Source organism: Sorex araneus, chromosome 3 (assembly GCF_027595985.1).
Source record: "Sorex araneus isolate mSorAra2 chromosome 3, mSorAra2.pri, whole genome shotgun sequence".
NCBI lineage: Eukaryota > Metazoa > Chordata > Mammalia > Eulipotyphla > Soricidae > Sorex > Sorex araneus.
In genome coordinates this window covers 213,946,532-214,016,605 of record NC_073304.1, presented here as the reverse complement: position 1 = coordinate 214,016,605, position 70,074 = coordinate 213,946,532, and the positions used below count along the sequence as shown (strand labels likewise).

General features: G+C 49.8%; 2 protein-coding genes across 6 annotated transcripts; one reads left to right on the top strand and one right to left on the bottom strand.

Moving 5' to 3' along the window:
* The first annotated feature begins 13,522 nt into the window (after positions 1-13,522).
* KAT7 (lysine acetyltransferase 7) lies at positions 13,523-49,731 on the top strand. Of its 5 annotated transcripts, XM_004608676.2 has the most exons (15): positions 13,525-13,705; positions 16,926-17,073; positions 20,495-20,671; positions 23,194-23,433; positions 28,735-28,817; positions 32,008-32,097; positions 33,296-33,394; positions 37,787-37,897; positions 40,405-40,596; positions 42,932-43,021; positions 43,240-43,380; positions 44,877-44,970; positions 46,243-46,389; positions 47,347-47,453; positions 48,045-49,731. In XM_004608676.2, exons 1-15 carry the CDS (start codon positions 13,691-13,693, stop codon positions 48,144-48,146), a joined length of 1,836 nt encoding a protein of 611 aa, XP_004608733.1. In that variant the 5' UTR covers positions 13,525-13,690; the 3' UTR covers positions 48,147-49,731. The 5 variants fall into 5 exon arrangements, with proteins under 5 accessions (XP_054987931.1, XP_004608733.1, XP_054987933.1 ...); XM_055131956.1 differs by lacking the exon at positions 47,347-47,453 and having other exon boundaries at positions 13,523-13,705; XM_055131958.1 differs by lacking the exon at positions 23,194-23,433.
* Positions 49,732-55,991: 6,260 nt separating this feature from the next.
* On the bottom strand, positions 55,992-64,443 carry TAC4 (tachykinin precursor 4). Its single transcript, XM_055133953.1, has 5 exons — positions 64,266-64,443; positions 61,376-61,469; positions 58,693-58,722; positions 57,214-57,273; positions 55,992-56,257 (listed from the first exon to the last, which is right to left on the bottom strand). Exons 1-5 carry the CDS (start codon positions 64,380-64,382, stop codon positions 56,214-56,216), a joined length of 345 nt encoding a protein of 114 aa, XP_054989928.1. The 5' UTR covers positions 64,383-64,443; the 3' UTR covers positions 55,992-56,213.
* Positions 64,444-70,074: the final 5,631 nt, after the last annotated feature.

Sequence of the window (70,074 nt, the reverse complement as noted above, 5' to 3'; positions counted from 1 at the left end):
ACCCTGCGGGCCCTGGCTGCCCCTCCTGCCAGGGGCCTGCTGGAAAGCGACTGACCGCTGAGTGAGTTGATAAATGACGGCACCCCTGCCTGCTGCTGCCTATTCTCTCTTTTCTCCCTGTTTTAGTTTGCAGCCGTCTTGCCTGGCAGGAAGCCCCAAAGTAGAGGTAGAGAAGAAGGACCCTCCAGACGGTGTTTAATAATCAGTGACTGATCGTCTGCTGGGAGGGTGGGGGAGGTGGACTAGGACCAGTTTCCATGATGTATCAGCGTCCTGTTGGCCAGAACGCTTCCTTTCTTTCCTTTTTTGGACCCCACCCAGTGATTCTCAGGGGTTACTCCTGGCTCTGCACTCAGGAATCACTCCAGGCAGCACATGGGGGACCCTCTGGAGCGCCAAGGTTGGCCGCATTCAAGGCAAGTGCCCTGCCTGTTGTACTACTGCCCTGACCCCAGAGTATCTATTTTCTGAATGCTTGTGCCCTTGCACGTTGGGACGTTATGGCCCTCAACCCTCCTGGGGCCCAAGACTCTGGTCCTGTCTAGGATGAGCCCCAAGGGACTGTCTGGAATGAGGCTAATGGACACATATCCACATCTTCCACCTTTTTTTCAAATCCCACACTGCTGGGCAAGGGAAGAAATGAGAGGCTGAGCAATTCAATAGCTGGTTTCGGAGGAATTTTTTTTTTTTAATGTACAAGAATTCTTTTGAACCCTCCATGGTGCCAAGAAAAAGTATTTGAAATGTCCCTGCTTAAGGGGCCCTGGAGTTAAGTGCCAGGGATGGGAGGCTAAATGCCAGGGATGCTGGTTGCAGGGATTCCTGGGACCAGGCTAATGGCCTCCCTGCTGCGGGCATAGGAATAGCAGGACTAGGCGCTGGTTGCCCCTAGAGATGCAGCCATTTTCACTTCTTTATGATGGAAGGGTACCACCTTCTGGGATTTTCCTCTTCTCTGGTGAAAACCGAAGCAGAATTCATCCAGGAGACCAAGAGGGCAAGTGCCCAAGAGTCTGGAGGGCAGAGAAGGAAATAACAATTTAAGGTAGGGTAAGACCAGACTTTATATCCATGATATTTCGGTCCCTACTGGTAGAAACAGAATGCATTCTGCCTGAGCTAGTAATTGCTCTTCGTAAGGATGAACTCAAAAGGTCAAGAGATGGGTCTTGACTAGCCCTAATGTTCCTGAAACAGTCCATTGTGTAGCTATTGTCTTCACATGCAAAGTAACACTTCTTGACCCTATTCAGACCTTTTCTTGTCTCCGGGGCTTCCCAAGGGAATACCTTACTTTCCAGACCAAAGTTTACCTCCTTTAAGTTTCAAGGACAAGAGCTCAACAGAGATTTCTTGAGCCCCTACCATATGCCTGGAGCTGTGCTAGGAGCTGGGATATTGAGGTGCATAAACATGGTGTTTTTTCTAGAGCATCCACAATCTAGTTTCATGTTTTTTCCCTTAGGCTAGAGACATAGTACAGGGGTTAAAGCACTTGTCTTGCACATAGCCAACCCCAGCTTAATCCCTGGCATCACATAAGGTTCCTTTTTGTTTTGGAGACACACCCAGTAGTGCTCAGGGTTTACTCCTGGTTCTGCACTCAGGAATTACTCCTGGCAGGTTCAGGGGACCATGTGGGATTAAACCTGGGTTGGCCATGTGCAAGGCAAGTAACCTCCCTGGTGTGCTATCTTTTTGGTCTCCACATATAATGTTCCTGAGCATCACCAGGAGTGTTCCTGAGCATAGCCAATAGCCAATGCTAAGCCATGAATACAGCTGGGTGAAGTCCAAAACAAAACAAAACAAAAAAGCAACCCACATTTCCCCCCCTTCATACCATAGAATCCAGCAATACCATTCTTAGGCACTTCTCCAAAGGATATGAGAACACTAATTCAAAAGGTTGTGAACCCCGCCTGATGTTCATACAGTCTTATTCACAATAACCAAAATAGAATCAGCCTAAATGCCCATCCACAGATGACTGGTTAGAAAGAAGCTGTGGTCTTATATATTGAATGGAATACTATCTGCCCATTCTAAAATGAAATTATGAGGCCAGGTGCTTGTCTTGGACATGGCGACCTGGGTTTGATCCCTGGCATCCCATATGGTCCCCTGAGCACCACCCAGAGTGATTCTTGAATGCAGAGCCAGGAGTAACCCCTGAGCACTGCCAGGTGGGGCCAAAAAAAGCCAAAATAAATAAATAAATGAAATTGTGACCTTCTAGGGGGGAGGGTGGGGGTGTTGGGCCACACCCATGATGCCAGGGCTTACTCCTGGCACTGTGCTCAGGGATCATTCCTGGCAGGGTTTGGTGAATCACATATGGTGCTGGGGATTGAACTTCGGTTGGCTGCTGAAATCATAGCTTCTGGGCCGAGGAGATGGCTCCACGGCTAAAGTGTGCATCATGGACCACACTTGACTGTGCTCAGGGAGCACTCCTGGCGGTGCTTAAGGGACCACGCACAATGGTTCATGCACAAGTGTGAGGCTGCGAGTTTGATCCTTGGTGCAGCTCCTATGCACGGAGTATAGTCCTGGAAGCTCTGCTGCCTTTGACCCCAGGCAGCACAAGTCATTTCTGGCTGCAGAGTATGTGTGATGCAGCCTGGGGAGCAACACAAATGGAAAAACAAACCAAAAAGAGATATTTTGATTTGGTTTGTTTTGGGCACCACACCCAGTGGTGCTAGGGACTTCCTCTGACTCAGTGCTCAGGAGTATATTTCCTGGCAGTGTTTAGAGGACCATGCAGTGCTGGGGATGGAACTCAGGCCTCCTGAATGCAAAGCATGTGCTCGGTCTGCAGTTGCTCTCTCTCTCTCTGATGCTGAAAAGAGATGTGTGAGCACCACAGTCAGGACTGCAAACCCCCAGTGAGCATGGGCAACCCGAGTGTGCATGCGCACCACAGGTAAAGAATGGGACCCCGGGAAAGTACCTTGGCTGAGTGTGCCAGCACTAAACCAAACATGTCATCACCACGACTGAGTGTGTGTGACCCAGATCATCACAACAGATGGGAGGAGATGGGAAAAGGGATGGAACTTGAGGTGACTATGTCTTGGAAAGTGAAAGACTCACTCATGTGAAATATAAATAACCAAAGCAAACTGGCAAGTCAACACAACTCCCAGACTCAGTGGAAACTAGGGTGAGGGAGAGAGCAGGATAGGGCAGAGGGGTCTTTAGCAGAGGTGTATAGTGAGTCTGAACAATAAAATTCTATAGCATTGTGCTTTTAAAAGTTTTTTTTTTTTTTTTTGGGCAGGGAGAGGCGGTGGGGGAGAGGGGAGGGATCTTGGGTTATACCTGGTTGGGCTCATAGTTTACTCCTGACTGTGCTCAGGGATCTCAGCTGCATGCAAGGCAAGTACCCTGTATGCTGGAGGCTGGTTCACATCTCAACCTGAGATACGTACTCTTGGCAAATTCTCTCTTGAACATCTCTCTCTCTCTCTCTCTCTCTCTCTCTCTCTCTCTCTCTCTCTCTCTTCACATTTCTCTAAGTAAATTTCATTAAATTTTTTTTATTTAAAATTTTAAAATTGCGGGGCTGGAGCGGTAGCACAGCGGGTTGGGTGTTTGCCTTGCAAGTGACCGACCCGGGTTCGATTCCCAGCATCCCATATGGTCCCCTGAGCACTGCCAGGGGTGATTCCTGAGTGCAGAGCCAGGAGTAACCCCTGTGCATTGCCAGGTGTGACCCAAAAAGCAAAAAAAAAAAAAATTTAAATTGCTACCTGTGGCGTATTTGACATGCCAAAAACAGCAACAAGTCTCACAATGGGGACGTTACTGGTGCCCGCTTGAGCAAATCGATGAACAATGGGATGACAGAGCTACAGTGCTACTTTTGCATTTAAAATTTACATTTTTAGAAAATTTCGTTTCTATTTTACTTCATTAAAAAATGGGAGGGAAGGCAGAGAGATAGCACAGAGGTTAAGATGCTTGCACTGCATGTGACCAACTCTAGTGTGACTCCCCACCACCACATATGGTTCCTAGGGCAACACCAAGAGTAATTCCTGAGCACTGAGCCAGGAGTAGCTCCTGAGCATTGTTGGGTTTGGGCCCTCACCACAAAATGTCTTCCTTCAGGCTGATCTTTCAGAATTTGGTAAACATATCTGCATGTATCCTCCTTATATTTCCATATGCATGAATCATATCCTCAGCTTCCATATCTCTATAGTCTTTTAATATTATTATATGGCAACCTCCACTTTTACCTAGACCAATGATATGAATCTTTTTTTTTTTTTTTTTGCTTTTTGGGTCACACCCGTCGATGCACAGGGGTCATCCTGGCTCTGCACTCAGGAATTACCCCTGGCGGTTTTCAGGGAACCATATGGGATGCTGGGAATTGAACCCAGGTTGACCACATACAAGACAAATGCCCTACCCACTGTGCTATTGCTCCAGCCCCAGAATCTCTCTATTTTTTAAAAGTTAAAAAACTTCTTGCAGGGGGGCTGGAGCGATAGCACAGTGGATAGGGCGTTTGCCTTGCACATGGCTGGCCCAAGTTCAGTTCCCCGCATCCCATATGGTCCCCTGAGCACCGCCAGGGGTGATTCCTGAGTGCAGAGCCAGGAGTATCCCTTATGCATTGCCAGGTGTGACCCAAAAAACAAACACACACACACACACACACACACACACACACACACACAACCAAACTTCTTGCGGTGTGTGGGGGGGGGTGCCACACCCTGTATGCTCAGGGTTTCAGGGATTACTCCTGGTTCTGTATTCAGGGATCACAGGGATCACTCCTTGGGGGCCGTATGTGGTGCCAGGGACTAAACCCAGATCAGCATGTATAAGGTAAGTGCCCTAGCTGCTGTAGTATTGCTTTGGCTCAAGGAACTGGTGCATTCAGGAGGAACTGCTGAAAGGCAAAAGTTGCAACACAAAGAATGAGGCTGTGTGGGATGGGCTAGAAAGTGAGCCAGAGGACAGGCCACTCAGGACGATGGCCTAAAGAAGTATCCAGAAGACAGACCACAAAGGACGCTGAAAACCGGGCTCTTTCTCCCAAATCACCATAGCTGCTATACTCATCATGGAGATCTGTTTAAAAGTAGCATCAACTGCTAAGATCTTTCTCAGTATCCTGGCCTAGTGTGGCAATGTCTGGGTGGCACCGACCAAGTCCAAAGCTTCTGTACTAGCCCCAGCCTGGCATCCCTCAGGCAAGGGATGACTTCTGCCAGGAGGGATGGAAGGGCAGGGGTGGAGGGAGGGTGGAGTCCTTTGCCTGAGGTATCAGCTCCACAGTGAGCTTTGGAACAGCCCCAAGACTATGGCTCTTGTTTCTAGATAACTCTATCGTGTGTGCGCCCCATTTAAATGGTCTGCGAGTGCCGCCACCCTCCTCTAGCAGCTGCTCACACCCAATCTGGGGAGGCCGTGGGTCAGGCACGGCCTCTGCCCCAAACCTGTGATCTTGATCCGCTAAGTCAGGCCTGAATGCTGCCCGGAACCGTGGAACACACAGATCTTTCTAGGGAGTTTTCCTGGGAGAGGGGGTTGTGGTGGTCAGGCTTGGCCTTTTGGAAACCCTTCTTCCTTGCAGTCCTGTCTTTGGAAAATGAAGCTTGGTGCAGTGACATCTACTGGCAAGGCCAGGCAGGTAAGAAAATGACCAGATAAGGCAGGGCTATGGCTCAGGTGGCAGAGCACCTGGGTTGCACGTGCAAGGCCCAAGGTTGTTTTTTTAAGGTTTTTTTTTTTTTCAATTTTTTATTAGTGACTCACCGTGAGGTACAGTTACAAACTTATGAACTTTCATGTTTGCATTTTAGTCATACAGTGATCATTTATATCCCTCCACCAGTGCCCATTCTCCTCCACCAATGTTCCCAGTATCCCTCCCACCACCCCCACCCCATCCCCCACCACCCCACCCTGCCTCTGCGGCAGGGCATTCCCTTTTGTTCTCTCTCCTGTTGGATGTTGTAGTTTGCAATAGAGGTATTGAGTGGCCATCATGTTCCAAGGTTTAATCCTTGACACTTTGTGCCTACCCCTGCCCCACCCTCTAATACTGCTAGATGTGTTTCCTATTTTTAGAAGAAAATGACCAGATGTCCATGCATCCTTATGTAACTTTAAGACTAATAAGAAATCATTCTTTTTTTTTTTTTTGCTTTTTTTTGGGGGAAGGGGTCACACCCGGCGATGCACAGTGTTTACTCCTGGCTCTGCTCTCAGGAATTACTCCTGGCGGTGCTCGGGGGACCATATGGGATTCTGGGAATCAAACCCGGATTGGCCGCATGTAAGGCAAATGCCCTACCCGCTGTGCTATCGCTCCAGTCCCAAGAAAATCATTTTTTTTTGTTTTGTTTTGGGGCCACCATGGTGGTTCCCAGGGTTTACTCCTGGCTCTGAACTCAGGGATAACTCCTGGTGGTGCTCGAGGGGACAATGTGGGGTGCTTGAATCCAGGTAAGCCCTGTGCAAGGCAAATGCTTTACCTGCTATACTACCATTTCAGGCCCAGAAAATCATTCGTAATCAATAGACTGGATTTCAGACTAAGAAGTCCAAGTTTGTGGTTTGGATTATATATATGCTGGTTTGCCTTAAAGAAATGTTTTAGGGCCAGAGAGAACATAGTGAGTCAGGCACCTAGCATGGAGCCAACCGGGGTTCGATCCTTTGCACCAAATATGATCCTCCAAGCACCACCAGGAGTGATCCCTGAGCACAGAGCCAGGAGTAAGCCCTCAGTACCACTGGGTGTAGCCCATAAATGAAACAAAGGCAAAGATAAGAAAAAATAGAAAGAAAGGTTTCCCCCAACGTAGCTCTCTTATCCCTCACCTTGGCCAAGTGATAAACATTTGCGTACAATCACAGGGAGAATAGGTAAGCAAATATGGGCAAAGGACCCATTCCTAGCCCCAATTCCTGGGAAGTTGCTCCCAACAAATGAAATGATTCACAGTTTACAAATGGGAGAGTGCAAATCAGTTTTTATTCTAAAGTTCTGGTCTGGGAACATTTAGTCAACTTTTCACCTTGACTAAAAACATGAGTTTTAATAAGTGGTTAATATTCAGTTCTGGAAACAATTTCTTAAAATTGGCACCTTCACGGGCTGGTGGCAAGTCTCTGAGGAAAGAAAGTAAAATATAAAAAGCAGAAAGGGCACAGAGAGGGGCTGGAGAGATAGTCTTACTCCCTGTGTAAGATTTGTCTTACACAGGGCCAACCTGGGTTCAATCCCTGGAACCCCATAGAGCTTCCTGAATCTGCCAGAAGTGATCCCTGAGTGCATGTGAGTAAGCCCTGAGCACAGCAGGGTGTGGCCCCAAAACCAAAATTAAGTTAATTATAAAAATATAGACCCCTTAGGGCTGGAGCGATAGTACAGAGAGAAGGGCACTTGCCTTGCACACAGTCGACCCAGGTTCTCTCTGCGGCATCCCACATGGCCCCCCAGCACCACTAGGAATAATTCCTGAGTGCAGGAGTAAGCCCTGAGCCATTGTGGGGTGTGGCTCTAAAACCAAAATTAAAATATTAAAATAGTAATAATAATAAAGACCTTCAATAAGCTCAATCAAGAAAATAAATACATGCTGTCGCAGTACCCACATACAATGTCACATGTTACACATTTTTTTTAATGATTTTTGGTTATGAAGACTACTGAGACACATGGGACATGTTTGAATAGTAAAACAAGTACAAAATTTCATTTAGACAGTGCATCTATTTTTAAAAGTATGCATGTACAGTAAAATGTATACATGTGGAGGAAATTAGAAGGCAATATAAAATAACTGTGGCGATAGTAAGACCAAAGATGTTTTATTTGCTCAGAGATTATGGGGCTAGAGCAAGTACAGTGGGAGGGTTCTTGCCTTGCACGCTGCCACCTGGGTTTGATCCCTGGCATCCCATATGGTCCTTCAAGCACTGCCAGGAGTCATTCCTGAGTATAAAAATTACTGAGCCAGGATTAACCCCTGAGCATTGCCAATTGTGGCCTTAAAACAAACAAAAAATAATTTAAAAGATTTAACATTATTAGCTGGGTTAATACTTTTTGAAAAGGTGGAAGCAGTTTGGGCAGGTGAAGATCATGCTCCCCAGCCCTCTCCTATATACATTTGTCCTAAATTGTCAGCTCTAGGAGGTGAAGGACCGCACCCGTTTATTCAGTATACACTCAGCTCCCAGCCCCAAGCTTAGCTCTTATCAGACAATAAATATTTATTGAATGAATAAATGCAAATGCCTGCGGTCTAAAAGAGTTTCAAAACATGATCACTGAGTACATTCCATCCTGGGGAATAAAGAATTTGGTTTTGCTGGAATGAAAAAATGAAGGCCCATCCATAATGGCAATTCCCTGGTCTTCTCATAAGTGAATTTGGGCATGGAGAACCCAGGAAGAGACAGTCTGCTAAAGCAAACCCAATTACCATCCAGGAACATATGTTACCCCGAGGCCTTTGCTGCCATAACAACATCGTGTAACTAGAACTACAGCCCTGGAGGGCTTGGGCCCTGTCAGATATGGAAAAGGATGGCTTCATCATATAAGGCTTTGTGCTCAGATTGGCTTCTCAAGGGACTGTGGATTAGGGAAGGTAGATTAGTGGAGGAAGGAGGAAATGAAGGACAGGAGTGGGAGAATAATTTCTATTGAATCAGGATCAGAGTGATTTTTTTTTTTTCGATTTTCAAAATGTGGTTATTTGACTGTTTAGTTTGGGTGGTTATTTATAACCCCAGCTGCAGAGGCGGGGAGCTATGCCTGAGCCTGCTGGGATCTGTCCAATATCTTCCCATGGGGTGGGGCTGGGGTGGCTGGTAGTAAAGGATGATACAAGAACAAATTAGCAAGAGGCCAGGAAGGTATGACAAGTTCCAGGCCGTCTCCAGAAAGACTGAGAAAAGAGGGACCTTGAGTGACTGTGCTAACTCTCTTTAAGGCAGCTGGAAATGAAAACATTTCACTGTGAATTATGGTCCCATCAGCAAGCTCTGTGATTCTCCCAAAGGGATGGAGACTAGGCTAAGACTTTTACTCTGAAGTTAGGACACTGGCCTGGCCACACTAGCATTGTCTTTAAAAGGTCAAGGCATGCTTCCCACACCACATGAGGCGGTTAATCTGCACACACAGGAAACTGCTGTCCTCCTAGGCAGATCACTGGTTAAAATGAGGCATGGAGGAGAAGCCCCCTCCCCCCCAGCCCCCAGTGTTCTGGGCCCTTCCTGAAGCCAGGCTGTCAAGAAGCTGGAGATGGTGCGGGTGTGGCCCATCACTCCCGGCTCCAACCTCCAGGAGCTCCCAGGCCACTGAAGCAAACAACGAACAAACGCACTTTGTGTTGGAAAGGTGCGGCCTGTCATTTCATTGGCAAGGGGAATGCTTCAAGGAAACTAAGAGGCATTTCAGGGAGCTTACAAATTTAACAGAGGAGATAAGATACAGATACCGCCTGCCCCCTGCCCTCTGCCAAAAATGCACAAGGACATGCACAAAAAAATTGCCCCATAACTCCTGGCCACCCTTGCTTGGGATACTTTAGCAGCATGTAAGTGGTCTCCCTGGCACTCCGCACGGCTTCCAGAAAGAGTGCTCAAGCACAAACCTGGCTGGAGCACTCCTTTGCTTAGAGCCCTGCAGAGTCCTCACCGCCTCCTGTGATGGCCCGGCTGCTCCCCGTGAAGCAGCCCCAGACACGAAGCGCTGCACGCCCTGAACTCTCCTCTCGCTCTTCCCTGGTCCCACTCTGTGTTCCCTGGCAAATGGATTCATCCTGTGAAATTCCACTCTGAGTCGGGTGCTAAGTCCTCCTGACCAAGCACTCCATTTCTTCCTTTGGGCCACAGCTGAGGCCTGCTCCTCGGATTTTCCCATGAACACCCTACAGTGCTTCAGAACGATGAGCTTGCCAGTTGGGGAAATATGGCGTTTTGTCCATATTGGTTTGACTCGATGCCTCACTTGGTGCTTTTGAGCTGACGAGAGGCTGAACAGACAAAAGGAGACCTTTCTGAACACAGAAAGGTACAGTGACAAACATTTACGTGGTCTAGTTAGGAGTTGGATGATTGGAATTGTAACTATCAATAACAACACTCACTTATTGAGAGCTTCTGCTTTGTCATGAATTGTGTTATTACTTTACCACAATCATGTTCTTTTTTTGCTGTTGTTGTTTTGGAGGCCACACCTAGAGGTGCTTAGGGCTATTTATGGCTCTGTGTTCAGGAGTGACCCCTGGCAGTGCTCAGGGGACCATATGTGGTGCTGGAGATTCAAACCAGGTCTACAGAACGCAAGCAAAGCAAATGCCTTAACTGCTGTACTATATGGTCTTTATTTTTTGAGTCTCATTCAGCAGCATTGGGGCTATTCCTGGCTTTGTGCCTAGGGACTGCTTCCAGCAGTGCTCAGAGGATCCGATATAATGCCTCCTGCAAACAAAACAAGTGCTCAGACCACTGAGCAATCCATCTCTCTTTTTCTCTAGTCTCCTCACAATCATCTCCTTTAACTCTTATGACAATCCCATGAAATGGTTGACTATCTCCACTTCACAGGTGAGAAAATGGAAGCACAAAAAGACCAATGCAGATAAAAAGTGGCACATCTGACAACTCCAGACTCACTATCGCAATCCCGGACATTAGAAGAGCTGCTAAGTAAAATAAATATTTTTCTGTTGAGTTTGGGAAAGAGGATAACAAATCATCATTCAAACTATATAAGAAAAGTATAAATATGGATGTACAAAATGACCTATCAAGATGCCCTCTAGCTCAGAAAGATGAAATCAGGAAAGATTTGGGAAGAAACACCATTTTTCTTCCTTTTGGGGCCTCAGCCAGTGCTGCTGGCTGAGGGCTTATTTCAGGGATCACTCCTGGCAGTGCTGGGGGAATGAATGTGATGGCTTGAGATTGGACACAGGTGGGCAGCATGCAAGAGACGGGCCCTAAATGATGCGCTCTCTCTCCAGGCCCTTAAAAACAGACCATTTCAAAGATGCATCCAGGCAGAGTGAAAAGCTGTGGGAGACTCGCTCTGCAGCAGGGCATATGCCTTGCATGTGTGAGGCCCTGGGTTGGATCCCCAGCAGAAGAAAAAGCTCGTGGGACTGTACAGGTGGGAAGAACAATGGTGCAACCTGGGTAATGTCTGGTGGTTAAGGCTTAGTAAAGGGACAACTGGTTCAAAGACTTAGAAAGCAGGATCGGTTCCACTTTGAGAAGTGTAATGATCCAAGCGTCCAAATAAAAATCTGGTATGTAGAAAAACAAACAAATCTCCCTTCCCCATTTTTTTTTTTTTGGGTCACACCTGGCGATGGTGGTTACTCCTGAAGGCGCTCCAGGGGACCATATGGAATGCTGGGAATCGAACCCGTGTTGGCCGCATGCAAGGCAAACAAACGCCCTACACGCTGTGCTATCGCTCCAGCCCCATTCCTTCCCCATTCTAAAGTACTCTAAAGTAAGTGTATTAAGTATGATTTTTTTCTTTCTTTTTGGGTCACACCCGGCGATGCTCAGGGTTACTTCTGGCTCTGTACTCTGCAATTACTCCTGGCAGTGCTGGGGGGCGGGGGCGCATATGGGATACTGGGAATCGAACACGGGTCAGCCTCGCGCATGGCAAACGCCCTATCCACTGTGCTATCGCTCCAGCCCTTAAGAACTATTGAAAAAAATATTCTATTTCTACCCATTGGAATCAGTCCTTGGGTCCCTCACCCCCATTTTTCTGCCATAACATACACTTTTCAAGGAGCAGAACCATGCCTGAAACTGGAGACTGGAGTGTCCCCTGCAGAGTTTGGGAATCCTGAGTCAGAGACAGATGAAGGAAGAGATTAATGCTCCACCTTTGTCATGCTGGCTTCTCTAGGATGAACGCTTAAGTCAGGATAAGATCTTATTCTAAAATAACTGATTTCCATCTCTGAGTGTTTCACATCCAGAGACCGGGAAACAGAAGAGCTATTCCGGGGGCCTGCTGGCATGGTACTGTGGCTAGCCACACTGTTTGGGAACATTTCAGGATGTAGGGAAGAAGCCTCGCTCATGTGGGATTTAAAAAAAAAAAAAAAAGGAAAGGAAACTTTCTCCATTGAGTTCTGTGCTGAGTTCACCCAAGTACGGCAGCTGGGAGTTACCGATGCCAAACGTTCCGCGTCAGTAGCAAACAGAAAGCTGTCGGTGGCCCCCGCGCCCAGCGACCCGGCTCCCCGAGCGGCCCGGAGCCCCCAGCCCCAGCTTAGCACATCAATGCGCTGTTTACCTTTCCGGGCTCTGTTCCCCGGCGGGGTTCGGGCACCCGGGCGCGCAGGACGCTAACTTACTGACCCGCCGCCGGGCCTCGCGCCTGCTCCCCGCTTCCCAGGCGGCCGTCCTCCCGGGGCCACTGGCCGGGCCGCTTTTATATTCTGGTGGTGTGTGTGTGGGGTGTATTTTGAACCACACCTGGCCGTGCTTAGGGGTCACTCAGGCACCGTTTGGGGCGGGGTGGGGGGCGGGGCATGCGTGCCGGGATCAAACCGGGTCGGCCGCGTGCCGTCCCTTGAACACCGCACTCTCTCCGAACTCTTTTTCTTCCCCGTTTTTGTGCGTGTGGTGGCGGATGGGGTGTGTATATGTGTGTGTGTGTGTGTGTAGGGAGTGACTAAAAATCCACACCTATGTGAACACCGGCTTCCCGACAATTTTCCTCCTCGCCCCACTCCAGGACGCAGCCTGTGGCTTTGCAAAGGTCACTGGTGGGGACCCCCCGCCCCCACACCGCCGCCCCACGGGCGTCCCGGGGGGCTCTCAAACCCGGATGCCGCCGGGGCGGGCCGCCGTCGGGGCGACAGCGCATGAGGCGCGCTCCGGAGCGTGCGTCCGCCGCCCGCGCCACGCGCACCCGCTCCCTTGCGGTTCGCCGAGGGCAGGGACAACGTCCTCCCTGAGGAGCGGCCGGCAGCTGCCCGGGCCTTCCTCTCACGCGCGCCCCCCGCCCCGCCCCGCCCCCTCCGCTCCCCGAGGCCGAGGTGGGCGCCGCACGAGACTTTCTCGGGTAAACGCTCCCCAGCTTTGGGGCTTTCGACGGCCGACGGAAGTCGTCTTGAAGCCGACTGTCCAAGAAGGGGTTAAATCTCAGCAACCTGATGAATTCTGGGGTGGGGGGTGGGGTTCTTCCTGGACTCCAGAAATTAAAACGTCTGGAAAAGGGAAAAAAAAAAAATCCGCCCACGGTAAAGATGAGAACCGTTAACTTCGTCGGGCTTCGCCCGAAACAAGCATGGCGACCTGCTCCCACGACGGGTGCCGTTGCCCCTAACTAAAAATGGCCGAGGCCGGGTTCTCCTGAAGGGCCCGGTGCTTGCCCAACTCCAAAATGGCGCCCGCCGGCGTCAAGCAGAAGACTCAAATCTCCCAGCACCCTCTCTGACCTCAACGTCTGATGACGCGTGCCCCAGCCGGAAGTGAAGGAAAAGCGCCTCAGCCCGCGGCGCCTGCGCAGAAGGCTCTAAGCGCTGGGAAGCAGGAGGCACTTGCAATCGTCCGCAGGATTGGGACTGCTACGGAGGCCGCCACGGAGCCCGCCGGAGCCACCGTTCCTACTGCCGCCGCTGCCCGAATCGGAACCATCGGGCCGCAGCAGCCGGCAATGCCGCGAAGGAAGGTAAAAGGAATGGGAGCAGAGGGGTGGCGGGTTTCTAAGGACAGTCGATTGAGCAGCGTGACGCAGTCGGCCACGCCTCACAGTGGTTGGGTTCCAACTTCCCGCACCCCCCGACCGAGTTCCAGCAACCCCCCTCTCTTCTGCCCGTACCCCACAGAAATATGTGGGCCCGACCCTGGCCTCGGCCTATGCTCGCACCTATTCCCGCCCTCTGCTTGCCTGGCTCGGAGGCGTTCTTATCGTTAATTGGCCGCTGAACCGTCTCGAAGCTTATGGATTGGCTGATGGCGCCGCCCATTTGGGCCCAACGGTCACCTCCCCGCGTGCGGGGGAGGTGTCTGGACCCGGCCCTTCAGCTCTCTGATTGGCTGTGGGGAACTATCCCTCGCCTCGTGATTGGCTGCGCTTGGCAGTCTGTCACGCGGTGGGCGCGGCCTAAGAGCACCGCGATTGGGCGGCACCAGTCCCCGCCCTGCAGATTGATGATGCTGATAGGTGCAGAGGCGGCGTTTCAGACGCCTACCTTTGGGACCGGGCTGGGGGGTGGGGGCTGCACAACAAAGCCGAGAATGGGTGCTAGAGAACCAGCGCCCACTCCCGAGGGATCCCACTGAGGCCTGTTGCGTGTCGGCCGTTTCCTTGTTTAGTTGCACAGTGTCTAGAAAATGCAGTTTATCTAATCAAACTTTCTAGAATTAGATGGGATTTAGGGCACTACCCAGAGATAACCGTACTCCCTTCTCTCTGCAACCGAGCAGAAGCCTAATGGTGTTCCCTAAAGCACACACTTAATGAGGCAAAGGCAGAGCCAGCACCACAAAACAAATCGAATTTCGTTCTCCAAATGTTAATTGTATATTCCCTGCGTGCACTTTGCAAGGGATTTGAACACAATCCCCCAGCTTAAGAAATCAGAGGCAAAAGAGGGAAACAGAATCTGTGCAAGGATCTAATGAATTCTTGACTTTCAAGCTTGTACAGAGGTTATGGGAAGTACCAAAATAAGTCTGTTCCAGAGTAAGATGAGAAAATAGCCTGGTGAAAAACTAAAGAGATCCGGAATCCGGCCAGGAAGGGGATGGTCAGAGATGACCAAGGTTTCAGATATCTGGGCTGTTGGGCTAGATAACCATTCAGGCTACTTTGTCCTATCGATGTTCCCTCTGTCCTTCTGGGATCTCCATTTGTTTCTGGACAGTTTACCCTTAAGATATTTGGCTTCTTGGCCGGTGGTGGGGTGGGCTGTGCTAAGAATCAAATCTTAAACATGCTCAACTTCTGAGCCAAGGTTATTTATCTCAAATAACCTTGAGCTATTTAGAAAGATGGGGGGTATTTGTGCTCATTTCTCTGGAAATGTTTCTCTTCATAAAATCATAAAATATGAATACCTTCTAAAGTGGTTTATATTGGTAGGATCTGTTTATATTCAGCTTCACCAAATGCAGAGATAGTACTGTTGCGGTCTTTGGAATCTGTCCACAGCTCCAGTTCCCACATAGAGTTCTTGAAAGTACTAGAGAAATAGTACAGGGAGTTATTCACCTATTCACCTACCTTGCACAGGACCAGTCCTGGTTCAATCCCTGGTACTGCATATGCCCCCACACACTTCCTTGGATTGATCTCTGAACACAGAGGTAGGAGTAAGCCCTGAACATAGCTGGGTATGACCCAATAAGCAAAAAGAAAAAAAATTTTTTTCAGAGCAATAGTACAGCAGGTAGGGAGTTTGCCTTGCATGTGGCTGACCCGAGTTCAGTTCCCCAAATCATATATGGTCCTCTGCCAGGAGTAGGCTCTGAGCATTGCCTGGTTGCCTGGTGTGACCCCCCCCAAAAAAAAAAAAAGTTGACTATAGAGCAGGAGCAAGCCTAAGCACCCCAATTGTCGCCCCAAAACAAGGGGTCTTGAGAATGCAACTTTTTAATACAACTTATTTGGCAGCAGAAACTTACCTAAACTTCACTGTTTTAAAGATCACAATCGGTGTGATTTTTGTGGATTTTTCTATAGAAATAACACCTTGATTACATTGAGGGTGTTACTGGTCATATATCTGCAAAGTAATCCCCTTCTGAAAATCATAAGTTAAGATTCCACACACCTAGCAGTGCTCCAGGACCTTTTCTAGCACATTGTTCAAGGATTGCTCCAGGTGGTGCTCACGGGACCATGTGGTATTTGTGTGTGGGGGGGGGCACGGTGGGCAGGGCGGACGAGATTCACTCATGAACTTCCCAAATGCAAAACATGTACTATAGCCCTTTGAGTCATTTCCCTAGTCCAAGAGTTGTAGACTATTTTGAATTAGTTGATAGTTTTGTTTTTTGTTTTGGGACATACCCTTAGTTAAGGGCCTACTACTGACTCCGTGCTCAGGGATCACTCCTGCTGGAGTTTGGGGGACCGTTTGGAATGCCGGGAATCAAACCTGGGTTGGCCACATGCAAGGGAAGTGACACCCATTGTATTATTTCTTTGACTCATAAGTTATTGATTTTTTTTTTTGGAGGAGGGGGACCACACCTGGCAATGCTCAAGATTACTCCTGGCTCTGCACTCAGGAATCATTTCTGGTGGTGCTCAAAGGAACCATATGGGATGCTGGGGATTGAACCTGGTTAGCCCCATGCAAAGCAAAAACCCTGCCTGCTGTACTTTTGCACTGACACCACCCCCCATTTAATGATTTTTTAAAATGTGACAACTGTTCATGGATACTTTGAACAGAAACCCCCCCAAAACAAAAGGATATTAGCACAATGTTCACACTACCTTGTCCTTATATAAGTGCATGGTTCCATCAGCTAGATCATTTGCGTGGGGTACCGTGAGAAGGTGGGGGAGGACTGAACTCTGCTCAGGGGTCACTCTTGGAAGGGGACCACATTGGGTGGTAGGGATCTCCTGCCCCTAGTTAGGTACTTCTTTCAGTTTGTGGGATTGTCATCGACATCCAAATAGACGTGTTTCACAATTAGTGGTACTATGGTAAGAATTCTTAATTTATTCTTAATTAAGAATTCTTTCTTAATTTATTGAACCAACTACATTGATTGTAGTTGGTTCCATTTAAATGCTCTAGTGCAGGGAAGTTGGCTCTCATTGTCTGTTTGCAACTTTGTGTTTTCAGCATCATGGTTCATTTTATTTCCAGTGTTAATACAAAGCCAGAGTTCATGCTTCTGTGCTAATGTCTGGATCTATGGTGTTACAGAGGAATGCAGGCAGTAGTTCAGATGGAACGGAAGATTCCGATTTTTCTACAGATCTTGAGCACACAGACAGTTCAGAAAGTGATGGCACATCCCGGAGATCTGCCCGAGTCACCCGATCCTCAGCCCGACTGAGCCAGAGTTCCCAAGGTAAAGGCTTTCTTCTTCCTGACCAGGCCTCATAGCCAATGAGAACAGTTGCTGTGTGACTGACTGTGCTCGCTGCATGGAACTGAGTCCCCCAGCTTCTTCAGCTGTGGGTCACGAAAGATTTGGCCAGGTAAAAGGTTCCTGAACACACAGTGACCAAAAATTCATCCAGAATCAACCATGTAACAAATCTGAGGTGTTTCTGGCAGTGCTTTTTCCTTGTTGTATCTCTCAGGTGAAAAGGGGTTGTGAGTGGAAAAAGTTGAAGCCCCGATCTAGCTCTGATCTTCTTCTCAGGCTGGATCTGGTGTGTAGAGAGTTTCAAACCTCTGGTTCCCCCTTGGTTATAACTGCAGATCTGTGGACCTGCTTGCAGGACAGGCGCTGACCCACAGGGGTGAAGAATTCTGGGCTGGATGACAGAAGCTTTCTGGTATGATGCTGAATGAATGATGGCAGATGGTTTAAGACGTTAAAAATGGTTCTTATTGCAGGGGGTGGGGATGGGGGTACTGTCCAGTTTGTGACACAGAGGAACTATGTCTCATGAATTTGTAACACATGTATTGTCTTGAGACTGGTTTAGGGTTTTTTGGGTTTTTTTTTCTAAGACTATTGTTTTCCCTTTGGTAAAATAGGGAACATTACTTTTTCCTTTTCTGTTAAAATGGTTTATGCTTAAGGACTTAAAGTAGCTTCTTAGTGTATATGCTGCAGAAGTGAATGCTTAAGAGTTCTTAAACTTGCTCTTGGAAGAATTCAACACTATTTAAATACTTCCAAAATTTCTATTTAATTATGTAATGTAGTGGGATACACAGTTGATAAATATAAATAGTTGCACTCGCTCTCAGCATGTAAATACCTGGAGTTTTGCTTTGGTAATAAAGAATAGAGAGTGTGGCATTGAAAGGTAGTTTGAAGGTCTCCTTGTGTAGTTAGCCATTTGGACATAGATTTGGCGTGTGCCCGATCCCTTCTAGCTGTACTCTGGTATTCACTGGGGAAAGAAATAGGTTCGAATAATGATCAGTATAAAGTAATAATCAATAGGTGATCATAGATTAAGGAACAGTAATTGCAATATGCTTTGAGCACTTAAACACTTTGAACAGATTTGAGTATTGATGTATGAACATCTGTTGCAAAAAAGAGAAAAACAGTATAGTTTTTCAAACAAGAGATAGGATTGTTTTCTTTCAACAACTATTTCTGTTTTTGAATTTACCATTCAGCTAAAGTATGCATACTGTTTCTTAGTTTCTCAGCTTATTAAGGACTTTTTGGCACAAGGGAAATACTAATAATGGCTACTATAATTTAGGTACCAGACTTCCATGGAATACCATGATAGAAAAATGATAATTCCTGTGTTCAAGGAACTCACAATTTAATTCACGATAAAACTATATAAATTGATGATGGTAACGCTTGTGGCTAAGGACACGGATGCTTTCGTGGAGCCCGGGAGATGGAATAATCTACGTAGGACGGTCTCCGAGATGGAAATCTTAGAGTCTCGTAGGGATTTCCAAGTTGAAATATGGGGAGGTGTTATACTAGCCAGATGGAGTAGTCTATGAAAAAAAGAGGTCTGTTATTCTTAGAAAATGAATTGACCATGTCCCGAAGCCTGAAAAATTGTCAATGTTCAGAACAGCTAGAAATGCACAAGCATGGGTGTGTGTGTGTGTGTTTGTGTGTGATTATTCATGATCAGAGAGCGAACTTGGGTTCCCTCCACCTGTCATCTGGGTGAGATGCCCCTCTAAAGTCAAAGGAGGTGACTCTGTAAGTGGAGCCCCTTGGGAGTGTACAGACCAATAGCCTGCTGTCTGCTAACTGGTTTGCCCCCAATTTTGAGTTTGAGTTTTCTCTCTTTGGAGCACCAAGATTTTAATTTGTTACATATTTGTTAGGACTTTTTGTTTAAATTTTTTTTTAATTTTGGGGCTGGAGCAATAGTACAGCAGGTAGGGCATTTGTCTTATATGCGACTAACCCATGTTTGATCCCCTTCGTCCCTTATGGTCCAGGAGTGACCCCTGAACATCATTGGGCGTGGCTCAAAAACAGCAAAATAAGTTTTGATTTCAACTTGGAGGGTTTTTTATTCTTTTTTTTATTTCCCCCATGGTGGGGGCACGCCTGGCAATGTTCAGGGGTTACTCTTGGCTCTGCACTGAGTGATCACTCCTGGCAGTGCATGGGCGACCCTATAGGATGCTGAGGATTGCCCCTGGTCGGCTATTTGTGAGGCAAATGCTCTACCCGCTATACTGTCGCTCCAGCCCCTCACTTTTTTTTTTTTTTAAGAGATCAGATTATTGATTTGAAAGAACTTCTGGTTTCCCTTACTTTTGACTGTGGGGTGCTCCTGCTGTGCTTGTAGGAGCCTTATGATTGACCCCCCAACACCCCATAGATCTCGGAACATCCCTGGAAGCAAGCCCCAGCACCTCGCCAGGAATAGCCTCTGAGCACCACTGGGTGTGGTACCAAGCTAAAATAAAAGAATTGTCCCAGCAGTACTCTATCTTGTGTGTACCAGGGTGCATACTTGGGAAATATATATACTCTACCACTGAGCTGCATCCCCAGCCTAAAAGCTAATTTTTTTACCTTATCCTCTGTATAATTTATTATAGTTTTGCTTTAGAGTCCAAAACTGATAATCAGGAAGAAAAAAGATTCTTTAAGAAAGGAAATAGTGGGGGGCCAGAGCGATAGTATAACAGGTAGGGCATTTGCCTTGCACACAGCTGACCCGGGTTCAATCCCTGGCATCCCATATGGTCCCTCAAGCATCACCAGGAGTAATTCCTGAGTGCAGAGCCAGGAGTAACCCCTGAGCGTTGCTGGGTGTGACCCAAAAAGCAAATAATTTTTTTTTAACTTAAAAAAAAAGGAAATAGTTTTATACTGTTAATCTTTCATGGCAGACATCTTTTTCACAGTGGGCTAGTAAAAAGGAAGAGAGTGGCCTCAACTAATATTTATCAAGAACTAGGTCAGCCTCACAGAGACATATTTAAGTATTTGACATGAATTATCATGCATGTTCTTCACAAAAACCTTAAAGAGGATGTAGTACTAGCTAGTTAATTTCCCTGATCAGAAATCGGGATTGGAGAGAACTACGAGGCCCAGCTAGCCGTGACAGTAGGGTGGGACCGAATCAGGTTTCATCTCAATTTCAGAAACGAGCTTCTGTCAATCCATAGCTCCATTACCTGACCTAGACTCTTTGCCTACAGTTCCTTCCACTTTTGAAAACATTTCAAGGATTTGTTGGAAATTTGAGAAAATATGAAGAGGAGGGCCTGTGTGCTACTTACTGATGGGTGGGTGGAAAATAAAAAGATTTCTTCTTCTTTTTTTTTTCTTTAATTATGTTACTATCTTTTGAAATTGGGCTCAGATTCCAGCCCTGTTCGAAATTTGCAGTCCTTTGGCACTGAGGAGCCCGCCTACTCTACCAGGAGAGTGACCCGTAGTCAGCAGCAGCCCACCCCCGTGACTCCGAAAAAATACCCCCTTCGGCAGACTCGTTCATCGGGCTCAGAAAATGAGCAGGTCGTCGACTTTTCAGATAGAGGTGAGTCCATCTGGTGTGGTTGGGATTCTCTGCAGTGAAGAAGAGGTCACTTTCCTCTCGGGCTGGTTTGGGGCCACTGCAGATAGATGCTGGCTACCGAAACATTCAACGAGGTGAAGGAAGCTATTTGCCTGGCCCCTTTTGTCTCTAATTATGTTTCTGAGTGCAGTTTGGTGCTGAGTGTTTGACGTCTGGAATAGTTGGAATATATTCTCTCCGGTCAGACCCATAATTGGCAAAAGGAATCGGGACCCTGTCATTCACAAATGAGGAAGTCTTGAGCCAGCGGTTCTCAGCGCGCTGCTGCCCAGTCTGGCTCTGGGTTCCAGAGGCCGGGCGAGCCTCAGAGTGAGGAGTGTGGGTTCCTCAGTCCCCGGCAGAGGTGTGATGCAGAGGTTGCAGACGGCTGAGCTTTAGCTTGCCAGCTGAGTAATTTGCACAGTATTTTTATTTTTTATTTTGGGGGGCTCACACCTGGTGGTACTCACCTTCTTCCGAAGTACGCATGGGGGACCATGTGCTGAGGGGCAAACCCGGGCCTCCTACATGTAAAGTATGTACTCTAGCCCCTCCCCCCTTGTGCTATCTTCCTGACCATGATTGATGTTTTTTAAATATTGTTGCTAATATGTGAACACACAGAGAGTTTATTTAAAATCTCATGTTAGTAGCAGTTCTTCTTAAAAAGTAGTTAAAGTAGTGCCAGAAAGATGGTAGGTGCAACAGGTAAGGTATGACCTGGTATGAGGCCAACCCGAGCTTGATCCCTGGCACCCCATATGGTCCCCTGAGCATCACTAAGAGTGATTCCTGAGCACAGAGCCAGGAGTAAACCCTTAACACAGCTGGGTGTGATCCTTTCAAATGAACAGAGTAGATTAGGTGGAAACACACTTGACTCCGATAACAAATTGGAGTTTGCTAAGCAGGGAATGGAGGGAGGTGAGGGGATAAGAATGGGTGGCTTTGAGAGGGCACATAGGGACAGTGACGGAATGATATTTGGCACTTTGGTGGTAGATGTGTTGCAGTGTCATTATATGCCCAGGGTGTAAAAACTAACATGATTATAAACAAGTTTCCTAAAAGTATTTTGGGGAGGGACTCCCAAGTAGTGTCCAGGGTGATTCGTGGCTAACTGAGGATGCAGTGTTATGAGGGCCCTGCAGGGCTGGGGGTCACCAGGGCCACTCTGGCAGAGCTCTGGGCCCTCGGAGTCATATCTGGCAGTGATTGGGACATCCAGGGCTACACTAGAGATGCTCATGAGGCCGTGTGGTGCTGGGAATCAAACGTGTGTCGGGCTCAGTTCACAGCAGGAGCCCTAACCTTTGGTCATCTCCCTGACCCAAGTATAAAAATGCTTTAAAAATGGATGTTTGATCTCAATAGGCTGAGCTCAGGCGTGGCATGCCAGAGGCTGGCTTTGATCCCCAGCACTTTATGGTCCTGCATGTTTCACTGGGAGCAGCACCGTGGGGTGTGACCCCAGAAAACAAACAAAAAAAACGGATTAGGTGCTCATTTACCTACCATAATGATCAGAGTTGAATTGTATTGTGGAACTTGACAGTCAGCTCTCATTTGACCTCTTATAGGCATTTAGCTTACCCTCCCCGATTTAGGGTCTGAAATTATTAGATTACCAGCATACTAACTCAAGGGTCAAGTTCAGTTAGACTTCCACACCTGCTCTGTTCAGTGCTATCAGAAACCCAGTATAGGGCCAGAGAGATGTCGCAAAGGGATGGCATGCATGCTTTGCACGAGGGAGGCCCAGAATTGATCCCCAGCACCTCTCATCACCCATCTGGTACGGCCCAAAAACAAACACAAAATTTAATGAAATTTTTAAAACAATTTTTAAAAGAACTCACTTTCCTTTGCCTCCTGCTTTTGTTGGACAGGGACTGGGGGCCATGCTGCAGTACTTGGTCCACTGGTGCAGGACTGTTGATTCAGTGATACTTTGTCCGAGCTGTGCTGGGGCCTCCAGGGCCACACCTGGTAGTACAAGGGGTGCCCTGCAGTGTGGCGATGGAACTCATGCCTGTGTACACCAGGCATGTGCTCTGACCCTTTGAGCTAGTAATGTTTTTTTAAAACATCCCTGGCCCTGGAAATGTGTTTTTAAGTCTGTTTCCATCCAGTTTTGATTACTTACAATTGGAGCCTTAGAAGAACCACAGATAAGGGAAATGCATTAGATAATAGTCAGAATTTATTATGGATTTTTTTTTTAAACGTGGTGTCAGGAAATGAACCCAGGCAGTATGCATGCAAGACATGCACTTTGCCACTGAGCCACATCCCTGGCCCTGAATTCAGTCAGTTTAAAGATACACAGAGGAATGTTGGTTTCTCTTCAGTTTCCATTTAGCCATATTGCAGACAAATGGCTAAAAGTTAACTGCGTCAGTCTCAGGAAGGAGACCTGGAAGCCCATACGCTCTCTGAATATTAAGTGAACTTGTAAAGAGATGAACCCCATTCACGAGTTCTACCAATTGCTTTTGCTTTAGAAACTAAAAATACAGCTGATCATGATGAGTCTCCACCTCGAACTCCAACTGGAAATGCACCTTCTTCTGAGTCTGACATAGATATCTCCAGCCCCAATGTCTCTCACGATGAGAGCATTGCCAAGGACATGTCCCTGAAGGACTCAGGCAGTGACCTCTCCCATCGTCCCAAGCGCCGTCGCTTCCATGAAAGCTACAATTTCAATATGAAGTGCCCTACTCCAGGCTGTAACTCTCTAGGTTAGTATATGCCAGCTTCATGAAAGCTTGTGTTTTGTGGTTCTCTCCCTCTGAATTAGGCTCACTCAGAACTGTGGGTTTCTTTTTTTTTTCCCTTTCTGTTGCAACCTGGTTTCATAGGCTATTCAGTGATCACATACTTAAAGAAGCAATGAGTTGCCCACTTGAATAAAAAGCATTTCTGCTTCTTGGCCCATTGTCTCTGATCAAATAGATCTGGTTACAAGGAAATTATATCTGATGCACTGTTCCATTTATCGAGAATTGTTTCCAGAGAGCAATTCCCTTATTCCAGCAAAAACAAACCAGATAACCAGTTATCACCAAACATCTCAGTAGATGGCATACACTCCACGATTAATAAGAACTGAAAGATAGCTGGTACTGAGGGGATGTATGGCCCTAGTTAGCAAGGAAATCAAACACATTTCTTATTAAGAAGCTATGAAAGTATAAGAAGAACTGGAGAGATAGTACAGTGGGTAAGGTACTTGCCTTGCATGTGGCTGACCTGGGTTCGAATACCGGCACCCCATATCATCCCCCACAAGGAGTGATTCCTGAAATGCAGAGTCAGGAGTAAGCTCTTAGCACCACTGGGTGTGACCCCCAAACCAAAAACTCTTCTAAGTAGGATAATAGATACGGACTTTTGTGACTTAAGTAGTATATAGTCTAAAGCTGTATATGCTTAATAAGCAGAAACCATATAAATAGTTCTTCTCAAGCATACCATTGCTTTCTTACAACTAGTATTTATTTCTGTTGCTGAGGGATAAACCATTCCTGTGACAGTTTAAAATTTATGTTCCTTAACTGAACTTAGGTATAAAATGATGGACATAAACTTTTTAATCTTAAGTAGGAAAGTGTTAACGGGGAGTTAAGAGGCCTTTCACGATTGGGTCCTTTCTCAGATTCATTGATGTTTTATCATGACCACCAAGTTCAGATAAAAGAGTAATTTACTGTTATACAAGAGAGGAGTTTTATATTCTCAAGCACAGCAAAGCCTGGCAAACTACCCGTGGTGTATTCGATATGCCAAAAACAGTAACAAGTCTCACAACGGAGACATTACTGGTGCCTGCTTGAGCAAATTGATGAACAATGGGAGGACAGTGCTACCTATTTTATTTATATTCTTTCCTGAGCTTAATATCATACCAAGTAGTTATCATTCGAATAAGGTAGCTGATTCAGGTCTAAATAGATTTCCTGAGATAAATAATGAAAAACTAAGAACAGACATAATCATATGAACCCAAATAAAAGAGATGCTAATATGCTCTAAAAGGATAAGAGTATCTGTTTGCCACATGGCAAAGAAAAGAATTTTAGCTCTGCTGGTCACGGTCCACAATCCTTGAATTGTTTCATTTTACAGTTACTTAGGGAATGTTTGTCATGTGCCCGACCCTATTTTAAGTTCTGGGTTGTAGTTGTATGTTGTAATATTTACCTTCATGGAGCTTATATCTCAACTGGAAAGGCAAAACAGGTAGGAATGCAAAATGCTAGGAAAGAAAAGGAAAGCAGGGAGCGGTGAGCAGGTGAGGTACTCACACACATGCACTGATACTCAAACACACATGAGAGAATCGGGTCCATGCCTGTTCTCTTACCATGACATAGAATCAGTAACTTCAAAGAGGAGAGCAAACCACTCGAGTAGCTGGGCAGTAAGTGTTGTGGGTAGAGGGAAGAGCAAGTGTGGGAAGGGTCAGGGCAGGAGGCTGCTTCAGTAGTCCAAGAAACCTGAGGTCCAGTATACCTGGTGCAGAGTGACCAGAGTAGAAGAGAGAAGAGGAGCTCAAGCCTGGTGCAGACTCTATTATTTATGCCTGGAAAGTTAATCCTTTAGAAGGGCTGGATCTGCGGGCATGGATATGTAAGTCTGTTACATAGAAGAAACTTCACTTTGTCTTCTGGTTTTAATGTGCTGGCATGTGTGAAAAGTATGAACCTAAATTTCCAAAATTATTATTGGTCTTTCCCCACTCTTTATCTTAGGCAAAACAGTGTCATTTAAAAGAAATAATTGTGGAGTAAATGTCTGTATAGACAATTAGAACAACCAGGTGTAAAGTTATAGTTGGTAGTTTCTCATGAATGCTCCTATTTTTCTGTATAGAGATGAAAACAAACAGGTTTGTGGACATATATTTCTTTTTTGTGTTACTCATAAAAGGGAAAATACACAGTGGTTGTTTTGACATCTGAAACCGAGAAGTCCATCTGTTTAAAGGATAGAGAATTTTATCATATTGATAGTTTGCAAATTATTTAAATTTATCTATTAAAAATTATTTAACCCTGTATTCATTACCATTTAGATTGTTTCTCTTTTTTTTTTTTTTTTTTGCTTTTTGGGTCACACCCGGCAATGCACAGGGGTTACTCCTGGTTCTACACTCAGGAATTACTCCTGGCGGTGCTCAGGGGACCATATGGGATGCTGGGATTCGAACCCGGGTCAGCCGCGTGCAAGGCAAACGCCCTACCCGCTGTGCTATCTCTCCAGCCCCTGTTTCTCATTTTTAGCTGTGCTGAAAACAATACATCTTGGGGCTGGAGCGATAGTGTGCAGCAAGGAAGATGTATACCTTGTGTCAGTTCAATTCCTGGAATCCTAGATGGTTCCCTGACCACCGCCAGGAATAACACTTGAGCATCACCGTGTGTGTGAATAACAACAACAACAAAAAAATCCCAACACATCTTAGCATTTATTTATGGTATTTTGAGTGTCTTTTTTAGAAGATATGTAATATAAATTAATAGTAGTGGATTGCTAGTTCAATAGGAAAGCCATTGTGTTTTGAACTTTCAGTGTAGAAACAATAGATCCATTTTATTTTCCATCTTTAAAATAAGGCATGGCTTGAATAATTTATTCAGAAGTTGTAGGTGTGTTACTTTAATAAGTTATAGGTGTATAATTTTTAAAAACCTGATGTATCAGTGACACTATACTTCATAAATTGTGTTTGATCACAGGATAATTTTTTGATAAATTAAGAAATTGCATAGATTTCTAAAATTACATTTTTATTAATGCAATTCTGGAGAAGTAGCTGCCTGCATATCATATTTTAATTCTTTTCACCCCAACAATTGGATTATTTTTGTTCCTTTATATAATTTAATTTGTAAATTATGCTATGTAGTTTTTTAATCCCAGTGTAATCTTTTTTTTTTTTGGTTTTTGGGTCACACCCGGCAATGCACAGGGGTCACTCCTGGCTCATGCACTCAGGAATTACTCCTGGCGATGCTCGGGGGACCATATGGGATGCTGGGATTCGAACCTGGGTTGGCCGCATGCAAGGCAAACACCCTGCCCACTGTGCTATTGCTCCAGCCCCCCAGTGTAATCTTTGCCCAAAATTAAATTTCCTTTTTTTTCACATGAAAGAAAGTTAAATATTTTTGTATACTTGACATTCAGCTTAGCTAATTTATTTTGTGGGGTGAGTGTTTGTCCACACTGCTCAGGACCTTCTCCTTACTCTGTGCTCAAGGATCACTCCTGGTAGTGCCCTGGGAACCGTGTGGGGTGCCAGAGATTGAACCTTAGTCAGCCATGTGCAAAGCAAATGCCCTACCCACTCTACTGTCTCTTTAGACCCTAATTTATCTTTTTTTTTTCTTTTTGGGTCACATCCGCCGTACTCAGAGTTGTAACTTCTGAATCTGCACTTACTAGTTACTCCTGGTGGGCTCAGGGGACCATATAGGATTCCAGGGACTGGACCCAGGTTGGCCATATTCAAGGCAAACACCCTACCTGCTGGACTACTGCTCTGGCCCCTCATTTATCTTTTCATCTCTTTAGTAATATCTCACTAGCCCTCTCAATCTTAGTTATTTTATAAACTTTTTGATTGAAAAGATGTATAAAAAGGAAATCACATAAAAGATAGAGAATTATGCCTTCAGGTAAAATAAACTCTCTGCATTGTTGTTCCTAACATTTCCTCCCTCTCCTTCCCCCCATTTTTTTCTTTTTGAGGAGGGCTGTTGAGGTGTTTTGGGGTCACTCATGGTGATACTCAGGGGCTAACACCTGACTCATTGCTCCAGAATTGTTCCTGGTGGTGCTGGAGGTTGAACTTGAGGTTCCAGCCCTTGGAGCTGTAGGCACTGTATACCCAGGCCCAGGCCCTGTTTTCTCCCTCTTATGAGGGTCTTGTGCCAACTCCTTGTTTTAATAGTTTGATTGCAGAAGAAGGCAGAATATTAGAAAATCCAGTCCTGCTTCAAAAAAAACTAAATATATTTAACCTAGTTCCAAAAGCATCAACATATGTCTATTTACAAAGTAGGAAAGACCATCGTAAGGGGCAGGGGCTGGAGGATAGTGTGGCAAGGAGGGCCTTGCCTGTGGTCCATCCTTCCTGGTTCAGTCCCGCATTCCGAGCACTGCCTAAGATGCCCTGAGCATTTCCGGGCCAGGTGTGGCCAAAAGAAAACAAAAAGACAAAACAGGAAAGTTTTCCTCTCTGTCCTTTTGTTTGTTTGGGTTTGGGTTTTTGATCCACACCAAGTGGTGTTCGGGGCTTCCTCCTGCCTCTGTGCTCAGGCATCATTCCTGGAAGTGCTCAGGGACCATGTGGGGTGCTGAAGGGTTGAGTCTGGTTTGTATGCTTGCAAAGCAAACACTGTACCCACTGTACTATCTCTACAGTCCCTCTCTGTTTTTCTTACTTTTATTTATTTTTCATGGGGCAGGCACTTGTGGCTGTGCTCAGGGGCAGCAAACCCTGGGCCCCTGAAAGAAAGGGGAACTCTCCAGCCCTTTAGGGGCACCTTCTTAACTCCGTGAATTTCTTTCGATTATTGAAAGAAGTTTAATTCAGATTGGCTAACATTGCATAATATAAAGAAGAGTGTTATTATACTGATTGTTGCACATGTGACTTGGTCAGTTTAGCCCAAGATAGTTAGTTCAGAAGAAGAAAATTCTTGGAAAAAAAAAAAAGAAAATTCCTGCTTGTCATTTTGTATTTTTATACAAATGCATGGCTTTGGCGCTTTGGAACTCGATAAATAACATTAAAAACAGAAGGAATTGCAAGTTTTATTTAACATCTGTGCAAAGTTTGTTGAAAGATGGATCTGTTCTGGAGAAGAGTATGATTGTAGGTGCAGGCTCCTGCTTTTACCTGGGATGAATAGAGTCTGAGCTGACATGCACTTATAACACTTGCCAAAAACTAGGCTTGTCGTAGAAAACGCTAAGCAGTTTATAAGCTTAAATTTTGTGTTTTGAGATCCGTTGTTTCCATTCATTAACAGGACACCTCACAGGAAAACACGAGAGACACTTTTCCATCTCAGGATGCCCACTCTACCATAACCTCTCAGCTGACGAGTGCAAGGTAATTGTGTGTTGTCATTTACTCAGCGGATTCTGACTGCTGTGCCACTTGCCAGGTACTTGCTAAACATGGGGGGACGGTGTGAGCACGTTGGGGAAGGTTCTTGTTTTTATATTCTAGTGAGGGAAAAATTAGTGCTTTCCTTAAAAAGTTAGAACTAAAACATATGATGAGTGCTTTGAAAGAAATCGGTACGATGGTATCCTATGGACACTTTGGCACGGCACCATGTTCCAGAGGCTTTGAAAGTTGAGCTTGGCCTGGACAAGCAGCCCAGCGGGTTAGAGCAGCTGCCCTGGAGCCTAACAAGCACACGGTCATCAGTCAGGTCCCCGGGGTCCCACATGTGCTGGGCACAGTCCCAGCAGCCCTGCTACCTGTGATCCCTGATGCCACAAAAGATAGGAGGAAGGGGAGGGAGAAGCAGGGGGAGGGGAAGGGAAGAGAAGAAAAATGAAATTGACTTGAGCTCTGGAGAGATAGCTTAGCAGGCTAAATGTATGCTTTGCATACAGGAGACTTAGGTTTCATCCCTGGTATTGCATATGATTTTCCCTGGTACCACCAGGAGCGACATCTGAAAATAGGCAGGAGTCGCCTCTGAGCACTGCTAGGCATGGCCCAGAAACAAAAAACTTGACTTTTGGGCTCGACAGTTGATCTCCAGCACCACTAGGTTCCCTGGGAGGCACTGAGCCTCTGAGCACTACTTACTCAGTGTGGCCCAAAACTGAAAAAAGAAGAAAATGATCTCAAAGACTGTTAGGGACCTTTTCCACTTTCTGCAGGAATAATTTCTGCAGAATACTTTTCCTTTTTGTTACTTTCAGTCACATTCTTGACTAGTTCTTTTTTTTATTATTATTATTTTTTTATTTTGCTTTTTGGGTCACACCCAGCGATACACCAGGGTTACTCCTGGCTCATGCACTCAGGAATTACGCCTGGTGGTGCTTGGGGGACCATATGGGATGCTGGGAATCAAACCCGGGTTGGCTGCGTGGAAGACAAACGCCCTACTTGTGCTATTGCTCCAGCCCCAGACAAGTTCTTTTTAGATTCTTGAAAAACATAGCTAAGTCGTTTTTGGGAATTTGGAGTTATGTATGTCGGAGTAGAGCCTAGGGCCCTCCTGTGTGTTCTTGTGTAGGTCGCTGCTATGGCTAACTATAGGGAAGAAGGAAGGGGAGGAAGGGAAATTTTCCTAGTTATACTGGTAGCTCCTGTAGTATTGGGGCAGGTTATCCCAACTAACTAGATCAAAGTAGGAGTTGTCTTAGCAATTGGTATTTTTCTGACAAGTTTGGAGTTGTAAGTTTTTTCCCCTCTGGGCCAGTCTCGTTTTGAGAAAAATTAGATCCCCCCAACTGGCATTAATTTCTCCCTGTTTCAAGAATCAGTGTGCCCTCTTAGAGACAAATTGACAATGGTTTCAAAGCCTCTTTCAGTGTCTTCTTTCAGTAAAGTATATTTCCAGTGCATATATGGGTTTTGAAAAGAGGACTCTTTTCTTCATTCTAAAACTGTATGAGCAAGGCTTTTTTTTTTCTGCTTTGTGTGGAAAGGAAGTGGTAAGTCGTCTTTTTATCTTCACATATATCAGATGAGATCAAAATGGTAGCAGCACTGCCACCATCTGCATCCAAAGCTCACAGGCATCCTTGGAAGTAGCGGATCTTTTTGTTGAGAATTACCTTTTGTCTCTGCTTATAACAATCTGGGGCCTTGGGTAGTTTATGTGCAAGTCTTCCTGAATTGTTGGCTTGTAGCAACATGAACGCACTCTCTTCGCCAGTTTATTTAACGAGAAGAAAAAATGTTCAGTTTAGGGAACATAAGCTCTGAAGAAAAGGGAAGCTTTTCTTTCCCGAGATTTCCCTCTGTGTGTGCTCATCTTGACGAGGGACTCAGAATCATCATCACTCATCTTTACCACTGGTGTGTGTGCTTGGAAGATCTGGGGAATTTTCTTAGAGATGGAAGTTTAGAATCTAAAATCCCCATGGGAAAGATTAAACTAATTTCTTACATGTATAAATGAACTTCCAGGTTTAAATTATACTGTTTCCTGGTAAACATTTCCAGCCAATGATATTTCTGTTCCTGTTCTGTCATAGATTTTCCGTGATTCCTTAATAGTGCTACAGGTAACAGGATTCTGTGAATGACATAAATACGGCATATACTGAGCTTCCATTCTTAAGGGGAGAGGCAGAGTCAGCATCTAGACTAATAAGATAAAATCCTGTACCCCCAAAACGTCCTGTCGTGCAACATTATCTCACTAGTGTTGGGCCTTTCGACCATGAAGGACCTTGTAGGCTTTGACACCAAAAGTCCCATTTTTATTCTGATGTCATCAAGGAAGCATTTGGAGGACTTTAGCAGAGGTGTGACTTAATTTTACATAACCCTCTTACATATTACAGCTTGGAGAATGGATTGGGTAGGGGGTGGGACAGGGCTTCCCCGAAGTGCAGTCGGGAAGTAGGTAGTGAGCCGGGTCAGGGTGGTGGAGGTGATGGTCAGAATTGGTTAGATTCAGACTAGAGTTTGGAGGGGAGACATTTAAACTTGCTGATGGATTGGATGTGAAACGTAAAAGAGGAATCAAAGATGTCACTCGGTTTTTGACCCGATCAGTTGTAGAGAAAGTGTTGCTATTTATTGACGGAAGTCAGAGTAAATTGTGGGTGAGTGAGCAGTTCCTTTATGACTGTCGGGAGTGAGTTTTGGTGCTGAAGTGGTGGAGGGAGCAGTTGGGTATGAATCCTTGCGGAGACTGAGATTTCCAGAGCGTGCGTGGGATTCATCTCAGATCCGGTGACGACGGAGCTGCTCCCCCACTGGCTTCACCCAGCTCTCTGCGCGTTTCTGTGCACGTCATGTCCCCACTTTGTTCTTGCTCCTCCTCACTTCGATCCGTTGTACAGTGGTCAAGTCATCATACTTACATTAAATCTTAGCTTCTCCACCCTCTAACTCAGTTCTTTGACTCTCAGTGTGTGGCTGAGAAGTTCAAGTGTGAAGCTTGCCTCGTCCCTTTCCTATAGACGGTAGCAAGCAAATGTGAAGTCCCTTTGGATGTTGAAGGGCAGTGGAAACTCAGGGACTCACAGTCACATTCTACGCGCTGAGTGACCGTAGCCTTAGCAGCAGGTGGGTTTATTGACGCTGTTGCTGGTTGCAGGTGAGAGCACAGAGCCGGGATAAGCAGATAGAAGAAAGGATGCTGTCCCACAGGCAAGATGACAACAACAGGCATGCCACCAGGCACCAGGTACGGGCCTTGCGAAGCGCTGGCCTTCCCCAGGGTGAGAGCCGAGACCCCAGTCTCCTTTGCCCTCTGTCCTTAGACTTACCCGGTCTTGTTTTCTCTGGTATGTCTAAATAACTGGTCTTCTGGCCATCAACTCAGTCGCTTGTAACACTTCGAGGTTTCCTTCCAACCCCTCCACTCTGCTGGCATGTTTCCACTAGTGACTCTCCTAGCATTTAACACCCGTTGATTCTGTCGTTTTGCTGCTGCTTCTTTGCCCTCGGTTTTCAAGATGCTGCTTCGCTCTAATTCTTCTGCTTCTCTGAGCAGTCATGACCCTTGATTCCACTTCATCCCTTGCTCTCCCCAGAATGCCTTTGGTCTTTACTCCTGCCGTTTCACTGCCTAGAACTCCGCAGCCATACCAAGAAGAGATCGATCATGTTTATTCTTCAAGGCCTGGTGCCACTTTGAGCTATTAAGAAGTCTTCCTAAATCTTCTCCTTGAATGAATGCCTTCCTTATGTTTTCCCATTGCAATTGTCTCCAAATGTTACCTTAGTACTTTCAAGCTTAGATGATTGATGAAAAGCAGAGGAAACAGGGTGATGAGGGGAGAAGCTTGGAGCCATGTAGATCTGGATTTCAGTACCATGATTCTGTTATTTCAAGCTGTCTGGATTAGATAGGTCAGCTAGCCTCCCTAAATGTAATTTTCTTGTTATGAAAATGAGTGAATAATCCCTTGCTGCCAGGATAGTGAGCTAAATTATGCACATATTGTACTTGCCCCTAGTGCCTGACAGGTAATAAGCACTCTGTGAGGGGAAGCTTCATGCTTCTTCACTGTCCAGCTTGGTACTTATTCCTCTTCAGATTCAAGTGTTTTCTTCATTTTTGCATTGCTGTCAAAACACAGTACTTGGAAGACAGTAAGCAAATAATAACCAGCTGATTTGAAATGGTCTTTATGCCTATGGCTTTCATGAAATGACTTCTACCCACAATTTGTATTCTGTTTGACCTGATGTGAAAATAAACAGGTGACAGTATGGCTAGTTTGTCTAGAGAAAGGGTCCCAATTCGGACTCTAAATGGCCAGAATATTCACAGGGTGTAAGAGACTGGTAACCCCTTCCCCTCCCTCCTTCTGTTTGTTGTTTCATGATTAGGGGTGTTTTCCTCACTAGGTTCTCTGTTTTCTCCTTTTCCCTCGTAGGCACCATCAGAGAGGCAGTTGCGATATAAGGAGAAGGTGGCTGAACTCAGGAAGAAGAGGAATTCCGGACTGAGCAAAGAGCAGAAGGACAAATACATGGTAAGAAAGTTAATGAGTTAGCATGAGTTTTAGTGATCCCATTCTAGTTCCTTCTAGTGTCTAAGCTTCTGTGTTGCACATTTGCCATTTGGTGTTTTCTGCTAATACAGGGATTCTTCTGTGGCAGAGTGGACTATAAGCCTTCAAAAATGTGCTGACAGTAGTGGAAATGGGTGACTTTTTTTGGGTGGAAATACTACTATATTTATTTGCGGGTTTGGGGCATACTTCTCTGCTTCGGAGGTTATCCCTGACTTTGAGGTCAGGGTTTACTCCTGGCTCTGTGCTCAGGGACCACTCCTGGAGGTGCTCAGGGGACCACATGCAGTACTGAGGGTCAGTCAGAGTCAGTCAATGCAGGGCACATATCTCCAGCTTCTTCCAGGATTTAGATGAAAAAGCTGGAGCCAGAGCCATAGTACAGCGGGTCTTGCACACGGCCGACCCAGGTTTGATCCCCGGCATCCCATATGGTCCCCTGTGTGCCACCAGGAGTAATTTCTGAGTGCAGAGCCAGGAATAACCCCTGAGTATTCCTGGGTGTGACTGAAAACAAAAAAAATTTTTTTTTTTTTTTTTGCTTTTTGGGTCACACCTGGCGATGCACAGGGGTTACTCCTGGCTATGCACTCAGGAATCACCCCTGGCCGTGCTCAGGGGACCATATGGGATGCTGGGATTTGAACCCGGGTCGGCCGCGTGCAAGGCAAACACCCTACCCGCTGTGCTATCTCTCCAGCCCCCAAAAAAAATTTTTAAAGGATGAAAAAGACGACAGGCTTACTATAAACCTCCCTTCAGTTTTTCTGTTTGTTTTTGTTAGTTTCTTTTGCTGGTTTGTTTTTTGGTCCATACCAAATGACCCTAAGCAATGCTGACCCCAAAACAAAACTAATAATAAAATTAATTCTCTAATCCTTTTTATCACTTTGGAATTTCATTTTTTCATTAAGAACAGGTGACCGAGAGGCTGGAGCAGAGCACAGCGGGTAGGGCATTTGCCTTGCATGCAGCATCCCATATGGTCCCCTGAGCACTGCCTGGGGAAATTCCTGAGTGCAGAGCCAGGAGTAACCCTTGTGCATTGCCGAGTGTGACTCAAAAAGCAAAAAATGAAAAAAAAAAAAGAAAGAAAAACAGGTGATCTATTGGCTTAACTTGAATATTTTTCCCTATATAAACATCTGTAAAATCATGCATTTGTTCAAGTCTGTAAATGTAATCCTTTTAAAACTCAAAATAGTACAGTGGGTAGCCCATTTGCCTTGCAAGCTGCAAACCCAGGTTCCGATCCCTGGCATTCTGCACGTTCTCCCAACCCTTGCAGGAGGAGTGATCCCTGAGTCAGGTAAGTCCTGAGCACAGCTAGGTGTGGCCCCAAAACCAAAACAAAAAAATTTTGAGCTAATGGAAGTTAGTGATTTCTCTAAAGATAAATTATTAAATAACTCAAAAAATTCTGCACAGAGTTTGAAGAGGTAGCTCAAGGGTTAGGGTGTGTATTTGCCTGACGTGGGTTTGATCCTTTTTTTGTGTGGGGGTGGGGATTTGGTCACACTTGGCAGTTCTAACGGGTTACTCCTGGCTCTGTGGTCAGGAATTACTCCTGACAGGGCTCAGGGGGCCATATGGGATGCAGAGGATCATACTTGAGTCATTCATGTGCAAGGCAAAGGCCCTCCCTGCTGTACTATTGCTCTGGTCTCTGGGTTTGATCCTTGGCACCAAAGACTTCCTAGCCATTGCTGGGTATGGTCAGGGAGACCCCAAGGCTCCACCAGGGTGGTCTGTTTGTCTGTGGCACTGCAAAGCCACACATCTTTTTTTTTTCCTTTTTTTTAAAAATTATTTTTAATAGTGAATCACCGTGAGGTACAGTTACATACTTACAAACTTTCGTGTTGAAGCCACACATCTTGGTCTGACCCTTGTACTAACCATCAGCCTGGCTGGTCAAGTATCACCTAAACCAGCCCTCAGGCTTTTATTAGTGGTTCCTGTGCACCACTAATAAAATCCTCAAGATTTTTTTTTTGGGGGGGGCATAACATTGAAATAAAGAAAGGTGCCAGAGAGATAGTACAGGACTGGAGGTTCTTGCCTTGTCTGTGATTAATCCCTTTGATCCCTGGCTTTGCATACATTTCCCTGAGCACAGAGCCATGAGAAGCCAGAGTGTGGTCCAAATTCCTCCCGCCCCCCCTAAAAATACTAGTTAAGAAGAGATACATTTTGTTTGTTTGTTTGTTTGTTGGGGGTGGGGGCGGGGCTCAGCCCACTACTGTTCTGACCTTATTTCTGGCTCTGTGCTCAGGGATCACTGCTTGAGACCAGTAGTGCTGGGAATTGAACCCAGGCCAGCTGCTTGTAAGGCAAGTGCCTTATGTATGTATGTATGTATGTATGTGCTGTACTCTTTCTCTGGCCTGGTACATATATTCTCTGTTAAATATACTAATAGATGTATGGTTGCTGTAGAAACTACCACAAATACAGAGAAGAAAAAAATCTCTGTATTTGTGGTGGTTTTTTTTTCCCCTATGGAATTAAAATATCTGGATTTTGTTCCTGGCAAAAACACAAAAACATTCTCTCTCCCTCTCCCTTTCCTTCTCCCCCTCCCCTTCTCCCTCTCTTTCCCTGCTTCCCTCTCTTTTTCCCTCCCCCCTCTCTCTCTCTTCTCCCTCTCCCCCACTCTTTTCTTTCTCTTTTCTCTCTCTCTTTCACCCCCTCCTTTCCCCACCCCCCCCACTTAATACATTTTGGTAGTCATTGCTGTCTTGAAAATGATCACATTACAGGGTCGGAGGGATATCTGAAAGGACTGAGCATGTGGTTTGAGCGGGGACTGTCCCAGGCTTCATCCCTGGTTCCACATGGTCCCCCAAGCACTGCCAGGAGAGAAGCTCCATCACAACCCCCGCCCCACACACACAGTCTCTGAGCACTGCTGGGTGTGCCCCCTCCCCCACCCCCCCAAAAAAAATATATATATATAACTATAAGTAAATGGCAATATGCCCATTTGAGGTGGTAGGTTGAGGGTGTGTCTGTTGCTAGCTACCTGTCCCGAGTCATTAGGTTTGTAGAGTTCTTAGTAGCCGGTATGAAGTTGTATGCCTTCCACATTCTTGTCAGGGGCTTGTTTTTTTGGGGGGTGGGAGGGCGGTTAGACAGGGCTCCTGCCTTCAAGGTGTTCACGCGCCCTTTGACCTGTGTTCCAGCACCTCCTGTAATGCTTGTAAAAATGCTGTATATGATGGTCGTGTCTCCCGTACCCAGTAGCGGGGAGAGCTGGAGCATAGAGTGACACGGCTTGGAATCATACTCGGACATGGGCTTTTCAGTAGCTTGGCCTAGGTTATTTGGACCAGGTCTCCCGGGTGAAAAACGGCTGGGATGCGCTCTTAAGTGCTTAAACGTTCTTAAATGTTTAGGAAATCAGAAAAAAATCATTAATACTTGGAACTTAAATTTTAGTATATAAGGGTCCAAACTTGAAATGAAGGGCCTGATTACCCGGAAGGAATTTTAATAGGGCTAAAAGTCCTAGTGGCTGCTTTCTTCATATGCTAATATATGTGTGAAATGTTTTCCCCGATGAGCCATCCACTGCCATTATCTCTAGTCTCTGGGTGGGAGGTGGAGTCTGGGACCAAGTGGGAAGGGCTAGGCTCAGAGCTTTAAAAGGCAAGTTTCTTCTGCGGAATTCCTTTTCAGCGAATGGATTCTAGTAATCATTACTATGGTAAGATTTGATGCTTATTTAAAATTGAACTTTCTTTTTTGCCCCCCCCACGCATCTTTTCCTCTCTTTCTTCTCTCTCTCTCTCTCTCTCTTGTTTTGTTTTAGTCTTACTATTCAGTGAATTTTAAGAGGCCAGCCTTGTGTAGTACCTGGGCTGGAGTTCTAAGCTAGCATGATAGCATCATGCCTGTGGTCGGGAAGGTAATAGGGGTGATGGGGTACAGCCACTCCAGTGAGAGGATTTCCACGGGACTTCTTGGGTCAGGCCCAGATCTCTCCTCTCAGGCTTAGAGAGTCTGGAGGAGTTGGTTTTGAAATCAGGGAGTATAAGGTTCATCCCAGATATTGAGATTCTAGGAATTTGTTGTGCTTTTGAGTGTTATATGAGTCATTGGCTCTGTTCATAGATAGCCTTTCAGGGGAAGAAATGAAGGCTGAGTTCTGAGCCTGGAGGCTCCGAATGGGACTCCGAGAGATGTTCCAGATTCACTCGGTGGTCAGTGGGTGTCTGCTATCAGTGAGCTGACAGTCCCGTTGGTCCCATCACATGAGAGCTGATAGTGTGCTCCGCCCTTTGGTTGGCATCAGTCGTACAGAATCACCTTAGGAGCTGGCCGTATCATGCTGTTTTTTTTTTCCCCTAGGAACACAGGCAGACCTATGGGAACACTCGGGAACCGCTCTTGGAAAACTTGACGAGCGAGTATGACTTGGATCTTTTCCGAAGAGCACAAGCCCGGGCTTCAGAGGATTTGGTGAGTATTAAAATCTCCAAGCTAAGGACCACTTGGAAAGGACGCTTGGAACTGCCAAAAAAAGAAATGATTTAACAGCCCCTTTGGTGGGTATTAAACTTGATGATGCTGCTTGAATGCCTCTTTCTCCTCCCTTCCCTCAGCCATCCTTATTGAGACTTTGCTCCTTCATCTTTCTGTGGGGCCCCCGGGGTGGAGTGGGGGTGGGGGCTCCCACCAGTGAAAGCTTGCTGCTGCTGCCCTCTGAGCCAGCTCCCCTGTCCCCCCTTTCATATTTAAAGTTAATCATCCTCCTCCCTTCCCGGGTTCTTTACAAAATTTTTCAGTTCAGCTCTGCTTCAGCTCTGTGGAATGACCTGTTTGGTTGAGGTTGTTAAGTCTGGATAGAACAACAGATGCCCCCTTTGTCTCCATTGGGTTGGCTCATTTGCAATTCTGAGAACTACCAACTGGGAGGTAGCCTTCTGTTGGGTCCTTTTACCCAAAAGGCCGGTTCCCCTTCTGTATAGCTGAGACAGAATACAGACACTGAAGAAGAATCAGGGAAATGGGTGTTATAAGATACTTTATTTAGTTTTATTTTATATCTATATATATCCAAGCCACGCCCCTGCCCCCCCACACACACACACGAGCAAGCAAGTAAGTGCTCTCGTACACCCCCAGTGATGCTCAGGGTTTACTCATGGCTTTGCACTCAGGGATCATTCTTTGTGGGGTACTGGGTTTTGAAACTGAGTCAGCCATGTGCAAAGCAAGTACTTGACCTGCTGTACTACCTCTCTGACCCCTTAAACAGAATTTTTAAACATTCTTTTTAGGGGGTAGGTGGCATCCTCAGTAGTGCTCAGGTTTTTATCTTCCGGCCCCTGAATTTACTTAGATTTAATAAATTGTGTTCAGAGAAACTTAGTTTGTAACACAAACCTCAATTTTTTTAAATGAATGTTACTTCCTTTAAAAATCATTAGTTGCTGGGGCTGGAGTGACAACACAGCGGGTAGGGCGTTTGCCTTGCATGCGGCCAACCTGGGTTCAAATCCCAGCATCCCATATGGTCCCCTGAGTGCATGAGCCAGGAGTAACCCCTGTGCATTGCCGGGTGTGACCCAAAAAAAAAAAAAAAGCAAAAAAAAAATCATTAGTTGCTTTGGAATCCTAGTTGACACTTTGCAGGAGACAGTTTGGGAGTCCCCTGGGGTGGGGTGGACTAGGGACCGCTTCCCTCCTTTTTGTTATTTTAGGGGGGCTACTACCATCTCTGCTGGGTGTTGGGGGGACCACGTGGTACAGGCAGTGGAACTGCCCCTCTATGCAAGTCACATGAGCTGTCTCTGGTCCTTCAAAGCTATTCAAAGGAAGAGGTGGCTGTATATTTAGGGATAAGATAGGTGGGTCCACAGATCACGTAACTTTCTAGGCTTTGAGCATAAGTGCCGCAATTTTTCTATAAACGTTCCTGTTTAGTTTTTTAAGGGATAGGAGGGTTTTGTTTTGTTTGTTTTGTTTTTTTGTTTGTTTTTTTGCTGGAGCTATAGCACGGCGGTAAGGCGTTTGCCTTGCACGCGGCCGACCCGGGTTTGATTCCTTCGCCCTTCTCGGAGAGCCTGGCAAACTACCCGTGGTGTATTCGATATGCCAGAAACAGTAACAAGTCTCTACTGGTGTCTGCTTGATGAACAACAGGATAATGGGGTTGGGGGGGGGGTTGATATGTGGTGCTCAGGGATCATGTGGGCTGCTGGGGATTGAACCTGGGTCAGTGCAAGGTAAATGCCCTACCCACTATACTTTCTGGTCCCCCAGGTATCACTGTAGCACTGTCCTCCTGTTGTTCATCGATTTGCTCGAGTGGGCACCAGTAACATCTCCATTGTGAGACTTGGTTGTTACTGTTTTTGGCATATCGAATACGCCACAGGTAGCTTGCCGGGCTCTCCGAGGGGGCGGAAGAATCAAACCCGGGTCAGCCGTGTGCAAGGCAAATACCCTACCCGCTGTGCTATCGCTCTAGTCCTGTCCTGTGGATAGGAGTTTTTATTTATGCAAAATGTCATTCCCTGCCTACCCCCGCCCCCAGCAATGCTCAGGCTCTGCACACAGGAATTTCTCCTGGTGGTGCTGGGGTGGGGGCGGGGGGCCATAGTAGGTGCTGGAGATTTGAACCTGGATCAGCTGTTACCTGCTACACTGTCACTGCAGCCCTCAATGCTCGATGGCCTTTTACAATTTAGTCGAGAGTGATAAAAACAAAGTTTTACCAAGGACTGGTTCTGCTGTCCGAGCGTCGAGTGGCTGTTGTGCTGGTGTGCCGGGCTCTCTGCTCTGACTTTGTCCCCTATACCTTTCTGATTATGCAGCTTCTCCGGAGTAGAAGCCAAATCTATAGATTGTTTTTCTTTACTTCTAAACAGCCTAGCTTGATAGCATGCAGGAAAGTTATCTGCAGGCTTTTAGAAACAGATGATCAGTTCTGTGTTTGATTCTGGATTTCATTTTCACAATAGGAGAAGTTAAGGCTTCAAGGTCAAATAACGGAGGGGAGCAACATGATCAAAACCATTGCATTTGGGCGCTATGAGCTCGATACCTGGTACCATTCTCCCTATCCTGAGGAGTACGCACGACTAGGTCGTCTCTACATGTGTGAATTCTGTCTGAAATACATGAAGAGCCAGACAATACTCCGCCGACACATGGTAGGTTGACTGGGTGTCCTGTGGTCCTGGGCTTTCTCTGATCTGTCTTGGAGACCGTATCTGCCCAAGCGCCTCGTCCACAGTACTGAGATGAAGGCACAGACCAGGAAAAGTCTCATCTCAGGTTGGGGCCGTCCCACCTGTGGCATGACTGGTGTGGCTGGGTGGCACCCAAGGCAGCTGATGACCCTGAGCTTGGCTCCCAGGGCACCTGTGACCCGGGGTTGTGCTTATTCCCATGCCGCTTGTTCATTTCCATTTCTTCCTTGGGATATGAATGACCTCTGCTCAGTTTCCATGTTCTAAACTGGATGAAAATAGACTTCATTAGACAGCAGAACTGTGACTCACCTTGGTGTCCTAGCAACAAGGGTGGGTAAGAAATGAGCGGCTCCTTCGTGCCTTCTCGTTTAGTCCTTTCTGATTTCTGAACATTCTGCCTACTATTAAAACTGAAACCCAGCGAGGCTTGAATCTGATTTTATTGTCGATGGAGCTATTTTGTAGCTTTTCTTCTTATTTGTTTGTAGGTTGTAGAAGGGGAGGGGATACCCCGCCTTTTCTGCTCAGGGGCTTCTCCTGCTGGGTGCGGGGAGGGGGGGGGGGAGCAGACTCAAGGCCAGGGATGGAGCCTGGGGCTCTCACATGCAAAGCATGTGCTTTTTCCCCTGCAGCCCCTCCCCATAAATCTTGTTAAAGGGACTTTGTGTCTTACAGCACACAGGATGGGGGTGGGAGAGGGTTAGGGGTAAATAATAGTCTGTTGTAGTCTCTGCAGCCCCTTTTAGGGTCTTTTAGGGTGTCTCTTTCATGCCCTGAGTGTCTACAAACCCTTTCTGTGGCTTTTGTCATGGCATTCTTTACTGCTTTCTCATGGTCCCGGCTCTGAAGCCCCAGGGGCTGAGTACCAAGGCCCAGGACTGTGGTGAGGTGGGGGGGCTGGGGGGCGCCCATTTTCAGCAGGTTTGGGTGTACAGATGTGTCTTCTGATTCCTCTTGTTTCAGAACTAATCACTGAAACTAGGGCTTGCTTTTGGCCATTTTGGCCAACAGCTTGGCGTCAGCTTCTAAACAAACAACTGTTGTATCAGTTTAGTTATTGTTGGAAAGAATCAGCATGAGTAAAGGGGTGGGGAGAGGAACACTGTAGGTGGAGCTTTCCTGAAGCAGTGCCAATTCATAAATATTTGGATTTACATGTGACAAATTGGGGCATGACTTTTGATTTGCCCAACAGTCAGAAACCTTAATCAAGAACCCTCTGTATACACTTGTTTTATAAACAGTATTTTATTAGGGGGAGGGGGTTAGGGCCTCACCTGGCAGCGCTCAAGGACTGCACCTGGCTCTGTGCTTAGGGGTCACCCCTGGTGACCATACACAGGGAACCCTGTGCAGTGCCAGGAATAGAATCGAAGGGCCATATGCAAGACGAGCGCCTTAATTCCTGTACTTTCTCTCTGGAGAAACAGTATTTTTCAACAAATTCACTTGTTTACAGCAATGGCTGACGAATGCTGCTCTAAATCTATTAGTTGTGGGGCTAGAGAGATAGTACAGGGGTCAGGGTGTTTGCCTTGCCTGTGGCCTACCTGGGTTTGACCACTGGCATTCCATATGGTCCCCTGAGCAACACCAAGAGTGATCCCTCAGCATCCTCAGCATCCTGTCGAACTAAGGCCCAAAAATTTAAAAAAAAAAAAAAAAATCAGTGTGTTAGTTGAGAGTGAAGCTTGGGGTATTGGGTGCCCCCTTGTGGCCAGTGTAGCCCCACCCTTCCTGCTGCCTACCTAACCTTGTTACGTTGCTTTTTTTTCTTCCCCTTAAAGCCGCAGAGGGATTTGCTCTAATTTCCTTCTATAACAAAGGAACATTTTGCAGGGGAAGTTGGTTTTATCATTGTGCATCTATCAGGGGCGGGGACTAATATCAGAAATGGCGAGGCAGTTACGACAGACAAGTTACTGGTAAAGATGAAAGTACCTTTACTTAGCAACTCTAAGCTGCTGGAAATAAGCTGCTTAAGAATTTCCTGTTGGTGCAGGGTATTTAATAATAAGTAAGGTATTTTATTTTATCTGGCTTTTACGTAGTAGATGATTTTAATCTCCTGGGTTGAGACTGTGCCAGAATATAATCCAGAAAACTTGTTCCAAACTGCTAGGAAAATACCATAAATATACTGTAGTGATTTCAGAATCCCTTAATTGTTTTACTGGAAAATGCTCTGCTGTTTGTTCTCAAGGGTGCCCAGCTGCCTGTCCTGGGCTGGTATTGCCCGTTGCGCAGCGCTGTCAGGAAGTTGGGTTTCCCTGATGCGACTGTTCACTTGCAGGCAAAGTGCGTGTGGAAGCACCCGCCTGGAGACGAGATCTATCGCAAAGGCTCAATCTCCGTGTTTGAGGTGGATGGCAAGAAAAACAAGGTAAAAGTAAGGGGTGCAAGAAAGAGGGGTGCTCGTGGCGCACGTCACGGGTTTCAGAAGGAGTTGGTCTCCGTCCTGAGGCAGATAGGACTCTTTTCAAGCCAAAATACACAGTTTCTGCCCCATTAATAAAAATGGCATGAGATTTAATTTTAGACCTTTATCTGATAAGTTCAGAAATCACTGGCCTGCATCTGAACTCTTGTCTCTATTTCCAGATCTACTGCCAAAACCTGTGCCTGTTGGCCAAGCTTTTTCTGGACCATAAGACATTATATTATGATGTGGAGCCTTTCCTGTTCTATGTCATGACAGAAGCGGACAACACTGGCTGTCACCTGATTGGGTATTTTTCCAAGGTCAGCAGGAACTGGAGATTAAGAAGCCCAGGGCCAGAGCAGGCTGATTGATATTGGCATTTGGGTTCAGATCACTGACAGGAAGAGGCAGTACCCTGGAAATGACAACCTTTCCCTGAAGTTTCTTCAAAAGGCAGATCCATGTATCAAAGGTTATTTAGTGAAAATCAATCAGTTCATTAGAAGAGTTGGTTGAGTCATTGCTGGACATGGCGGCTGGGGCTGCCTGTTACTGTCCAGGGCCAGCTACTAACCCGCAAGCCCATGTCTTGTAACCAGGCCAGCTCTCCTAGCTTTGGCCCGCCTTCCTCTGTTCACTTGTGTGTGTTCCTCTGTGCTCGAACCAGAAGTGGATTCCTTTTGCCTGGTTTCCTGTCTGGGCTTCTTCAGTGAGAGTATGCCACTGTGTCTTGGAAGCCAGGTTTTGCTTTTGACGTTATTTAACATCTTTATTGACACGTCATTCATGTTACACAGTTCGCTCATTTGAAGTGTATAGGTTAGTGGCTTTTAGTATAGTCTCATATTGCATCCACGGTGCAGTATCCAGGCTTAATTTTTGTTACCCAGATGAGTGATCACTCCTAATTTCCACTCAGCCCTTTTGTCAGTGCGCGAACCCAATGTGAGCGTTTCCCCTTCTCTGCCTTTGTGCTGAGGGTTTGCGTGTTCTGTGATGTGCTCATCACAGTGCTGCCGGGATTGCACTGGGCACAGCATGCTGACCTTGGGCCTGCCACGGAGACACTTGACCACTTGAGCCATCCCCAGGCCCAGATGTTCTGTAGCCCCCTTCTAGAATGGGTGCTTAATGTTTGGGATCCCTCTTAACTTTTTTATTGAATCACTGTGAGATAGACCCTTACAAAGCTGATCATGATTGGATTTCAGTCACACAGTATGCCAGCACCCATCTCTCCACCAGTGTACGTTTCCCAGCACTGGTGTCCCCAGGTTCTGTCCCATCATCCTCCACCCTCCACCCCCTGCCTGCCTTTGGCAGGCGCTTTTCTTCTCTCTTCTCTCTCTCTTTTCTCTCCTCTCTCTCACTCCCTCCCTTCCCCCACCTCTCTCTCTCTCTCTGTCTCCTCCCCTCCCCCCATTTTGGGCATCGTGGTTTGTAATATTGGTTCAATCAGAAAGGTTTGGGATCCCTCTCTTTCCGGGGGGCGTGGGAGGGGAAGCAGCCTCCCTTTCTTTGAAATATCTTTGAGTTTCCCTAGACTTGCCCTATTTGCTCTGTGACTGAGAATGAGGAGTCAACCCTATAAAAAGAGGCTGAGGGCTCAGCAGGCAAGCCATGGGATTAATGGCTTCAGCCACCATCGAGGGTGTGCACAGGAGCTGCCGTGGGCCTGGCCGCCACTCCCCAAGACTGCTTAGCCAGATACTTTGCAAGCAGCCTTACTTTGATTTTGTGTCTGTAAGACGGCTGACGTCTTTGGGATCAGCCACCCCTCACCCCCCAGACTGCTCATCTCTGCGTTTGATTTTAGGAAAAGAATTCATTCCTCAACTACAATGTCTCCTGTATCCTTACCATGCCACAGTACATGAGACAGGGCTATGGCAAGATGCTGATTGATTTCAGTAAGTAAAACTGTTAACGTCTTATTTGTAGACATGAGCACAGCAGCAAAAAGTTGTCCTGAATACCTAATTGAAGTTAAACTTTCTGCCTCATTTTACTGCTTATTATAAGCAAACATCTTTATGAGCTGTTGTCTCATGGTTTTATGCCTCTTTTGTTGCTAGCTTTGTTTTATAATACACCATATTTTGGTTTGTGGGCCACACCTAATGGTGCGCAAAGATCACTCCCAGCAATGCTTGTGGAATGTGGTGCCAAGGGTCAAACCTGGGCTTTTTGGTTGCAAAGCATGTGTGCCAGCCTTTGTCTCTGCAGCCCTTTTATTTTTACAGGGTCTTCTTCTGGTGATGCGTTCTTGGCCTGGTGGTGCTTGGTTTGGGGAGTGGGGGTCATACTGGCCATGTGCTCTACCATTTGAGCAGTGTCCTTGGCTTGTGTTGCGGAGTTTGGGTGGTGCATAAGCATAGTACTCTCTGGAAAGGTTAATACTTTACAGAAAATCTCTGTTGATACCTTACAGAAAAAGTACATGTTTAGGCCTCATTCAGGCATGTTAGTAACACTGGCCGTGAGTCCTCTGGTTATGAATCAGCAGCGGGAGGCTGGGGGTAGGCAGTAGTACAGCAAAGTAAGGTGCTTTTGCACATGGCCAACCCAGGTTCAACCCCTGCACTCCATATGGTTCCCTGAGCATTTTTGGTTATTGGAGGGGGATTGGCTGCACCTGGCAGTGCCCTGGAGCCCATAGGATGCTCCTCTTTGTATAAACCCCTCAGTTCCAGCTTTCGCTCGCTCTGTATTCATGGTGATTCTCTGAGTGGGGCGAGGGGGGCAGGTTTGAGCCACAACTGGCAATACTCAGGTTACTCCTAGCTCTGCACTCAGGAATTATTCCTGGCAGTGCTCAGAGGACCGTATGTGATGCTGGGGATTGAACCTGGGTTAGCTATTTGCAAGGCAAACACCCTACCCACTGTACTATATCTCTCTGGCCTCTTTCATGATGATTTTATAGAACACAGCTGCTGTGTTTAGTTTTCACTGTCGTGAAGACTTCCTGAGTTTTTCATGTCTAAAGACATTCTGTCCTTTGGTTTATACAAAGGCAAATACCAGTTTCCATTGAATGTCTGAGCCTTGACTGATGACTGGAAAGTGGATGGTGTGCCTCAAACCTCGTGTGTCGGCGAGTCAGTCTTTGTCACGAGGAGGACATGCGGATGTCTTCCATCAGCACTGCATCTCATCCTGCATTCTTTGTTCCCTGACAGGCTATTTGCTTTCCAAAGTGGAAGAGAAAGTTGGTTCTCCAGAACGTCCACTCTCGGATCTGGGGCTCATAAGCTACCGCAGTTACTGGAAGGAAGTTCTTCTCCGTTACCTGCATAATTTCCAAGGCAAAGAAATTTCTATTAAAGGTTGGTTTTTTGTTTGTTTGCTTGTTTGTTTGTTTAAAAAAACTCCTTTGCGGGCTGGAGCGATAGCACAGCGGGTAAGGCGTTTGCCTTGCACGCGGCCGACCCGGGTGCGATTCCTCTGCCCCTCTTGGAGAGCCCGGCAAGCTACCCGTGGCACATTTGATAAGCCAAAAACAGTAACAACAAGTCTCACAATGGAGACGTTACTGGTGCCTGCTCGAGCAAATCAATGAGCATCGGGATGACAGTGACAGAAACTCTTTTGCGTGGTTTGTTAGCCATGCTGTAACTCCGCTAAACAGCTTTCCCGTTTGACCCTGTTCATGCTTTGAAGATAATGCCCCTGTGAAAATGGGTCACTGCAGAAGTTCCTAAATCTGCCCAGGAATTCCATCCATTTGAACCTTGGGAATGATTGTGATTTGGTCTCTGATATTTGGGGTTGCTGACACTTCAATTTGTTTGGGGGGCGGAGGGGGCAATATTTTACCCAGATTGCCTCGGTAGAACTGGGGTAGATTCTGGGGTCCAACTCCAGGCTCCCACATGCAGATCCTGTTCTCCAGCCCTTAAACCATCTCTGCAGCCCCAACACTTTAATTCTTAACAAGTCCGAAAGGAAGAAAAGTTTGAAAGAAAGTCACCAAGCACACGTAGGAGCTTCTGCTTGTTTATGGAAGGCTGGGAGAATAGGGTTGTCTGGCTTTGACCTTGGTTTCTGTAGGGCCCAAGTGTGGTTTCTTTCTGTCACGGGCCTCTTTAGTTTTTTTATTAATTAGTCAGGTCAAATGAATCCTTTAAAAAAAAAATTTTTTTTTTTTAACAGGTTGGGTTGATTATCTGAGGTTTTAACCATTTGGAGTCCATTTGGACTTCTGTTATGGATAGGGTGAAGAAGGGGTCTTTGAGTGGGGGGTCTGCATTTAGGCCAGAATCTCAGTAGCTCTTCTGTTTCAGAAATTAGCCAGGAGACAGCTGTGAATCCTGTGGACATTGTTAGCACTCTGCAAGCCCTTCAGATGCTCAAGTATTGGAAAGGAAAACACCTAGTTTTAAAGAGACAGGTAAAGTGTTCATCAGCTGTGTGCGCATTGCTGAATGTCCCATGAGGCTTAGCAGAGCAGAGTGGGGCCTTAGCACCCAAAGGGGATGTTTCCCTTCTCGAAGGAGTTTGATTACATTCACCTTTTACGTAGTCTCGTTTCTTTATCTCATACCCAGTCATTATCAGAAGCTTTCCCTAAGCTCCTGTCTCAGATTTAGATGACATAAGTTAAGCTGTTGAGCAGCTTTCTCGGCTGGTGCCCAGGGCTTCTGTCATTTGGTTTTCTAGGTTGGAGGAAGTTGCCCATCTGTAGCCAGCTCATGAAACTGATTTTCCGTTTCCCCAGATGCCGCCTCCGCTCAGCCCCTCTAATTTTTTCAGTTGAGTCATATAATAAGTGAAAATAATGGGTTTCAGTTCTTACCGAGGTATAGTAAGGAGATGGACTAGGTAGGAATGTATTTTGTACATGAATTCTTTTTTTGCCTTATTAAAACTTGGGCAATTGCTTCTTCACTAACAGTCGTTTTGTATTTGCATAAACAGTGGCAGTTGATTTCATTATATGCATACATACGTATATATACATATTTGTATTGTTCTCTCCTAGGACCTGATAGATGAGTGGATAGCCAAAGAGGCCAAGAGATCCAACTCCAATAAAACCATGGATCCCAGCTGTTTAAAATGGACCCCTCCGAAGGGCACTTAAAGTGACTCGGTACTCTGAGCCAGCGAACCCCAGCAGTAGGAATCTGTACCCTAGGGATCTGTCTGTCATTTCTGTTGCTCTCGTGATTGGCAAGTACAGTATCCTCTGGGAAGGCCCCCCCCCACCCCTCAGGACTGTCCTTGCTCCGACCTCCGTGCACACTGCAGACGCTGGTTCTGAGGAACTGCTGTTTCGGCCTCAGTGAGGTTGCCCCGACGGGATCTCTGTTAGACTTGCGTGCAGGTCCCGCGTAGCACTGACCCAAGGTGTTCTGTTTTGGTACTGTACCTGTCCAGTCACTGGTTCTCTCCTCATGTTCTTTAGCCCCATGAGGTTGTATTGTGTCTTTTAAACTTGGTAATAGTGCTTCTTGCTGCCTGGTCTCACCAGACCTCCCAGTTACGGTTACCAGGATCTTCCTAGTTATTCCTTACACCTGTGTTTCGGAGGGGCAGGAAGCCGAGTGTATGTACTGAGAGGCTCCGTACCCTTGGGATTTCATCTCACTTGGAGTTTTTTTCCCCCCATTTTTGTTAAAAGACCTGCTTTGATTGATATCAGGCTGACCAGAGCCAAATATTTTTGAAGATTCTTGCAGAGATGAGTTGGGTAACAGCACATAATCTGAAGGGGATGAAGAGAGGAATTCATTGGTGTTGATTCTGTATTTGGATTTGAGTTCATCTGTGGGCAGTGGGCAGTGCCTTGGTAGAAGCAATTGAATACTTTTTGCCTCGCCAGAAAGTATCCAGTGGTAAATGTTTTTTCTTTACTCCCTGCCCCTTTTTACATTTGCAGGTGCCAAAATAAATTCCGCCTCTCCCTTTCATGCTGCATGTTAACTGATTAATTATACCACAAAACTTTGTCACCTGTATCAGTCTGACATTGCACACCGTCCTTCCACATAAATTGCATTGATTTTTTTTTTTTTTGTCTGAACATCCTTGGAGACGTAAAACAAGATTGAAAATGACATCCGTATCCCAGCCCATGACTCAGCAAAGCAGAACGGCCTCCCTGCCAAGGTTCGCTTCCCTGTGAAACCGTGCCCCGTCCCCGCTGGTCACGGACAAAATGCTTATGTCCTTCCACCAGCTCCGCCTTCGTTTCCGCTCTGGGTTTTGCCACACCATCCTCCTCTTCTCTGGTCTCCTCTATTTTGGGTGGTGTTCATGTGAAGGAAAAAGTCCTCCCTCTAATTTCTCTCCAGCCCTTTATAACCTGCTATCTTGGGGCAGCTTTTGATGTTGGACATGTCACCCTTCGCAGCCTGGTCTCCTCCAGCACTGCTGTCTTCGCGTGGAGCCCTCGCCACAGCCCCAGCTCTGGTCGTTTGTGCCTTCCTCTGTCATCTCTGTACACTACTTAGACTCACTGTGGGTGGGGGAGCTCATTTTAAGCATGTTCAGTGACAGCTCCCTGCCCATCTCAGTGTCACTGTTAAACTGTATCCAAAAGCAATTTCCTGGTGGGGGGCGGGGGGTTTCTTAAGGGCTCCAGGCCTTTGACAGAAGCTAGTCCTCCACATGTGCTGGAATGTGCTGTTCTATATTACTCTTCAATAAAGCATGTTCTCTGCTCACATCTGTCTCACCGGGGGCTCTCATTTATGTATGAAAATGTGTCGATGACCTGCCACTAATAGTAGATGCACTGGAGACTCACTTTCTACCTGTTAAACTGTTGGGTGTGGTGAGTGGCCACGGGTTGGGTTTTCCTGTGATTCAGGCTGTCCATAGAGGGAGCGCTTACCCTGGACTTGTCTGGTGGTATAAATTCTCCTGGGCTCACGCTAGTTGCAGTAGATATCCATAGCTGTAAACAATAGTCCTCATTTTTCAACAGTAGTGTCATTCATTTTCCTCCACTTTCCACATGAGAGGGGTCTGTAGGCAGTTCAGGTAGATGAGGTCCCATAGGTCCCTGCAGGGAAGAGGTCTAGTCTCCATCCAGGTTTCCTCCTATGGCCAGGGCTAGAGGGGGCAGTGTGCAGACCCCAGCACAGCCCGTAGCAAGTCACTGCGTTTTCTGGGGTGAGGTGCATTTTCCTGTAGTATTTACCCAGTTGAGGAGATGCACTTACTATGGAAATCATATTAGCTGGGTGGTTCTGCTCACCGTGGCCATTGTTGGTGACACCCCATCCTGGTGGACACTGGGGCCCTCCTGTGCAGCAAAGTCAAGAGTCCTGCTCTTTCACTACCTGGGAGTGATGGGTGGGATAAAGAAACACCACATTCGGGTCTGGAGCGACAGCACAGCAGGTAGGGTGTTTGCCTTGCTCGCGGCCAACCCGGGTTCAAATCCCAGCATCCCATATGGTCCCCTGAGCACCACCAGGAGTAATTCCTGAGTGCAGAGCCAGGAGTAACCACTGTGCATTGCCAGGTGTGACCCAAAAAGGAAAAAAAAAAGGCTTTTCCATCCCCTTAGAGTGATGTGTCCAACTCCCTGTTCAGTGTCTATCAGGGGAAGTTCTGCTTTCATTTTGCAAAAATGGGAGTCGGTAATAATGGGTCTTGACAGCGGAATGTTGAGAGGTCAGAGTACTGGAAGTTTCCTGCAGTCTGGCTCCCAAGAAGCCCTGGTGCTGACCTCTATCCTCTTCTAAAAATAAAAGCAGACCTCCTTTTAGAACAGAAGATTGCCGCAGTCTTGCCCCTGCCCCAGCTGCTGAAACTAGATTTCTGGGGTCTGCACACTGCCCCCCTCTAGCCTTGGCCGAGGCCTGCAGTAGGTACTAGCAGGCTTTGTAGGAGGAAACCTGGAGCTCAAGGTGATAAATGAAGATTTGGGGCCACACCCGATGATGCTCAGGGATTGAACCTGGGTCAGCCGCATGTAAGGCAAATGCTCAGGCTTGCTCCCCCAAATTTAGTTTTATCTCTTCACACGAAAATATTCTTGGACTTGAGGTTAAGAAGCAAACCCTGACTCAGCAAACCTCAGCAAGGGATGCTGCCTCTGACTATCACCCCCGGCCTGACTCTTCAGTAGGAGCTCTGAAGAGGTGCCCTGATGGCACAGAAGTCTGGCATGGCCCCGTGTCAGCTTGCCCACACACGACACAGCTCCCAGGCACCCGTTCATAAAAGATGCCACGCGTGTTTCTTGTGGCAAATGAAGTATGAAACACCTTGAGAAAGCTTTGTTAGGGGAACTGGAGAATGAGGGCTTCACTCATCTTTGCCATGTAAAAATTCTTCTATTTTTGAGGTATGACCACTTCCTGCAGCCCATCCTTGAAATTGCCCTCTTTGTGGCAACCTTGATCCAAACGTCAGTGTCACTAAGAAGGAGACAGATGGGTGGTGAATCGCCGGTTTGTCACTTCTGCCTTCAGCAGTGCCTTCTGCTTAGATGAAGATGGCCACGCTGCCACCAGCTGGGGCGGGGTTATTTGTGTCCCAGAGCAGGGAAGAAAATAACCCGGACCATTGTGCAACTCTGGCTCTGTTGCTCCTCCTGAACGCCCATGTGAGATGTAAACACCTATATCCTTGATCCTTGACGACTTGGTCGTTCCAAGAAGCCGGCTTTTCTTAACTGGGCGTTTGTTTCCGGAACCAACCCACCTTCTGTTTACCCTGTTACTGTTATTAGAAACCTGCACCCCTCACAGCAGAGGTGTGGCCGGTCACCAGAGAAATGACCGAGGACACCTCCCCTCTGGGTTTGCTCCTCTCAGCAAGGGAGAGGCCTCTGGAGGGCTGGTGAATGAAGTGAGGGCCTGTTGGCTTCCATTCTGGCTGGTACCAGCCAACTGGCATGCTTCCAGACTCGTAGGAGGCTCGCGCCGAACAGCGGGGAACCAAGTAAGTGCTCTTGTGTAGAACCATCGTCCCGCCAAGCACACGGAAAAACCCAGTCTCCGAACTCCCACCCAAGTTATGCTGGACACCATAGCAAGCTGTAGAAACAAACATGGAGCCCAGGGCTGCCAGCCTAAGGGATGCTGAGGGTGTAACCATTTGTTTTAGGATGGTTTGATAAGGCAGCAGTAGGTAAACACGTGAAACCGAGTAGCCTGAGATTCAGTTGGACCTTGTCAAAAACTGATTCAGGGGAGTGGGAAGTCAGGTGCCCTGAGGAGGCCCAGTGCCCACCCGTCTAGCTCCAGGGAGCCTCTGTTCCCGCGCCAGCCCCTGTGGGGCATCCTCATGGCAGAGCCCAGCTCCTGTAAATGATCAAGACTTCACCACTTACCTGTGGCTCACTGGGTTGAGGTCATGTGGGTCCTGGCTATCAGGTCATTCCATAAGCTGATTAAGTGCAGAACGTCCCCGGTCCCTCTGCACCCCCTCAGCGTGTAACTGGATTAGTCTCACCCCAGTCCTGTTCCGACTGGGAGAACTTCCACGCCTGCATTCCCCGAAGTGTCCCATTGAACACAGGTATTTGGGGCCAAAAAGGTTACAGTAATCAAATTTGGAAAACACCGAGTTTAAGTTAAATATTAGCATGTTTCGTGATTTCGTAGCTTCTTGAACTCTCCCTTTTGGGATTCCTAAAAGGATTTCTTTGGCAGGAGTCTCTTTAAAACCTGGTGTGCTGGGCTGGAGCGACTGTACAGCAGGTAGGGCACTTGCCTGGCATGCATGCCATCCTCTGCATCTCATTGGGTCCCCTGAGCCCTGCTAGGCGTGAACTCTAAACACGGCCAGGAGTAAGGAGTAATGTTTTTCAAACCAGACCGTGAGCACCACTAGGTATAGCCCGAAAAACAAAATTTGTATGCTGAAAAGAAATGTTGCTTCCCTACCTACTCAAACATAGCCAAGCTGCACATTACAAGGATGTGGAGTCTTGACCATTCCACTTGAGACTTACCTGTACCATTAGGGCATAGGCCCAACAACGGGGGAGGTGGCCGTTTCTTGTATGACTTGAAACAGAAAGAAGAAAGAAGAGTTATGAGGGTAAACGTCTTGTGGAATGCCTGACATGTAGAGAAATGTTCGCTGAGTGGCATGCGAGAGATGTGGAACTTCAAGAGGCTCCTGCAGGAGACAGGTTGCAACCTGCTTGCTAAACTGTCGGTGCCGTGAGGGAATTAGGACGCGATGTGGGGGCTCATGAGCGAACTGGTTAGACTTGGTTATGGAGAAGGCGCTTCTCTGGAAGGCCTGACTTGAGCCTGGGACCTGGAGGAGTGGAGCAGGAGGAGTGGTGGGGCCGGGGCAGGGTTCACGTGGAACCTGGGTCCAGGCCCCAAGGCAGCAACTCTGGCTCTGAGGGCCTGTGGGCAGCCTGATGGAGGGGAAAGATCACCCAGTGCCTGGAGGCCTCCAAGGAATGTCAGTCATCCCAGCCTGGCCAATGGGGAAGGCCAGGAGCCTAGTTTCCATTTTCAAAGGTCATGCTCTGGGTGGAAGGTGGTTGGGGTGGGTATCTGGTAGTCTCGCGGGGTTACTCCCCGGGCAGGGGAAGGGGCAGGAGGAAATGGAAGGTAGCTAGGCCGGAGCCATAGTACAGCGGGTCCGGCTCTTGCCTTGCACACCATTGACCTGGATTCGATCCTCTGCATCCCGTATGGTCCCCTGAGCCCTGCCAGGAGTCACCAACCCCTGAGCACCATGTTGTTTTTCAAAACAAAAAAATAGAAGGTAGCTCCCAGATTTCAAGTTTGGGCCACTGGCCACATGGGGGTGCCATGAGGAGAGATGGGTGTGCGGGTGAGGAGCTTGGGGGTAATAGGTCAAGTTCAGTGTGGAGACATGTTGAATTCTCAGACTGTTCGGGAAGCAGCTCCTCTTCGCAGGGGGCTGGGGGGAGGGGTGTGAGGTGGTCGGGGCTTGAATAACCGGTGCTGCAGGGGCAGTGTGCCAGGACTGGGAGTGGGGCATCGGCTGGTAGCTCCCAGGCTGCCCAGCCTCTCCCGAGACACTGGCCTCTGAGTGAGGGTCTGCCAGGATGAGAAGGGCCCAGCATTCTCGGTAATAATCCCGCAGCTGACCCTGGTGGGCTTGGGAGGGATATGGAAGGACAGAGGTGGCTGGGCAGAGCCCCCTCCCCTCGATTAGGTTATCGGGCTCAGGGCCCATTTCTTTTTTTTTTTTTTTTTTTGCTTTTTGGGTCACACCCGGTGATGCACAGGGGTTACTCCTGGCTCTGCACTCAGGAATCACTCCTGGCGGTGCTCAGGGGACCATATGGGATGCTGGGAATTGAACCCGGGTCGGCTACGTGCAAGGCAAACGCCCTACCCGCTGTGCTATTGCTCCAGCCCCTCAGGGCCCATTTCTGCCCCAGTACTTCTCTCTGGAAGGAGGGTAGCCACATGCTAGCTGAGTGCAGCCTCAAGGGGAAGCATGCTAAGAAGACGGTAGATTTGGTTTTCAAAAATAAAAAAAAATAAAAAAATAAAAATTAAAAAAAACCACCCAACTTCAGACACAAGAATAAAATTATCTTCCATTTGGCTCTTCAGCTTGGGTTGTTCACGCCTCCCAGGGTGAACAGGGCCCGTGGGGTGAGGTGGGGGCGGCGCTGGGGGTGCCCAGCGGGTTGGGAGGTGAGTGGAGGGAATGAAGCACGTTTATGGGAAATGCTCCATGTCCGGAGAGGTTTGTCTGGGGTTGTCTCCAGCCCCTCATTCCTCACTGACAAGGGGAAGACAAGGAAGACAAGACCTGAGACTCGTTCAGGGCACTTGGTCGAGTTGGTCTGAGAACAACTCCTGGCTTGAAGGGAGGGACACACACACACACACACAGAGGAGCAATAACTCAATGGACTGAGTGTGTTCTTTGCATGTAAGAGGCTGATCCCAGCCCCACTCCTGCCAATAAAATCTGAAATAATTTTTTCTGGTCTTTCAGTCAAACCTGGCGATGCCAAAACTCCTCACTCTTGGCAGTGCTCAGAGAACCGTCTGGGGTGCCAGAGATTGAACTCAGGTCAGCTGCATGCAAGGCAAACACTCTACCCGCTGTATTATCTCTCCGGTCCCCAACTCGAAAAGCTTCTAATCCATCCCTTTTGAGGAGGAAGGATTCCCAGCTGGTGCTCAGGGGTCTGGCATTTCCCCAGCCAACGGGACTGATGGGCTCAATGCGGGGGCTTGAGATGGTAGCCCTGCTCTGCCCTGTAGTGCCAGCAGTTCTCAGGCCACCCTGGGGTGCCAGGGGTTGAACCAGGGCCAGCAGCCTGTGAGACAAGGACCGAGACACAGGAAGTGTAAGGCCTCGTGGTGGAGGAACCACCCATCGCTGTGACGGCCACTCAGCTCCCTTTGGGGGACCCCTCGGTTCTCATTACCTAGGTGTGTGCTCTAGGCTTCGCTGTGTCTCTGACCTGGCTCTGAGCCGCTGGGGCCCGGACAGTGGCCCCCCCGTTAGCAGGACATGCTGGGCTCTGGCTCACCGACTCTGCGCTTAGCATGATGGGAACCATGTCCCCAGAGTGCGGCCGTTGGTGGGGGAACCATATGCCCGAGAGCCAGCGAAGGACCTGGGACCGGGAGTTTGGGGTCCTTGGGATCATGACTTTGGGAGCCGGCGGTGCTTTCGGGCTGGGGCCTCCTAGCAGCCCTCAGGGAAGGGGACCCCCCCTCCGCTGCCCTCCTCCCCCGCCCCGCCCCACGCCAGCACCGTCACCTCCAGCCCGCAGGGTGTCTCCATGTGGTCACTACCCGTGTCCCAAGCTCCCCAGCCCAGGGAAATGTCCTTTACTGTCACGGGAAAGGTCACCTGTGGATGTGCCCAGCCCACCCTGCCCTCTGCCGAGCGCCAGAGAAGAAGCCATTCGCTCAGCATCCATTTATTGAGTCCTCGCCACATTCCGGGCACAGAGTCGAGCAGGGCGCAGGCGCGCTGCTGCTAGGCGGCGAGGAGACGGGGCTGCCCACGCAGGGGGGCAGGGCGGGTCACTCCAGCTGCACCCTGAGTGCCCGGTGGCTGCCTGAGGCCAGGCCCCGAGGAGCCCAGGCGTCCCTGCGGCCTGGGGGACACGCCAGCGTGGAGCCCAGGAGACAGGGAGGGTGGCTGGCCAGGCGCTGGTCGGCTTCAATGTCCAGGTCGGGGATAGGGGGGTCCGTTCTCCAGGTGGCGGGTGGTGGGGGTCTCACTCCGACCCCTGCTCCTCATCCCCTCTGCCTGGGGAGAGTCCTTCACAGGCACAGTGGTTAGTGTCCATCCCGCCCCGCAGGCCCTTCCCCGCCCCCCACTTCTCCCACTGCAGTGGACTATCAGGTCCCACGGCCACTGTCTCCTCATTCAACCATCAGCCCCAGCCCCTTGCTACCCAGGAAGGGAGGTGGTGGTCCTGCATGCAGAGCCCAGAGACCCCCCTTGGGGATAAGGAGAGCGCCGAGGACCAGAAAATAGGAGACAGCTCTTGGCGTGACTGTTGGCAGCTCATTGTGTGACCCCCTCCAGCAAAGGAAGCCTGCACCCGTTCCTGCCCTTTGCACCCAGGGTGGGGGTCCTGGGGGTGGGGTGGGGCGAGACTCCTGTTTGGTATCAGGTGACTTCTGTAGCCCTCAGGAGAGGACAAGAGCCCTGGGGAAGGGCTGGCGTGCGTGCTTTGATCCCTGCCGGAGCTCGGCCAGGAGGGATTCCCCACCACCCAGCCGGGACCAGCTGCTGCTGTGGCCCCAAAACAGAAGAGGTCCCAGGGGAAATAGAAGGTGTCCCCACCTGACCCTGCTTCCCAAGCGCCCGGGCTAGAATGGAGGGCGCCAAGCTCGGGGGGGGGGGGGGGGCGGGGAACAGTGGGACGGCAGGTGGCGGCTCAGTGTCACCCCAGCCGCGTTGCCTTCTGCCCTTTTATGTGGGTGGCACGAGGGCGCCCTCCCCCCGCCTGCCTCAGCTCGCTGCTCTCGTGCTGGTGCTCTGGTGCTGGGACCTGCACCGTTGCAGGAGGAGAGGGCAGCGCCTCGGAGCTCGGCTAGTTCAGGTGGCTTGGGGTGTCCCAGGGCCAGCGGCACCCGGACTGTCCTTGGGGCCTCTGCCTCGTGGCCGTGCCGAGAAGCCTGCTCTGCCCACCCCCCACCATGGACATGGGCAGCAGAGTGGCGCCTTTCCCAGGATGCCCTGGAAGCCCCCTCCAGGCACTCACTGACCTTCTGCAGAGGGTCCCGTCCTGCCCGCGAGGTCCTGTGGCAGTTGCCCTTGCTGGTGCCCTAGGGAGGGAGGGAGGGAGGGAGAGAGCAGGCAGGTGAGGCTGCCTGGGGGCCAGGGGCCGCCTCTTAACAGCCCTTCCTCAGTGCTCTGGGGGCTTCGGAAAGGCCGGGATTGGTCAGCCCGTTTCCATTCTCTCTTCTCTGTCCTCCCTCCCACCGCCTTCCCTCCGCCTACGGCTAGTGGCGCCTCCAATAGGACCTGCCCTAGTGGGGGGCACTGAGGAAAGGGCTGGCTGGGGACACAGGCAGGACTGTGGTGCAGAGTGCCCAGGCCCAGGAGACGGGCGCCAGCGGGGAAGGCGGCAATTGTGGAGGGCGAGGGGCCAACGAGCCACATTCGTGAGCACAGCTCTGGAGAACGGCGTCAGGACACTGGGCTTGTCCAGGGAACAGAGTGGGGGGAAGGCGAGTTTGCTCTGGTCTTACTCCTGGTCTCCCTTTTTGGATCGGAGAGGGGGTGTGGTGGGGACAGAGGGTTTAGGGGCACACTTGGCTGTGCTCAGGAATCACTCCTGGCAGTGCTCAGGGGGACCGTATGTGGTGCCGGGGACGGAACCCAGGCCAGCTGCTTGCAGGGTAAGTGTCCTACCCACTCTATTATATCTCCAGTCCTCTTTTTTTTTTTTTTTAATTAAGGGTTCTAGGCTCCAATAGGCACTTTCAAAATTCTCAGGAGCTGGCTGACAGGGCTGGGGCATATAATTGGCATGCTTCCACCTCTGACACCACATGGTCCCTCAGCAATGCTGATGTGACATCCTAGGAAAAAAAAACCCTTCATGTCCTAGAATGGATAGACTCATTTTCTGAGTATAGACTTTATGTTATTTTATAAATTTTGTTTGCTTTTTTTTTGGCGGGGGGGGGTCATACCCAGTAACGCACAGGGGTTAGTTCTGGCTCTTGCACTCAGGAATCACCCCTGGTAGTGCTCAGGGGACCATATGGGATGCTGGGAATCGAACCCGGATCGGCTGTGTGCAAGGCAAACACCCTCCCCGCTGTGCTATTGCTCCAGCCACTCCCACCCCCCTTAAAGTATAGGCTTTAGAACCAGAGTCACTCTGAGCCTTAGGTTCATCCGGTCTTCACATAGACATGCAGAGACCACCACTCTGAGGAAATGGGGGAGGGGGAATGGCTGATGAGGGGCTGCGTTACCCCCCTCAGTCATTCTCTGTCTCTACCCAGAGGCATTTTGTGTGCCCCACCAGAGAGTACAGCAGGTAGGCCCTTGCCTTTCATGGGGCCGACTCAGGTTCGAACCCCGACACCCCAGATGGCCTTCTGAGCCCGCCACTGTTGATTCCTGAGTGCAGAGCCAGGAGTAAGTCCTGAACACAGCGGGGTGTGAGCCAGCCCTCCACCCCTCCACTCTGTGTGCCCCACGGAGCTTGTGGGGGGAGTCGCAACCCTTACCTGTTCTTTCTAGCTGGATGGGAGGGTATCCTGGGGAAAGAGAGAAAAACAGGCCCACCCTGCTTCCATGCCTCTCTGTGGTCCCGGGCCTCTGTTGACCTTCCCCGCTGAGGCCTGTCCTGCCCCAGGGTCCCGGGGAGGCTGGACTCCACTCGCGAGAGGAGTGGGCACGCCGACCCGCCATTACCGGGGACTCCAGGGGGAGAAGTTTCCCCGATGGTGATAAAAGGGGTGTTGTGGGGAGACTTGATGCACGAGCACAGCCTGTGCTCCGGAAAGAGTGCTCTTTAATCCCCTCTCTGCTCGGCAGTGACTCCGTCCAAAAGTCATTTTGTACACGAGAAAACTCAGACCCAAAGTGTTTGGTCACAAGGTGGTTTTTCCCCTCTTGTTTTTGTGGACTTTAGGAATTGTGGGGCCTGGAGAGATCGCCTGGCAGGCAGGGCACTTGCCCTGCACACAGCCCAACTGGTGTGTGGTCCACCAGGAGTGACGGCCCCGAGTGCAGAGTTGGGAGTAAGCCCAAGGCACCGCCGGGTAGGGCCCAAAGTGGGAAAAACTAAAGTGTTAAAGTGTCCCAGATGGCACTCAGGGGGTGCAGGGGCCTCTGTTGTTGTGGATTCTTTTTTTTTTTTTTTTTTGCTTTTTGGGTCACACCTGGCGATGCACAGGGGTTACTCCTGGCTCTGCACTCAGGAATTACCCCTGGCTGTGCTCAGGGGACCATATGGGATGCTGGGATTTGAACCCGGGTCGGCCGCGTGCAAGGCAAACGCCCTACCTGCTGTGCTGTCGCTCCAGCCCCTTGTTGTGGATTCTTGACCAGCCGGGCTGGTCCCTCTCTGGGACCAGAGAGATAGTACAGCAGGTAAGGTGTTTGCCATGCACCTAAGTGACCCGGGTTCAATTCCCAGTATCCCATATGGTCTCCCAGCCCCCTCCAGGAGTGATTCCTGAGTGCAAAGGCAGGAGTAAGCTCTGAGCACCACCAGGTGAGTCTCAAAAAAACAAACCAAAAAATATTACAAAACCAGTCTTTGAATACATAGCCAGTGTATTAAAAAAAAAAATCAAATCGAGTCTTATGCAGTAAAGAGCGATTCTCCCTCTCACTTCTACTCCCCAGCCTGACTGCAGCCACTGCTGGCAGCTGGATGTATGTCCTAGAACTTTATGCATCTGAATATGTGTGGAGATCAACGGCGTGTTTCCTGGGCTGGACAGTGGATACGATGAATGAAGGTGCTTACCCTGCATGTGGCTGATGCCAGTCCACTACCACATAGTCCCCACGAGCACTGCTAGGTACAGCCTTGGAGGCCCCTGAGCACTGCTGGGGTGGCCTGGGTGTCCCCAGCACTGCAGGGCCCAACACTCACACTGATGCACCAACCCGACTGGTAAAGAATCCACAACAGGGGCCCCTGCGCCACCTGAGTGCCATCTGGGAGCCCGTCTCCCCCCCAAAAAAAAGAGTTGTAGAGCACTCATATGTGAGTGTGTGTGTAGTGGGGGACCCACACCCAGCAGTGCTCAGCGCTATTACTGGTTCCGTGTTCCAGAGTGCCCCCTGGTGGTGCTTGCTTTGGGGACAGTTCACAGTACCAGGGATTAAAAGGCGAGCCCCTATCCCTGTACTGTTTCTGGCCTCTCAGCAGCAATTTTTGGTACCAGAGATGGAACCCACAGATAAGGCATGTGCTCACCCCGGCCCAAGGTAGTGTTTCTGTTGGAGAGAGATTACTGGCCAAAATGCATCTCCACTGTGGGAAACATTGCCACTGCGTGCTGCAGACGGACAGCGTATAAGCACTCTGGCTGTCACGGCTGCTCTTTGCCTTGTGTTTGGCTTGCGCACCACATCTAGTGTGCTGGCTTTCGATCTCCAGCAATGTTTGGGGGGCCGTGTGCCAGGGATCAAATCTGGGGCAGTCCCTCCAGCCCTTTGAGCTCCCCCCTCAGCCCAGCACAGATCTATTCCAATCATTCAGTGTGAGGGGCCGGGGAGATGGCTCTGGGGTGCCTTGCGGGAGCAAGGAGCTGAGTTCTATCCCCAGCACCACAGGGCCCTCCTGACCACCGCGAGGCATGGCCCTGAGGCCCCCAGCTGCAGGGGGACTGAGCGTTGACCATCTGGCCCAGTTGGTTGATATTAATATAGCCACTGGGGGCCCCCAGGCTCCCAAGCCTTGCTGGAGCTCCCCGAATCTCCTCTCCCCTTCCCCCCCCCCGCAATAAAAATGGAAGTTTCTATTTGAACCAAACAATTGACTAGAAAGTGTGTCCTGTGTCTGCTCACAGGGAGATGACGTTTAGCTCCACCTCTGCTGTCCTCTGGTTCCCAATCTTGTTACCTTGCTGTGCCCCCCTCCCCCAGTTGTACCATTTGGCCCCCGAGTCTGGTGTTGTGGCGCCCTGTTAGGGATGTGGGGGTCTTCAAGTCTGGAAGACAAAGGCGCTGTGGGGTGCGGAGTGTCCACCCCCAGGTGTCCTTCCTCCCCGGGGACAAGAGCCAGCCCCAGCTCCTACTGTGAAACTCCACTGGTGTCTTGGTTGGGAGCCCGATTCTGTGGACACCCGAGTGTCCATCCCTGCCGGACAATAGCCACCAGGGGCCGGGGCTTCCTGCCAGGGCCTCTGCCCATGGCCGGCACCCACCGGAATCATCCCCCTCGACACTCACCTCTCACCCGCTTGCCCATCAGCCCGAAGAACTGCCTTGCTTTGCCCCTCTTCACCTCCTGCAGCTGCAGCTGGATGCTGGGGAGGGCGCCCTCCTGAGGAGACAGGGGGGTTAGCCTGCTCGCCGCTTTTGGGACCCGCACACCCACCCTGCACCTCACTCCGGGTGGGGTGCTGCATCTCCCCTACGGCATTCCTGCCAGCCCCAGAAACCCAGTGACCCCCTCCTCCCCCAAATACACGCACAAAAATCTTAGGAGGGAAGCGCCGGCTCTCGGCCTTCTGCCCGGAGGAAAACATGGACCCTCATTTGTCCAGTGTCACCACTGGTCAGGCACTGAGAGGGAGCAAGTACTGAAGCACGGGCGGCTCCAAGGCGCAAACCCAGGGGTCTTCCTTATTCACAGCACCCCCGCCCCCAAAGTAGTCACGGCAGTTTATCTGCTTTGGACCCAGCGGGACACAAGCTAGGGGGATGAGGCCACGCAGGAAGCGGGCAAGGCAGCAGCTTTCAACCTCAACCACTGACTCCATCGGGGGGGAGTGTCTTCCCCCTGGACAGAGGGCAGCTGAGGGGGACCCCCGCTTCCCCCCTCCCCGCCAGCCCCCACTGCCCTCGGCTCTCCCTCTTCCTGTCCTGGGTTTTCCCTCCCGAGAGCCTTGGCGTGTGTGTGTGAGGGCACCTTCCCGTTGGTGAGCCCAGGGCTGACCCCGGTGACGGGCCGTCTCTGCCCTGCTGAGAAGAGCCCGGGGGTGGCGCTCAGGAGACCCCTGTGCACCTCCAGGGAACCCACGGGAGCCCAGCACGTGGGGGCACAGAAAGCTGAGTGAGGGCCCCTTTGCGGAAGAGGGTGGCTGACAAGAGAACTGAGCCCCAGAGTCACACTGGGGTGGATCTGGGCCCTTTCTCGGCCCCCAACTCAGGCCCCTCAGGCCCCACCAGCCAGCCGGAGCCCCTGAGAAGCCCCCACGCCCCCCACCGGTCTCTCTCAGCTCATCCGCTAACAGGACTGGGAGAGGATTGTTTTCTAGGCCTTGGACGAATCTGTCACTTCCCATCTGTCTCCTCCCCCTGGATGTCAGTGGTGGGGGCAGTTGCCTGGAGCTGGGGTCACCTCGGCTGGTCAGGAACCAGAAGTCTCAGGAGATTTGAATTCACTTCTAAAAAGCTTGTGAAAAACCACTTTGCCTCCATAAAAGGCATCGAGCAGCAGGGAAGGCTGCTTAGGGAAGTCTCACCTTTCTCCCCACCCCGCCCTGGCCCCCCCTCCCCACAGGCTTTTCCGGGAGGGGGGCTTGAGCAGATATCTGCTCCGGTTCCGGTTCCGGGTTCCTGCCCTCCTCATCTGTCCACCCACAGGGTCAGCTCCAGGGGTGCTTGCAGAGGGGCTAGCCCTGAGAGCAAGGGGGCCTGGGACGGGGGGTGGGGGGGGAAGGGCGTGCCACCCTCCTCCCCGCCACCTTGCTGCCACTGATGACCCATGCCTGTCGTACATGTGCCCAGGGTGCCCAGTCCCTGGTCTCAGGAAGCAGAGCGGGAGGGGAGCACACATTCAAAGCCGTCACAGGAGGTGCTCGAGGCGCAGAAGCTGGTTGGCTCTAGCCGGGTCCCCAGGTGGCTGCACTCTGCACTCAGCTGTCCCGTGCCCAGCCAGTTCCTCTGACATTCGCCCGTTAAAGCACATCAGGGTTTGGGAGAAGTGGCCTTGGCCGTCGCCTCCTCTTGGTCCTGTCTGAGCTGGACAGGCCAGGGAGGAGTGGTAGGGAGCGTCCCAGGGCCCGCGGAGCGAGCGGAGAGGCTGAGCCTTGAGCCTGTGTCTCTCTCCGGTCTAGCTCCGCAACTGCACACACTTCTGGCCCAGACAAAGCGGGAAGGAGATGAACCCCTGGCTCTGCCTGGCCCCGGAAGGGTCATCACTGTCTGGGGGGTTGGGGGTGGGGGCCGAGCTCTGGTCCAGTGCGTCTGGTCCGCGCTGGCAGGAGCTGTGTCTGAGTTTATTCCCAGTGCGGGTGCTCAGGTGAGCTGAGCAGGAGGACACGGGCCAGCTGAGCGGGGCTGGGCAAGATACCCGTTTCTGAGCCTTGAGCCAGAGCACGTCAGAGCTTGGAAGAAGCGGGATCCTGCATCAAGAGGATCCCCGGAAAGGAGATGCCAGGAGATCCCCGAGCGGCAGACACAAAGAATCAGAGTGTGTCAAGGTGAGTTATAGTGTGTTTGGAGCTGCACAACCTTGACTGATGATGTGTCTTCTCTGTGCCTCAGTTTACTTGTCCAGGAACAATAATCATGCCTTTCCCATATGGCTGGTGGGAAGCTTACACAGGTAAGCATGTATATAAACAGCCAGAAACAGAGTTTATGTTGAAAAACACACACACACACACGCACGCACATACACACATATGCAGACACACGTAGACACACACACGCACGCACATACACATACACCCACATGCAGACACACGTAGACAAACACGCATGCATGCACACACATACACACATGCAGACACATGTAGACACACACGCACACACACATGCAGACACACGCACATGCAGACACACGCACTCACGCTCACACACACATATACACACATGCAGACACACGTAGACACACATGCGCATGCACACACGTACACCCACATGCAGACACACGTAGACACACACGCACACACACATGCACACACACATGCAGACACACACTCATGCTCACAGACACACATACACACACATGCAGACATGCGCACTTGCACGCACACATACACACACTCACGCACATGCACACATCCTGTTCTTAAACGTACCCCAGGGAGCAGCTGGCCTGCCTGGCAGGGGGCCGCTGCTCCTGGCAGCCCTTGCGGCCATGGACCGTCCCCTCCCTCCCTAAAGGTACCTCCAGGGTGATGGTGATCCAGGGCCGTGCCTCCTCGCTGAGCACCAGCTCCTTGTCTGGCGCCACTGCGCAGGCAGAGAGCCCGGTCAGGAAGAGCAGGGCGAGGCCGGGCAGCATGGTGTGCGCTGGAGGTTGGGGCTCCGGGAGCCCCTCTCAGCCTGCCCGCCAGCCTGCTTCTTCCTTTAGCTTATCTGACCCGGTCATTTCCGCCCCTCCCCTCCCACCAGCGGGAGAGACCAATGGCCTGGGGTGCTGCTGGGAAGGAGGCCCCCTGCCTGATCCCCGGGTTTAGCGGGCTGATGCAACCCCGTCCCGCCTCTGGCGGTGTGCCCAGTGGGCAGGTGCACAGCGGGGCTGGGTTTCGGGCCTGGAGCTTCCAGCTTCCTGACTGGAAGGCGGGAGGGGGGTGGTCCTTGCCTTCTTGGAAATGTGCTGCCTGGCTCCTGCCCCTTCTCAGAGCCTAGCCAGCATCTTCCCCTGCTCGTCCCCAGGCCGCCCTGGGCTCCGTCCTCAGCTTCCCCTCCTTCTGGCATTCCCACGTGCATAGGAACACATAACCTCCCTCAGAGAAATAACACAGAGCTTCGATGAGGCTTTTTGTTTTGGTTTTGGTTTGTTTTAGGGCCACACCTGGTGGGGCTCAGGGCTTACTCCTGGCTCTGTGCTCCTGAATCACTCTTGGCTGGGCTCAGGGGACCATATCGGATGCTGGGGACCAAACCTGGTTTGGTCACGTGCAAGATAAGCACCCTACCTGTTGTATTATCACTATGGCCCTTAGATGCAGCTTCTGAGAAAGCCTATAGAAAACACCTCCTGAGGCTCCCCACAAACTGAAATTGGGATTTGCCAGAAAAATGGCCTCTGGTAACAAGTCTAGATCATTAGTGCTAGACTCTCTTCCATCTGCTGTCAAAGTGATCCCTTCAAAGTCCTGTCTGACCTGTCTCTGAATTCTTCCAGTATTGCCCCATTGCCCTTGACATCAAGTTCAAGCTCCTCAGAGGGGTATACAAGGCCTTTGTTCACTCAATCTACCATCCATCCACCCATTCATCTATCCATCCACCCATCCATCTATCCATCCACCCATCCAAACACCCATCCATCTACCAATCCATTCACCCATCCATCTATTCATCCATCCATCCATCCATCCATCATCCATCCATCCACCCATCCATCCATTCATCCATCCACCCATCCATCCACTCATCCATCCATCCATACATCCACCCATTCATCCATCCACCCATCCATCCACTCATCCATCCACTCATCCATCCATCCATACATCCACCCATCCATCCATCCATTAACCCATCCATCCTCCATCCATCCACCCATCTACCCACCCACCCACACATCCATCCATCTATATCCATTCACCCACCCACCCATTCATTCATCCATCCACCCATCCATTAACCCATCCATCCTCCATCCATCCACCCATCTACACACTCACCCACACATCCATCCATCTATATCCATTCACCCACCAACCCATTTATCCATCCATCAACCCATCGATCCATCCATCCACTCAGCCATTCACCCATCCATCCACCCACCCATAGATCCATCCATTTGCTCCCCCATCCAGCCGTCCATTCACCTACTCTCCCTTTCATCCATTGTGTGGAATAAGGGGGCCTGTGATCAGAGATCTGGATTCCAGTCCTAGTTCTACCACTAAATAGCTATGTGACTTGTCATGTTTATTTCTTTCCAGATCCCTCCCCTCTCTTTTCTGTCTTTTCTCTCCTTTCTTCTCCCCCTTCTCTCTCCCCCCACATCTTGTGGTGTCCAAGGATCATAGCATGCTGGGAACCCAGCCCAAACCCAGGCCTCTCACACGGAGCACGTGCACTCCAACCCTTGGAGTGATTTCCCCCTCCCAGGCACATTACTCAACTCCTCCAAATCCAAGACTCCTCGTCGGTAGAGCAGGCTTAATAATAGCACTTATTTCCAAGGTTGTCTGTGGCTGAAAAAGGTAATGCCTATGAACCACTTAGCACAGTGGATAATGATTAATATTTAATAGCTGTTAACTATGATTACTGTTGCTCTAACTGACACGGGGTGAGGCATGGAGCACAGAAGACACAGAAGATGAGGGACCCGTCCCTCAGCCTCTGCCAGGCCAGGAGGAGCTCTGGCTGGGCAGATTAACTGTATTCACCTGGGTCTGTGTGGGTATAGAGAACGCCCCCTTTCCCAGTCCACCCCAAAGCCGTTCCCTGACCCAGGACACTTTGCGCAGGGTGCCCCAACTCCGTGCTTGGGCCCTGGATGGAGACCTGGAACATTCCTGCTCGTCATAAAGTGTTCAGCTGCAAGATCCTTCCCTGCCTGTGTTCCTGAAAGCCCTTTCCTGGGTTCTCTGATGCCCCCGAAACCCCCCCCCCCATCCACCCTCTTATCTCTCTTATCTCTGCAGAGGCCCAGTGCAGATGAAGCTCAGAGGTGCTCTGCCCACTGGGCTGCAGTGCCTAGCTGGAGGCTGTGCCCCCAGAAAAGGGTGATTGTTCTATTTCCCCGTAAGGGGTCAGCCCCCACAGGCCTGGGCTATTTGTGCACTGGGCACATGAGGTTCTTAGGAAACTGCAGCCAATCAAGTAAAAGGTGCATAAGCACCACTGTGATGGGGGGTGGGGTGGGGGTAAACTACTCCCCGTTACCCCTTTCCTCCTGTGGAAATTTTGCCCAGACGGGAACTCAGGGCTTCCCACTCCATTTGAACTTTGCTCCATAGATAAGAGTCCTTGGAGGAAATATTTTTTGCTTCTCAGTGGCCCTGACTGCAGCGACTGAGACAAGGGTGAGGGGTGAGGGGGCAGGCTGTGACCTCACACTGAGAACTGGTAGCAGCCCTCACACCTAAGGTTCAGCCTGGGGCTAGAGGCAGTGGGTTCAAGTTTAGGACCTAAGGGCTTCTCTGAGCCTCAGTTTCTCCATCTGAAAATCGGAGCCCTCCCTCACTGGGAGAGTAGTCAAACTGTCACTTCCTGCCCTTAAAGCTCTCAACACAGACCCGAGCACAGGACACTGGCAGTGAATCGCAACTTCATTTGTGTGATTTGCCCTTAGACCCGGGATCTCAGAGCTGCCCTCCAGGTGTGCCCCCTGCCCCCGCCCAGCATAGGCGCAGCGTTATGGGCAGGACGCGCTGGGTGCCAGGCAGAGAGGGGTGGAGGTGCAGAGCAGGGGGCCCTGGAGAAGGGAGAGGAGATCCCCATCGGCCGGAAGGCCGGGGCAGAGGCGGGATGCAGGCTGGAAACCGCCGCTATTTGCAGCGTGGCCTTGGGGCTGCGGTTGCGCTGGCGCTCCGAACGCAGGCGACCGAGCCCGCTGCCCCGCCCGGTGCCCTCGGCCACCCGGGCATGGCCCCTCGCCGGGTCCTGGCGGCTCTGGCACCGGGTGGGTTGGGGCGCCGCGGTCGGAGGAAGGGCGAGGCGGCGGGAGCAGGGCCGGGCCGCTACCCTCAGCGGGCGGGCGCAGGAGGGCAGCGCCTGGGTGGGGGATGAGGGCCGCCCCCGCCCCGGGGTAGACCCCCCAGCTGTGCTGCGGGCGGGTGCGGCTGGGCGTAGCCTGGTGTTCTGGGTGCGATGGGCACGGGATGGAGGTGGCGCGGTGTGGGAGGGGTGCGCCTGCAAGACCCCTGGGCGCACCAGGAGAGGGATGTCGAGGCAGGGCGCGCCCGCGTGTGCACGGGGGCAGGGTACGACTCCCACGTGTACGGGAGCAGGATACGACCCCCGCGTGTGCACGGAGGCAGGGCAGGAACCCCGCGTGTGCACGGGAGCAGGGTGCGACCCCCGAGTGCACGGAGGCCAGGCGCGGCGTGGTGGGTGGCCGCGGGGCGGGGCGCGCCCTGGCCGAGCGCGGGGGGGCGGGGGTCTCTGCGGGGCGGCCAGCGCGGGAGCGGGCGGGCGCTGCGCGGAGCCGCTGCCCAGCTCGTCCCGGGCCGCGGGGGTTCGAACACTGCCCACCTCCCGCCCCCGGCTCGTCTCCTGGACCGACCGTGTGCGGGCGCGAGCCGGGAACCGGCAAGCAGACGGGACCGGGACCCCTAGAGGGGCTCCACACCCCAAGGGGCAGCAAGGGGGTCCCCGCCTTCCCCGCGCCTCGACCTTTCCCACGACCCGTCAGCGCCCCCACGTGGAAGCGCGCGGACGGGCTGATCCAGGTGGGGCGGGAGCCGGTTCCGACTCCCCGGGGCCCTCCCGGGCGCTTTCAAAGGCCCAGAGGGTAAGGATTGAAGAGACTTGGTCGGGTCTGGCCTTGCACGCTCCAAGTAGCAATGGCTTAAGACCTCTGAGCAAGGCTGGGGGTTGGAGAAGTAGTACAGCAGGTACATCTCTTGCCTTGCATGTGGCCAGCAGGAGTGTGAGGGGTGGGGGTGGGGGGGTTGAGCCCTCAAGCCCGCCAAGAGCGATATCCCTGAGCACAGAGCCAGGAGTAAGCCTTGAGCACTGCTGAGTGTGATCCATACACAAACTCCAAATAAAAAGTCTGGAACTAGGGAAATAGATAGCTCAAGTGGCAGAGCAAGGGTGAGACCCTGAGTTGGACCCCAGGACTGCCTGATCACTGCTGAGTGTGGACCTGTATATCGACTGGAGAGATAGGACAGCAGTAAGGTGCTGGCCTTGTACACAGTGGACACCCCTGGGTTCAATCCCTGGCATCCCAAAGGTTCTCCCAAGCCCACCAGGAGCGATTCCTGAGTGCAGAGCCAGGAGTAACCCCTGAGCACTACTGGGGCTGGCCCCCAAACAAAACAACAACACAAAAAGAATGACTCTCTGGGTTCTAATTCTGACCCCCACATCACTTACCACGTGTGCCCCTCAGGCAGGCCGTTTAGCCTTCCTGAGCCTCACCCCGTCTGTAAGACGCACCCACTAACTCCATGGGGTTGTGGACGTGAGACAGCGGGCGAAGGGAGCGTGGGCAGCATCGGGCACAGCACAGGCCTCTGTGAGCAGTAGCCCTGAGTGCCGTGACTAGCAGGCGGGAGGGGCCGGAAGTGGCTCCGGGGGCTGGCACACATGCTTTGTACACAGGAGAACCAGCAATCCTCAGCACTGCCAGGAGTAGCCCCTGAGCACTGCTGGGTGTGCTCCCCTTCGAAGTGAGCAGATAGAACCAAACAACAATCCACTCCCCCCCCCACACACACACACACACACTCTGTAGGCAAGGCCAGGCGAGCAAGGCGACTCCAGGCCTTTGCTGGTGTTTGGCCATGGTCAGCGCGTTCCCTCGGCCAGGACAGGGCCGTCTCTCCCAGCTGGCTAGGAGCTCCCTCCGCCCAGGCCTCTTCCTCAGCCCAGGCCCGCCGGCTGGGCCTCGCAGGTAGGACTGAGAAGCTGCAGGCAGGCCTGGGCTGCTGCGGGACACGGGGCGAGCCACCATGTTGGGGGTGTGGGCTGTGGTTGGGGCCCCCCGGGGTGGCACAGGAAGGGGCCTCTCCTGAGTGCTGCTGCCCGCACAGCCAAGGCCCCGGCGTCTGACCCCATTAGTGGGCACCTCGGGCTGCCTTCCCGGCTCCGGGCTAGCTGATGTTCCAGAAGAGCGAGCAGCTAATTGAAAACGTGGCTGTAATGCACTGGCCTTGGTCTCCCAGCCCAGCCTGCGGGCCCCACTGTCTGCCCAGTGGCTTCTTCCTCCTGGGCAAGGGGGGCCACGGAGCTGCCGCTAGGAGCCTGTGGCTCTGGTAGAGGGGCTGGGCGGCCAGGCTACGGCTCGGGAATGACTCCCCCAGGCACTCCCACCCTTCGCACTGCCCGGAGCAGGG

Excerpts from the sequence above, each read along its gene's own strand:
- KAT7 (XM_004608676.2), top strand. Across the intron at positions 33,395-37,786 it reads AGCAGAAGGACAAATACATG|GAACACAGGCAGACCTATGG; the intron begins GTAAGAAAGTTA and ends TTTTTCCCCTAG. Across the intron at positions 43,381-44,876 it reads TGATTGGGTATTTTTCCAAG|GAAAAGAATTCATTCCTCAA; the intron begins GTCAGCAGGAAC and ends GTTTGATTTTAG.
- TAC4 (XM_055133953.1), bottom strand. The coding sequence starts at position 64,382 with ATGCTGCCCGGCCTCGCCCTGCTCTTCCTGACCGGGCTCTCTGCCTGC. Across the intron at positions 58,723-61,375 it reads GATGGGCAAGCGGGTGAGAG|GATACCCTCCCATCCAGCTA; the intron begins GTGAGTGTCGAG and ends CTCTTTCCCCAG. Across the intron at positions 57,274-58,692 it reads CATCCAGCTAGAAAGAACAG|GGCACCAGCAAGGGCAACTG; the intron begins GTAAGGGTTGCG and ends CTCCCTCCCTAG.